Source organism: Tachysurus fulvidraco, chromosome 19 (assembly GCF_022655615.1).
Source record: "Tachysurus fulvidraco isolate hzauxx_2018 chromosome 19, HZAU_PFXX_2.0, whole genome shotgun sequence".
Classification (NCBI taxonomy): domain Eukaryota; kingdom Metazoa; phylum Chordata; class Actinopteri; order Siluriformes; family Bagridae; genus Tachysurus; species Tachysurus fulvidraco.
The window spans coordinates 2,909,840-2,981,928 of record NC_062536.1 but is presented as its reverse complement, the minus strand read 5'-3'; the positions used below and the strand labels follow the sequence as shown (position 1 = coordinate 2,981,928).

Here is a 72,089-nt window from a genome sequence, read left to right as displayed (position 1 = left end):
CTACTTCTAAAGATTATCAGTCAAGAACTAAATGCATTGTTGCAATTTTGAAATTTGGCCAACAACATATGAGATCAAATAGTAATCATAACAGTGAAGTTTTAATTATGCAATTTATTGTTTTTATATTAGTTTTCTTGTTGTTTTTGTTAGAAGTAGTAATAGAAGCAATATTCTAAAATGTGCAAATATAGCACTGGGTAAAAGGAAAAAAAACTAATAATAATAAAACCTAATTGTCACAATATATAATATTGTCACCTAATATTGTGACACAATTTGTTTCATTTCCGCTGGATGCCCGCACTTTACACACACATGAAAGGGCATTTATGGACATTGCAGGATTCCCTGGCATTGTGGGTGTAATTGATGGATCACATGTAAGAAAGATTGCGCCATCCGAGGACAAGGCTGTCTTTGTTAACAGGAAGGATTTCCACAGCATCAATGTGCAAATAGTGTTCAATGCGGCCTGTAAGATTTTGGACATTGTGGCTAAATGGCCAGGCTCCACACATGATGCGAGAATGCTCTCCGAGAGTGGCGTCAGACAGCTTTATGAGAGACGCTATGTGCCAGCTAATTGCCACTTGTTAGGGGACAGTGGCTGCCCATGCAAACCATGGCTCCTTACACCTTACCTCCAGCCACGCCAAGGGCCCCAACTAAACTATAACAGGTAAGCCAAACAATACAAAAATCATGGAAATGAAATGCAAGCAATATGTTAGAGCATCCAAGTAGTGCAATATTTCCATCAAATAATTAAAAATCCTGTATTCTATTGTAGGGCCCACAAGACAACAAGAGCGGTGTTGGAGCGTGGCATAGGCCAGCTTAAGAGGTGCTTTCATGTTCTCCACGGAGAGGTGCGGCTGAGGCCCTAAAAAGTCAGCAAAGTCATCATAGCCTGTGCAATATTACACAATATTTGCAAGGTTAGACAGATTGCAGAACCTCTGGAGGATGGCGACGAGGATGAGGATGAAGACAACGATGAGGATGGTTGTGAAGAAGATATTCACATTCCACAGGGGAACCTAGCCCAGAGTGGACTGCCTTACAGGGCAAACTTCACAAATTTACATTTCAGGCAAGCTGTAGCCCCATGTCATTTGAGAACTTGTGAACTTGTGATGGTTTTAAGAACTACCACAGTTTTACTGCACATCACCTGCAATTGTTAAATGCAAGACACAGAAACTTCAACACAATCTGTAAATGGTTTATTTTTTAGGTGTTCAATTTTAAGGTGGTAGTACTCCTCCTGAAGGGAAAGGACTTTTTTTTGTTGTTCAAACACATCAATTGTGAGTTGCAATCTTCTCTCCTGCAGGGATGCTGATGGAGCAGGTGCTTTGGGTGGGAATGGTGTTTGATCTGCCAGGCTATCCTGAGTAGCAGCTGCAGATGGTTCAAGCGGCAATCTTGTCGGCAAACTTGATGGGCCCGGTTCTTGTGATGGCTCCATGCTACAGAAATACATAGGCCTAGTTTATTTATTGTTTTGATTAAATTAATTTAATACAATGAGCATGGATAACACATGAAATGGCTTCTGCAATGAATAAACACTGTTGATATGAATAACCCTGTGTCCTACCTTTGCTGCATTTCAAGGGCCTGCATCATTGACGTGTCAATGCCTGTTGGGAGCCCAGTAACACTGACCTCAGAGTGTCCCAGGACTTGAAAGACAGTGTCGGCCACCTGGGACAGCCGCTTTGCAGGTGGTCCACCCCCTAGAAAGAAATAGTCAATGAACACAGTACTTAGGCATGTAAATTAACTTTGCCAGCAGGAGCAAGTTGCCAGATTATGTGGTAGGCTATAGTATTTTGCTCACCTGTGAGTGAGGATTCCCACTTGTGTGCTGCAATCTCATCTTTTGCCTTGGACTGCAGCACATACCACCTTTTCTCACAATCGTCACCTGTCCGCACCACCAGTGGAAAAGAGGCATTGATTGTTTGGGATATTGTGTCCCAGGAGCGCCTCTTGCCTTGGCTAGTGACAGTTGGGCCAAATTTTCCTCGTAACATACCTTTATGTTCGTTCACCAACTGGGCCAGCAACAAACCTTGCTCCTCAGTCCAGTTCGGCAGTCCAGTTATTATTTACAATTACAGTCTGAATAAAATTAGAGTGTATAATTATGTTTATTGATTTGAGGGTACATCCAAATTGTCCGGAGTGTGTGAGTGAATGAGAGTGTGTGTATGTGCCCTGCGATGGGTTGTATCCTGCCTTGATGCCTGAGATAGGTAGTTCGGATAAAGTGGTAGAAAATGAGTGAGAGAGAGAGTGTTTAGAGCTCATCTGCAGTCAGGTCATATCTGTGAAGGTTCAGTACCCATTGAGTCAGCAAACATGGGGTGAACAGGTAGTGACTTTGGTCATCGACAGTGAACTTAACCTTCACCTGAAACACACGTCAGACTGACCATATACGTACACAAACAAACACATTATCCTTCAGCCAATGACAGCAGACCTGCTCGTAGATATGGACTAAGGATCCAGCCAGCTGATGAATCTTCCCAGCAGAACTCCAGGTGGGATGATTACCCAGAGTTCTTTGCAACACAGGTGAAAGATATGCACTATAGATTGTCTGCAACTGTAGAGAAACACAAACACACGTTAGGACTGTGCTTTAGTGGTGAAGTCGAAGTATAAATAGATTCAAATGAAAGAGTTGAATTGGTTTATGACTCACTCCATGGTACAGATGCCCACTATGGAGGTAAAGTGGGAGGTGAGTGTGTGGCGTACCACAGCGCCTCCAGCTGACATAGAACAAACAATCTGAAAATTCCTCTCTTCTCCCTCACTCGCTCCACACACCGCTGCAGAGTATCGGGGTCACATGACTCGATGACATCATCTGTGGGTCGGAGCTGATCCCATCGAGAGCGGAACTTCTGCAGCTCCTGTAAGTACACACTGATCCGGCCTGAGACGCTGCTCTTCATCACCTCCACCTGACAGATAAGGAAATAAAGGGCGTTTGTGTGTGTGTGTGTGTGTGTGTGTGTGTGTGTGTGTGTGTGTGTGTGTGTGTACACCTGTTCTCTGATCATCAGCTGGTGACTCTCCATCATCAGCTCGACTTTGTTCCACTTTGCTCTAAGTGAGCTAATTGAGACAACGCCTCCTCCTGCAGCCAAGTGAAGAAGCCTGTTCTTCTCCTCCATCTGCTGAAACTGAGACCGAAGCTACACAAATATTACAGCAACATTTCAGTAATGTTACAGAATATTACACACAAACTCCTCTTGTTTCTGCTACAACTGTGTAAGGAAACATAACGCATGGTGAGTTACAGGAACACTGTAGATAAGTGGGAGTCTAAGTGTAGTCTAAGTGGGATTTCTCCTGTAAACCCTAAATAAATCTGAACTTACCTCGGCTTTCTGGGCCTGGAGTTGGCTGTGTTTGGAGTTGGCGTCTCCGATCTCCTCTATGCTCTCTGGTCGTGTAGATAACATAACCATCCCACTGTTAACAAAGGAGTCTATGGCATGTATATGACCTGAAGAAACACACAAACACACACACACGCACCTCTGGAATGGAATTAAATATCCCTCGGGAGACGTCACTCTCTATTCTATCGTCAGTTTAAATGTATGAGCCTTCTGTCTTCATCCACTAGGTGGAGGTGTTGTGCTGTGTATGTTTACATGATGTACTGTACAGCAATGACACACAGCTCAAGAAAGGAAGCGATAAGACTCAAGAAAGGAATCGTTACCCTGGATGGATCTCCTCAGAGCTGTCAGCATTGTGGCAAATAGTCTCTGGATCAAATCATCAATCGTGGCCTTCAGTGGCTCACAGTTCACCGTGAAGCAATCCACCTTCTGCATGCTACACACATGTTACTGTGTGTGTGACTGTGTGTGTTTGTGTGTGTGTGTGACTGTGTGACACACACACACACACAGAGTCAGCAACAGACATGGGCCACAAACCACAAAGTGCGTTGTGCTATTTCTCTCACATACTCACCAAAAACATCATCCTCTGAAAGTGTCTTTTTCCCAGAATTCTTTGAATATGTGTCGAAGCACGGAGGCCAAACCGGCCTCCAGCTCTCTGAGCAAAGACTGCAGCCGAGGATCAAAGGTCTGTCTCCACTTTTCAGCCTGTGTGCATGAGCATGTGAACACACACACACACACACACACACACACACACACACACACACACACACACACACACACACACACACACACACACACACACACACACACACACACACACACACACACACACACACACACACACACACACACACACACACACACACACACACACACACAAACAATGAAATGAGATATGAGGAAATTTAGTTTAAAAAACTCTGTAAAAAAAGGGAAAATGTCCTGGCAGAAAATTACCAGAGCTTTCTCTGTTTGTTTACTGTTCTGTTTCATAAAAAAAAATATAAAAAGCATCACTTTTATATGCTTTATCTCTTTACTCTTCTTTTATCATTTCATGTTTAAATAATAGGTAGCATAACATATAAACAATCAATCTTAGATGACATGATAGTTTTTCCGCTATAGCCTTAATAAAATGTTGTTGCAATTGCTAAAAGAGGAGAATTATGTCAGTGAAGGTCAAGAGACAAATGCCTAACTAACGGAAACAGTAATCACCATAATGGTGACTTTAAATGAATCTAAAATATACACAAACTGGAGATTTATTGTGATAAAGTTGGTGGAAAATATCCATTTGACTTGTGATTACATTAGTTATCATCAATGTTTAGAAAATAACTCTGCAAGCAAGTTTCAATTTTAGGTTTCAAACAGAGATGGTGATAGAAAGGCAAAAGTGAAAGATTAAAAGCTGATTAAAAGGCAAAAGTAAAAAGCTGCAATCACAGAAGTGTGAGAAAAGTAGGAACTTTATGGCAAACGCTTGCATGATGACCTCGTGTAATGGCCGCCTTGCTGTCTCCTTAGGGGGAATTGCACCCACAATTCAATGCATTATATTCAATGCATATTCACAAATCTGTCTAGTGCAAGTTTCTCTCTGTTTATGTTTTAGGTGTTTGAAGATGGCCCAGAGAGTTAAGTCTTACTATTCCTAATCTAGAAACATTAGGTGAGTGTGTCTGAGAATGATGGTTACGATCTGCAAAATCCACACCTACCCTCAACACTGTCTACTATAACTACCTAGACTTTGCTTTCTTTGTTAATCAACAAGAGAGAGCATACATTAATGAGAAGCAAAGGGAAACCCTGAAATCCTTTTTAAGGAAGGAATGACACGTGTTGGCTCACCCATAATAATAAGAGCTGCTTCAGCTACTGGATTGGACACCAGTGTCATAGAAGTAAGGTTTACCTTAGTGCCACACTAACAATAAACATGTCAAATATATATATATATATATCATTCTGCTGTACCGTTGGTATAAATTAAGTGTTTCGTTAACATTCAGATTAAGTGGTGTAATACTCTTTCGTTAGTTTTCATTTTTCTCTTTCAGAACTTGATCGATAATTACAAAAGGTCATTAAATGCTTCATCTGAGCCCCGACCATCAAAGGCCAAAGTTCACATCCGAGAGCTGTCCCCATACAACCTTTTTTGTAGGGACATTCTTAAAAACAAAGGTGAAGGACAATATTAACATATACTTTTATTTGTTATACTAAATGATTTGTTGCTGTACATCAGATTTTCAAGATTAATGTGTGTATTGAATGAATCATCAGGTCATCTACTTCACACCTTATCTTGTTTTAACAGAGTTGTTACAGAGAAAAGGGTTTCACAAGTGAACCAGTATGTATACTCACATTATGTGAATCGTACCCGCATACGTTTCACTCCAAAGTACGGTTCATTTTGCTAGTGTGATCGCTTCGTACTGTACCAGTGTGCGGTACCCTTAAGCTTTCCCTGGTATGCTTTGCAGAGGTGGTGTTGGGTATGGTTACTGTCCCTGTAAAACACTCTGATATGCGTGGCACAAATACGTACAACCATGTGTCACTGCATCCGCACAGCATAACAGAGGTGTGTTTGACATTATGCGTGCTGCCTGGACCGATTTGCTTATGACATTAAAGCAGCTTGTGAGTGATTCATAAAATCAAATAAATTAATTGAAATCAAAATAAATTAATTTGTATATGTTCATTTTATGCATATTTGCGTGCTGTCCGGGGAGGGCTCTGAGCTTGGAATTTGGCCCGAACCCAGAGTATCCCCTTTTTTTTCTGGGAAAGAAAAAAGCCAAGAGTGAGGTAATGGGGTGGTGTAGGGATGTTGTGAAAGTCGCAGGATAGAGGTGAGAGACGGCTATACAGTATATACCTGCTTCCACTTGCTCTTATTGGTTGATTATCTGAATGTGTGCCTCCCAAATTTTGTTAAATAAAACCTCATTTGGGAAGCAGACTGCTCCTAATATGCTTTTAAATCTCTCTCGTGGTTATTTAAAGTCATACGCCAAACAATCTGCAAAGCGCACATGATTTCAAACACACTTAATAAGCCATAAACTCATTATTACGATGAACTCCGTTGTGCATATCTTACAGCTTTCTTCAAAACAATTGCACCTTACTCGTGTATGGATCATAAAGTGTGGATCTTAAAGCTGGGGAGGGGGGACAATCGTACTTCGGCACGGTTCGGTCTGGTTAAGTATAATGTGAGAATGCCCAGAATTTACTTTAAAAAAGAGAGGCTGACTCAAAAAAATTTTCTGTGCATCTTTTTTTTTCCCCAGGCACAATGAAAGATATGGGGAGGTGGTCCACATTAGGGAAAGAGGACAAAGTCAAATACTGTCAAGAAGCAGCAGCACTAAGGGCATATGGCCAGTCACAGGAACTTAGCCCTGAGATGAGGGATCACCAAATTAAAATGCACCTGAAGAAGCTGATGTTAGAGGTTTGAAAATAAGTGTCATTTGCTAGGAATGAGTGGTATTATAGTATTAGATACAAGGGTGATCAACAGCAATTGTGATGTGAGCAGAACATGTGATAGACAACTAGATTATTTATCTGTAGATTTTTTTCATCATTTCAAATTATTTCATCCCCCAAAAATATCCCATCTGATTTTTGTTTACAAGGCTGTCGGCATGAAATATTCTCACATTGAAGAGACTGTCAAAGGCACATACAACCTTCTCAAACTAAATTCCTACTGGTTGGGCTAGTCTGTTTAGATCAAGGTGGTCAATTGAAACATTAGTAGTCAAATATGGCCATGAGTCAAATATTAGCTGGATGGTTTCAGTGGCAACAACATAAACAGATTGCTTTTGTGGCCCAAACTTAACTTCCGGTAAACTTCCGCAAAGAATCAATAACAACAGAGCCCATCTAGAGCAGAGCCACTGTCCTGCAGAGTTTAGCTCCAACCCCAATCAAAAAGACCTGAACAAGCTAATCAAGGGCTTCAGGATCACTTGTAAATTATAGGCAGGTGTGTTGACGCTGGGTTGGATCTAAACTTTGCAGGATAGTGGGCCCTGCAGGAGCAGGGTTGAAGACAAGTATATTAGTACAAATCATAGCTAAAGCATATATACTACACTGAGCTAATGTTACTGTGAAAAATGAATGTATACAATTAGTTACTATTTTTGTATAGGTGTCCAAGCTTGAGGATTTGGGTGTGGAAACAGCTGTTTTATCTTTTGATCGACAGTCCAGCTTAGAGATGTATGAGCTGAGCAGCAAAGGAGCTGCAGATTTCCTGGACTCAACAGACACAGTGAACAACTTTGCACTGCAGTTCAAAGGTAATATTGGTTATATGGAATATCCATATATTCACAGAAATGGACTCAGGTTTGTAATAGTGCAAATATACATAATAGAGTTTTATAAAATTAATTGTTGTAATTGCCAGCTCCTCAGCCGCAACATCGAGTACCAGAGTTGAGGTCAATGTGCTGCTGAAAAAAGTGCAAGATCCGTTTAACCAAAAATATAGTAAGCATATGTTCAAACACTTTTTAAGTCTTGACAACCTAATATACCTTCATGAATCCATGGCATTATTATCAAATCAATAACTTATTTGTGTCCATCAGCCATACGATTATGACACCTTACCAAAATGACGATTAACAGCCTGTACACTGGCTATCAACAGGATGGGAGAGTCACAATTGTCCAACTGTGTTACAATGTGTAACATGTACATGCATGTGTTTGCTCGTGTCTTTCAGAGGAGGCCAGAGGTACTGTAAGGCTCCCCTACCAATCCCTGGTGAATCAGGGAATGACAATTAAAGTTGCTGGACTTCCCAACAGCCTTACTTTCAAAAAGCCATCCTATTATGGAAGGAATCAGTTGGAGGCCATTTTGCAAGCTGCTGAGGAGATTTCATTTGAAATCAGTAAGTGAGATTAACAGTGGTTGTGTTTCTCCACTTGTGTTTCGGCAGATCATTTGGCTCTATGTAAAGTGGGGAAAAAAATGACCCAATGTTGGGTTGTTGTTATGCAACCATGGGGTATAATAACCCAGTAGTTGGGTTAAAACATCCCGGTATTGGGTCAATGTTAACCCAGCGGTGTGTTCTGTCCAATACCCAACATGCATACAAAAATAACCCAGCCATTTTTAGAGTGTGGGCCGGCCATTGCATTTCTCTCTGTCCCTTCACCCCAACCAGTAGAGGTAAATGGCTGCCCATTCTGAACCATGGGTCTGCTTGAGGTTGCTGCCTATTAAAAGGAAGTTGCCACTGCACTTTTATAAAAAAAAAAAAAAAGGTAGAAATGTTGTACCTTCTTCTCACTGGTACACATTTAGGTACAGATATGTACCTATGAGGTACTGTACCAGTATGTACCTCTGTTGTCATTGGGGCAGTACCTTTTCAAGAGTACACTTTTGTACCTAAAAGGTACTGCCCCAATGACAACTTTTCTGTGAAGTATTTTGTTATGAATTGGTGCTATAAAAAAATAAATGTAATTCAATTGAAACAGACACATACAGAATCTATAACCTGAATCTATGACAGTTTGTAAGGGATGTGAGTCATGTGACACTATTTCTCAGTTGGAGTTTCCTCATTATAGTGCAACACATTTTCTAAAAAGGCACCTCTCCAGAATATCCTATACAGTAGCTGTTTAGTTGAATTTGACTAGTGATTGTGAAGGCCCTTTGCAACGGTTGAATTCTATGTATAAAATTCCTGTGAATTATATTCCTTCATTAATACTGCTGTGTGATTTTTTTTTCCTCCTGTAATGCAGGAAGACCAATTATTTGTTATGCTTATGCTACTAAGTGTTTTTTCCCTAAACATATCAATCAGATGCTGCCTAATGCAACACCACTGACACAGCAGAAGGAATGTCAGAGGTCATGGGTGCAGAAGGTACGCTGAGTTGTTATATATTTATTTAAAGATTAAAATAAAAACATTAAACTTAAGGAGCATCATTTAATAGATATGTAATTTTGGTCATTATACTGCACATTTGACCACATTATTGAAATAATGAAATGAAGTCAAAAGATGAAATGTGTGTGATAGTTTAATATCTACAAATCAACAGACACAGCAGATGTTGTCCAGACGCAGTCAGCAGAAGAAATTTTAGAGGCCATGTGTGAAAATGGTATTTCCTTTAAGTCTGCCACTGACATAAAGAGAAAAGCTCACTTGTTTGAAAATTACAATTTATAGATACAATATTTATTCAGGTGACATTTAACATCTTTTATATGGTTAGTATTCTGATAATTTTACACTTTGAATTGGCTGTTGAGATTTAGATGCAAACACTGAATGATACTGTATCTATTTTTAATCTACAATTTACTAATTAACTATTGACAATATAAATGCTGACAAATTGCATTATGAATTTGTAATTTAGATTCAGAATTTGTATTAAGAAAGTGTTATTGTGTTGTGTTTTATGTTCTTTAGGTACAGAGCTGGAAAAACAGTCCTCAGAAACAGCCACTACTGTAGCCATCGTGATGACTGCAGATGAAGGTTTCTTTTCAAATTGTTTAGATTTTTACGTCCCATTGAGAATAATAAGCTCATCCTCAAAGTAGCCCAGGCCATGTAGACCTGGTTTGGAGGCAGCAACATGGATAAAAACAGGTAGTTTCAACAGATTACACTACTTTAACAAGAACAGATATTGTAACAGAACCATAGACCACAACATTTTTAAAGGGAAACAATCCAGTAGACAGTGACACATTGCGACAAATCAGACTCCGATTCTTTCATTTAGGACTACGGCCTACGACTGTATGAGTTATGGCATTACAGTTAGTAATAAATCATAAACCTGCATTAATGTGAAATAGGGCTGAATAACAAAGTGGTGATGAGATTTTTGAAAATTGAGTTACACTTCTGAATCAGGTTTGATTTACATAAATTCCTCAATTGGAAACCCAGAGTTTTGCTTGTTTTAGGTTTACACCAATGCCACTTTCTGAAATGGGCCACAGGAATTCTTCTTTGTTGACCTGCTTGTATCTTATGATTAAGTGTCAGCAAGATGGGTATATGCAATACCCACATTTTAATTTGGCAATGGTTACAAATGAATAAAATGCCTTTGAAATGTTACTTTAATTATGCTCATGAGTAACTGGCTTGACTTAAAAATATTTGTTTTTTATTTGATAGATGGAGGCAATCTGTGCTGTGTCTGCCACATCCATTTCGATGACAGGAAGAAGAATGTTCCAAAGAAGTGGTGTTCAGGGTCACAGTGCACAGTGTGCCAATCATGGTCACACACTGCATGTGGTTTTAAAAAAAACATGTCTTAAATGCCAGTGTCAAGACACCATGCAAACACCCTGAAGCGCTGCATCAGTGATAGGAAACAAGATGGGTTAACAAGATGTTTTATGTTCCAACTTGTTTGAGTTGTTTTTACTTTGTTCATGACCCCATCCCTACAAACACACGTTTTTTATTTAAATGTATCAAGTTCCATTTAATCTTGTTCTTGCAAATTTGTTGTACCGATTACACTTAAGAATCAGAATAAAACTGATTTTTCATTCACTCATTTTTTTCACTCATTCACTAATTTTTATTTATTGTTGTCATTTGTTGGCACCATAAGTGTGGTCCCCTTTACCTGGGACATGTGGGGACCAATTAATATCTATTGTACTGAATTTAGTCCGCAGGTTGTAAATGATAAGTAGCCTATTGTTTCATCTTTTATCAATGGTTCAGTAGGGTTGGGTGTTGGCAAGGATCTCACCATACTTTTCAATGCAGTGAGTCACAGTTCGATTTCATGTTATGATTAGATACTTCACATAACTTTCACTTCTTTTGCGCAGTCTTGCTGTCACTGAGAGGTATTTGGCAAAATGGATATCGAAAAGTTGGTTAATGTCAGAGCAGTAGTGATATCTGTGGATACTTAGATATACAGTTGAACAGTACAATTTAATTTTTAAACTTTAAATATAATGGTTGCTATGAACGATGATGAGGATGATGATGTTATATCCATAGACATTCATGGTATAGTTTGAATAACTGCTCAGGCCTGTCTTTGTGCTTAGAAACCTGGACAAGAAGGAACATGAAACAATACATAGGCTTCATATACTAGATTTGGCACACATAGCTGAAGCATTTACTTTCTCACAGTGACAGGTTTTGGAAGGAGGGAAATGGTACTCTAATGGGTAAACTAAATAGGCCTGTTTGCCAATTTTTGGAAGAGCTCAAAAGAAAACATTTTAACAGAAATAAATAGGTTACAGAAGATACAAGAGAGCATACATTATGTATAATCTAGGTTATGTATAATCTAGGTCTTGGCAACCAATGGGCCTAATAGTCATCTACTACAAGTAGCCTACAATCAGAGACAACTACCCATTAGACTATGGTCTTATTTATTAATGGTATGTTTTTAATTATCATAGCAGCATTAACATAAATAGATAGATTATGCATATAAGCCCAAACAGAAAAGCACAGTTTGTGTGTGTGGACCACTGACCAGGTATTCCTCAAGGTGTGGGGTCTGTTTACACAGCCAGAAATAAACAGACAAAAACAAACAAACAAACAAACAAAAAGCTTTATTTTATCTAACCCTATTGAACCTTCAAAGTGCTCTCTGAAACTACACCTGAGATGGCTTGAGTACATTGAAATGAGAACATGAAAAGTTTGTTGTAGAGCTAAGCCAAATACATCGTTAGAAAGGTCTTGACCTGGAGAATAACATGTCAGTATGAAGAATCTACATGGCGCCTGCTTTGAAATACTGACCTTTTTCAAGGCTTATCACCTTGGTGCATTTTTCAAGGCTTATAAGTAGGCAACAAAAGGGGCTACAGACATGGGACCAACTGTTAATGAGAGCTCTTGACCTCAGTTATCATGTCAATATAGTCAACAACTTGGGACACTGTCAAATATGGTTAAAATGAATTTAAACCTATTAAACAATTAAATATTTAACATTTTATTGCATAAATGTGTTTACAATCCCCTAAACTCCTCACTGTGCTCTCAATTCACTATTTACAACCTCCAATTATAAGAAAAACAAATGTTTTAAAAACTACAATTCCCTACAGGTGCGCAATGCAGCTTGACACTAATCAGCACTAAAATTGTAGTTTTTCTGGTGTGCAAAGTAGGGCTGTAAAAACATTTATCTACTGAATATATCAACATCTAGTTCAGCCAAACTATTAATTATAGTACATCTAGATGATCTACATTAAGCAAATGTAAATAAGCTGTTTTTAAGATATTTTAGCCAAAACAGTGTTTTTGGCTAGATGGGATACAGCTACGTGATTTACGGTTAGGTTTGGGGTAGAATTTGGATGGAAACAGCGGTTCTGGCTAGATGGTTTCAGTGATAGCAGGGTCAATAGCAACCACCATAGCAATGAACTATATAAAACTAAATGTAATACAAATTCACTGAACAAAGAACGTAAAAATAAAATAAAAGCAGCCAATGGGAAGATAAAAAAGTATTAATCCACAAACTTAATTCAGGAGCATTTCAAGCCAATAATCATTATGTAAGAACCTACTGTATGTGACACACTGTCTTGTGGATTATGACTGTAAAATCATTGTACGAGTCATTGACCTCTCAAGTGTGCTGTGACAATGGCTGAAAACATGACAATAACTCATTCTGGAAATAATTGTATTTTTTACAAACCTATATAGTATTTGTTTCAAAGGATTCAACTGGAAATTAAAAAAAAAAAATCTGCAGTGCTAGTTATCATATTCATCCTCATTGTCATCATTATCACTATCATCATTGTATACCAGTGTCTGTATGCTTGGCATGGGGAGGGCCTGACACAAGTGGGGGTTGTCTGCAGGAACAATGTCTGGTACATGTGGGTGAAACATCACAATGGCTTGATGTCGTTTTCTTTCCAGCTGATGGAGACGTTGAATGAGAGCAGCTTTTGCACCAGGCTGCTCAGTGTCTTTGATGGCAGAGCACAGAAAGGCATGCTGCTGATGGAGGTGTTCAGTTACACTTCTCATTTCCTGGTAAAGCATGTGCTTTTCCTCAGCTGCCCGAGTCTTCATATGTACGGCTTCAATCCCTCGCCTTTTTAGACTCCTCGAAACATCATCTTCTTCAATCTAGAAGAAGACAAAAGAAAACAAAGTGCTATGTCATCTTACCCGGTGGTTTCTAATATGATTGGCAGGTAGTTAGTTTGTCAGATGGTTAACAGAGTGACTGCTGTGTGGTTACTAGTGTTAAGTAACTGTACTTACAGTGTCATCAAAGCAGAAATAGACATGCCAAGAGCAAACACATGCTTCCTGAAAATCAATTGTCGCAGGGAAGATGCTCATTTGCGGGGGCCATTGAATGCTGTTGTATTCTTTTATTGCCTGTCTCAGTCTCTTGTTGGATCTATCTACCTCCTTGGGGAGTCTAATGGCAATTATTATTGCAAATCTTCATTTATAACCACTGGTGACAGTTTCCTTCAAAACTATGCTGTTACTATAATCACATGTTGAAGCACATCAGCAGGGCACATAAAGACAGCTGTAATTACCATAGTCTTACATAACCACATTGAACTCTTACTTGAACTTGTAGAACTGAATCAGTCTGATGATGTAGTCCCTTTTTCATCTACAGACAGTGTCTGGAGAACAAATAAAGAAGACATTTCATGTTACTTCATCACATACCTTTCCATGTACAGTAATAAAATATAATCCTGTAAGCTAAGTATAACATTTGCAATATTCTTTGTTAATAATATTCATGACCTTCTTACAGTATTCAAGACATTAACTTCAGTTCCTTACTTATTGGTTTCTGTTGGGCTAGCTACATCTCCCTTTTTTCCATCTCTCCATGTCTCCTTCAGAAACCAACACTACACAACAAAAATAACAGAAACCAAGATGCACATCAATCCTACATACTCTTGTGCAAAATGCACTTGTAAATGGAATGAAAAATTCTCCTATCTTCAACTATTGATACCTGCTTCTTATGTGTATTGTTTACCTGGTGCCTCTCTGATGAAAGATGAGATATCTTCTTGAGCGAGAATCGATAATTTCTCTGCTTTGTCTAGTCTTTGCAGGAGCTGCACCTCTGAAAAGACAGTTTAATCTGCTTACTGTATGCTTCCCAATTTGTGTGTGACTTTGAAAACATGCATTTATTTAACCTTTTTATCATGTAAGTGTTAAAATAGGCTACACATGTCAAAACAGTAGTGCCTTCAAAGTGCCTTACAAACACATCGGTCCAGCAGTGCGCAATTTATAATTGCACAAAAATTGTTGCACAATATTGTTTTACCTCAATTATCTTGTTTTTGTAATTGTTTGAATCAAAATTTAAATTGAAAATCAAAAACAATTAATTGCACAGCCCTACAATATGGACTCCTTAGTCTTCCATGAAAGTAACGGAAATGTTCACTTCACAGACAAGACTTCAAACTGACCTCTGTAAACTGACTTACCTCTGCAAGTGTGAGGTTATTTTTCCAGCGCAGGGTGTTGCAAAAACCCTCAACAGAAACCCGATACTCCAGTGACAGACAAACAAAAAGCTCAAGTAGAGGGATAGAGAAGGCTATCTGGGGCTTGTCGGCTGTTGATAGCCAGAGCCCATACCTTAGTGGTGTGCAGGTTTCTGGTTCACACGCACACATATTGACTGTGACAGTGCAGAGCCGTACTGCCAAATTAACAGAGGGAAATAAAACCATAAACTACTACTATTGACACTACCATATCAGCATAGACTAAATCACTTGAGTGTGTCACCTATAGCTTAATGATTGATATTATTGGAATCAGGATTTAAAGCAAGCAGGATTTTGGAAAATGACAAACCTGTGCTAACAATGACCTTCACGTCTTTTGTGTACACAGTATGGGTGTTATGGCCTTCAGGTAAATATAGGAATAACCCCAGGGAGGATGGCTCATAGTAGGCATTCTGTAAGAAAAGATTTTAAAACTCAAGACATTAACACAGAGTTTCACAACTCTGGCCCTCGAGATCCTCTTTCCTGCAGAGTTTTGTGCCAACCCTGATCAAACTCACCTGCCTGCAATTATCTGGTATTCCTGAAAACCTTAATTAGCTTGCTCAGGTGTGTTTAATCAGGGTTGGATCAAAACTCTGCAGGAAAGTATCAACTGCACTAACAGTTGATACGACATAGTACCAAAACAATTTAGAAAGAATCTAATGAATCTGTTGAAATTACTGTGACTTTGCTGTCTGTATGTATGAACATATGCTATTGTACTTGCATTCCACTTATCAGGAAGATGCAGTGAATTTCTGTGAGTCCTCTTCAGACAACCCTCACAAAATGCTGCAGTGGTGCTGCACTCAATGCACCTATAATCAGCATGTTTTTCTAGGTAGACAACACATTGGGTAGTGATTGGTGCCAAACATTCAAATGACACCTTAAGCATGTCATCCTTGACTGCATCCCAGGCATGAAGCTCTCTCTTCTTTGCCTTACTGTATGCAGTCTCAGAACATAAACTACAGCTTGGTGACATCATCAGGTTCAGCCTGTTGAGGCGTAATAGATGTTGAAGGGTCCAAAGAGTGGGTGTGTTTGGAGTTGGGCTGAGTAGGAGCTTGACCAAGGTAAGAAAACTTTGCAGGGCCAGTGATAGACCTCCTCACCACCTTAATCTTAACATTCCTGAATCGTGTGCGCTTAACTGCTTTTCCCATATCTGAAATCTAAATATTAGGCAATTATTAGATAAAGCAAAGTGCAACCCATACTGTATTTTTTTATCACCGACTAAAAGACTGAAACGCATCAGTAAGCATGTGATATAGGTTAGGTGAGGTATGTATGTATGGATGTATGGATGGATGGATGGATATTTAAGGTGGCAGTAGCTGGTTTAAGCTGGTCCTACCAGCCTGGCAAAGATGGTTAAGCTGGTGGGTCACCTGACCAACTAAGTCCAGCTTGCCCATCTTAAAAGTGACAAGAACACATCTAGTCCAGCTTGCTACACCAGCTAAAACCAGGCTGAAAGACAAACTAAAACAAAGTTATGCTGGTTTTAGCTGTTTTTAGGTAAGGATAAGGCTATTAACGTAATATATAGCATTTATAACAATTACAACACAGTTGTTATCTCAGGTCACGCCACTTTCAAACACATTTTCTGTTCAGGCATGTAAAACATAAAAGTATATAAAGTTAATGCTCACATATGTAAAGGGCTAATAACGTAATACAGTAAATCCCTCACCACTTCGCTGTTCAAGTTTCGCGGTTCAAGTTTCACGGCCTCAGTGCATTGCTGATTTTTCAAAAATATTCTTCGAAAAATAAAAACGGTTTCCCATGATGCCAGACAAAGAGAGAAACTCTCTCAGAGGCTTTGTACATACCCACGGGCACTCAGACAAGGCACATGATTGGTTCCCGTTGCGAGATCTGAGCTGATTGGCTGCGCATCATCGCATCCTCTCCCAGCTTCTTCCCTTGTTGTATCTCGCCACTCTCGTTCACGCTGTCAACTGTGTCTCGCGTATTGTGTTTGAAATTAACTTTTTGTTAAGCCCTTACAATGCCTCCTAAGCGCCGTGCCCCCGCAAAAGGTTCCTCTAGTGAGCCCAAGAGGAAGAGGAAGATGATGACCATCAGTGAAAAGGTCAGACTTAGGGCCAATCCTACTTCGCGGATTTTCACCTATCGCGAGGGGTTCCGGTCCCCATTAACCGCGATAAACGAGGGCCACATACCAGGCCACAGGCACGTAATAACATACTAGTAACTTTAATGCGCACGTATGTGAAGTAAAGATAGGCTAATAACCATAGGCTATATACTATTTACAAACACCATTTCAACATGGTTCTTAATTCATACCATAGATATCTACACATAGATGTCGCTTTGGGGTTGCATCAAAAAATGCATCAAAACCGCTGCCATCATGGAACAGGGGTCTTGTACATCAAATTCATGGACGATGCCAGACTTTTGTGCTGCGTTTGGATGTTCAAATGAATTAAATCTAAAAAACAGACAAGATTTCCTTATCTGTCAAACGTATTTTATTAGTCATGGACAATAGCACTCAGGAGAGAAGGCTTCGAGCCAAAAAACTGCACCTTACTGTGCAACTGTCATTTTTGGCCTAAAGATTTACTAGCACTATGCATTATATTTTGAAAAAGTAGATTATCTTAATATCAAAACCTTAAATTTTCTCTGGACTCAATGATAAATACATGTCTGACCGTTGGAACGAACCAAAAATAACTAGAAAATCGCATTCATGACGATTTATGATTTTATTTCTTTGCCTACATTGACGCTAATGCATTAAAGAGGAGGGGGTCCCTTTCCAAGATGGCGGCTCTATTGACGCATTCGTTCCAATGAATTGCCCTAGCTAAGGCGACATCTAAGTGTAGATATCTATTTCATACCAGGCCACAGGCACGTAAAACATACTAGTAATGTTAATGCTCATGTATGTAACGTAAAGATAGGCTAATAACGTAATATATAACGTTTTCAAACACCATTTCAACACGGTTCTTATTTCATACCAGGCCACAGGCACGTACAACATGCTAATAACGTATTATATAACATTACAAACACCATTTCAACACAGTTATCTCATGTCAACACTCATGCGTCGCTGCCTTAAAACACGTTTTCTGTATTGTTTTCGCTTATTGGCTAATTAACAACAGTTTAAACGCTCTGTTTTATCATGTAATTGGTCTAACCTGAAACAATTAACCAGGAAAGTGCCCAACGAACGTTGCCGCGTTATCCAGTCCACGTCCAGTCATGGGTGAAGTGGATTCCCGGTCAACTGGATTCCTCTGAGTGGATCTGGAGTGATTGAGCATTTGATAGATGATAACAACCTTCTGAACCTTCCAGTAGCCACAGCATGCCCTAACTGGACCATATCAATGGTCCCATTAACCACTGATAACATCCATTCAATAGTGTGATAACATTCGTGTTTAAGTCATTATTTATATATTTTATAAATAAATAATGACTTAAACACGAGGAAATCCAAACTAGCATCGAGCGGTACCAAAAAGCCAGCCGTGACAGCAGAGATGGTCGCAGATGTGACTGTTTATGTAACCGGCAAAAGAAAATAATACATATTGTCGACTCGTCAGCCTACATGAAACACAACTGTTTTTGTCTACAGGTTTTTGAATTTCCCGCGCCGAACATTTGACCCCCCTTCGATTGGCTGCCGCAGAATCCCGGAAGTCCTCGCGGCATTATTCTCTCCCAGGCGGGCTTTTTAAAAGGCATCTGCACGTCTATCTTAGCAATCACCTTATAATGTGTTTCGCTTCACAGAATATCCACCAGGTGGCGCATAAGAACCCTGTTTCTCTTAACCCTCTGGAGTCTGAGGGTGTTTTGGGCCCCTTGAGAAATTTTGACATGCTCTTACATTTGGTTCTTTTTAGTTGCTTTCAAATATATTATTGACAAAAGACTTATTACACTGTATTCAGCACAAACTGGACTACCATAATATGTGTAATACCATAATACCATAAACTGTGGATTACACAATGAGCTGTGGATCACTCTGAGTGAGAAGTACTGTACAATACTACAAGAAAGAATGTGTTTCCTTTGTGGATTATTTAAAATACACATTAGCAAAGACAGCGTTAAAAGGGAAATGTGTAACAATAAAACAATTGGCCGAATTCCAGCGCTTTTTAATGACGTCTTTCTAAACGAAGATCATGCAGACAAAGGCGACAGACGGCGCACCCTCATTATTTTATTCATTTAAAAAAATACAACGTTTATATAGTGAGCATACACAAATGAAAGTAGACCCTTTACAGATTTAAATGATGTATTACTTTGACATGTTTGATCAAATATGACAGAGCAGTTAAGCTCTTTTTGCCGGCATCTGAAAAAAAAGCATGTTTGGGCGCCGGCGGCAAATCAGACTCCAGAGGGTTAAACACTCAAAGGATTTTTAATATTGTATAATATGTTTATATTATTAATTTACATTTAAAAAATTTAGATTTTTTTATTTTACTTCACATTCCATCAGAATTGTGAGAAAACTACATTAAAATATAAAATCCACAATAAAATATAATTATAAAGGCGTAAGAAACACTTCTTCTTCTTCTTCTTCTTCTTCTTCTTCTTATTATTATTATTATTATTATTATTATTATTATTATTATTATTATTATATGTTGCCTACATTTACTCAAATAATAGCAATGTAAAATATAAAGGAAATCATAGTTCAAGTTAGGAATAACATAACATAATTGACATTAAGAGATTTTATTAAGTTACTTTAATAAATTATTTTAGAGATATTTATAGAAATATCTCTAAAATCATTTATTTGCATTGCGTTCTGTATTGCATTCATTTTGTACAAATACTGGCTAATTTTAATTTCCTTAACACACTGCTGTGTTAAAAGAGGGAAAGTTATTATTATTATTATTATTATTATTATTATTATTATTATTATTATTATTATTATTATTATTATTATTATTATGTATAATACATTAAAATGGTCAAAATGGTTTCAAAACAATCTCCTGGCTTTGAAATATACCAGCCTGTAATTGTGCATTAACTTTTGTGCCTCTAGAGTGAAAATAATTCAACATTTCTTTTTTTTTACTACAAAATGAGGCATTTTTGCATATCAATGAGGTTTATTATACGAAATATTACAAAATTGTGTGTGTGTGTGTGTGTGTGTGTGTGTGTGTGTGTGTGTGTGTGTGTGTGTGTGTGTGTGTGTGTGTGTGTGTGTGTGTGCATTTTTGCCGCACTAAATGTGGCCGAGTCAAATTTACTCGGGAGGACTTGAGGAGGAAAGTATTTATTTTACGAACACATAGTTCAACGAAAATAGACAAAATTAATTTTCAAAGTTCATAATTTGGAACAATTCTGGTAAATTTTAGCCAAATGCAATATGTGGAAGGAAACCCAAGTTATGACACCTTCTTTTTTAACACTAGATTTACAGGTCTCAAAGGTGATTGGGGTGTTTGCACAACAAAAGCAGGGCTGAAGAACTGTGAAAATCTCAACAGGGGGGAAGATCATCACACCTCGGGACCCGCACAAGAAAATAAATCTAGTGTCAAGACACTGCTGTGTTCTGTATTGATCGATGTTCTGTAAATTTGTACTTAACAAGCCTAAACCATGTTATTCAATTTGTTATTGAATGATTTATTGGTACAAAGATGGTTTATTTGCATATGTCTATTTAACTTGATCAATTACATTTTTAAATATAAGTATTTTCATAAAATTAGTTTTAACATTTTTTCTGAATGATTCACAAACTGCAATGTTATAAAAAAATTTTCTTATTGACCCAACCGTTTACCATTCACCATTCAAAAAAATATTCACAGCATTTCAAACAAGTGGAAAACTTAATCGCTTCTTTTGGAGAAGCTCGTTAATCCTGTCTCTTACAAGCTTCCAGTCAGACAAGGAGGTGTGGAATTTCCTAGCAACAGCATCGGAAATGGCTTGACGTACATTCAAGGGCAGAGCGTTTTTTCCCTTTGAACCATCATAGTTCACAGAACCTACCTATAAATGTTATAAATGTGATAAATGTTAAGGGGAATTAACCTTTTAAATAAACCAGCAGCAAAATGATCTGCTCTGGGTGTACCGTCTGATCCTGCTGCAACCAAATAAAGTTTTTTCTCGACCTCCAGGGACACGTGATTTAAAGGCACATCTTGAAGAACTACTCCCGTGAGAGACCGTTGAGCAGAATTATGCGAGTGAAAATTTGAATTGTTTGTTTGAATCGGTGTTTCAGGCAGCCTCAAACAAAATGATGACATTGAGGGACATTGCTGTGATGTGTTGGACGATTCTTGAACAGGTGAATAGAGCATCGGCAGTTTTTGGTATATGAAAGCGGAGTCCTCCGTTATGTCTGCTGGACGAGTGCGGTCAACACACGGTGTGGAAACGGCCGATGGGAAACCGAAACTATCAATGTCCAAATGTCCATTGGTGAAACTAAATTCCCCATGACCAGACGGATGGATTTGGGTCGCCTGTTGACATTCGGTCCGAGTTACCACCGGAGTTGGAAGATCATCAACTGGACTGTCTGTAGCCGTAGAAAGCCGTGTCTTTTTTTTTACAGCGGTTGGACTGTCTGTAGCCGTAGATTTATCTGTGGTCGGTGGATGAGACCTCTCATTCGAACCTGCCTCCAACAAACCAACTTTTGCCTCCAAATCCACAACCCTTCGTGTCAAGGCTGAAAGCTGTTGTTCAGAGATGTTGACAGCAGGGCTTCGGCGTTGGATCAGTGCAGCCTGTAAACCAGCAAAAATTAATAACATAATCGAATGGAAATGTGGGCTATACCATTACTCGTTACAGTAACAATAAAAAAATGCATACCGATTTCTTTTTTACAAGTCGTTTTTTTTTTTTATGAAGATTGGCAAGGTTCATTCTCCTTTCCAGAATTCTGTGGAGAAATGTACGGTATGGTTAAGACACAAGTACAACACAAACCGAAAGTACAATACAGCAAGTCCAAATTGGTTAATATTGGGACACACAAATACAAAAACTTCTTACCTTTCGTTTATTGGTAGCTTTCATTGCAGCAGCCTTGGGGTAAAATATCTTTGCCTCCATGTTCATTGAAACAACGGCGAATAACTACAGTGAGTGAATAACTACAGTGAGTGAATAACTACAATGAGCGGTTTCTCTTATTTTATAGTTTAGGACCACTCCTCTAACAAAATAGTGTGAATGTACTTCATTTAGAAAACATTACATTAAAGAGACCATAACTTGGTTATGACCTGAATACTATATTATACTACTAGCTTGATGAGTTGTTAATGGGCCATCAAACGTATCTGTCCATTCTCACTTATTCCATGCACCTGTGAAAAAACAATATTGGGGGTTGTGTCAGTGGTCTATCAAGGCTAAATGTCTAAATGTTCTGAAGCAGCTAAAATAAAGACTGCACTGTAGGAAACGATTCTGTGGTCATGTAGATTTGAATTAATGTTTTTCGTTAAAATGTATTCAATATAATTGTGTTTTTGATTTTGTGGCAAATATTTAATTAAATTTAAAAAAAATGTTTGGAATAAAATCTACCCATTGCAGTAAATCTTAAGAAGTATATATATCTAATCCCAAATGGAGAGAATATTGAGTTAATTCAAATTAATGAAATCGGGCAAATATTAATTGAAAAGCACTTCCTGTCAAAATGCGAATCAATAAAATAAATTAAAATTAATTAATAAAAAATAGCTTAAATTAAAATAATTCAGGTAAGTTCAAGTACTTATAAATAAAATAAATAAAATAAAAATAAATAAAAAATAAATATGCACAAGTAACACAAATTTCCAAACCTTTATACTTTTTTCTCAGGCAGAACTAGAACGAGGCAGCCCATAAATTCTCATAAACTGTGTGTGTGTGTGTGTGTGTGTGTGTGTGTGTGTGTGTGTCTCCAGTGACAGAACAACAGAAGGAAACACACACACATTTCATACCAGGCATGCTGAACAGAACACTGCACACCGGTCAACGTAAAACGAGTGTGTGCGTGTGTGAAAACATGCAGAAACAAACTATTTCACCAAAAAAATCATTCAGTGATGTCACCATGAAACTTCACCATCTGCATTGCCGACGGTTTGTGTGGCTACATTAACTAACCCGTCCCGCCGCTGAGATTGAGTATGGTAACGTGACGAGCCTACGTTTGATTGGTGAAACACAGTCACGTGGTAGAGCGGAAATTTCTCTCTCTGTCAAAATAAAACATTAAAATTGATGCGTAGAATCCCAAAGAGGTAAAAAGAAAAGTAACGAGCTCATTTTAGCCTAATGTAGCAGAGTTACTCAAGTAAAAGTAAAAAGTATAGTGATTTAAAACTACTCCTAGAAGAATATTTTTTTCAAAAACTTACTCAAGTAAATGTAACAGAGTAAATGTAACTCGTTACTACCCACGTCTGCGGCAGATGTGACTTTTTATGTAACCGGCAAAAGAAAATAACACATATTGTCGACTCGTCAGCCTACATGAAACACAACTGCCCTCTACAGGTTTTTGAATTTCCTGTGCCGAACATTTGACCTCCCTTTGATAGGGTCTCGCAGAATGCCGGAGGTTCTCGCGGCATTCTTCTCTTCGAGGCGGGCTTTTTAAATGGCCACATCTGTAGGTCCTTGTTTTACAACACTGCTTCCTCTGAGGGTCATAAAAACCCATTTTTAAAAAACTTATGTCATTGTTTCAATTACTTATCACCTGTGTACAGGAACCAGACAAAATTTTGTTAAAACAATATGAAAGACGGTGTGGTGGGAGGTAAAGGGGGCTCTTTAACTACTTTGAGGCAAGACATACATCTGCTAGATCAAAGGTATGACCTTTGACCTTTTATTAATTTCATATCACTAATGACAGCTGTCATGACAGCTGTCTGTCATGACAGCTGTCAGGGTAATAAAAGGGTAATAAAACTGACATCTGATGGAATATGACCCTTATATCTCTCTTATGGTCAGTCAGACTTCATTACAACAACCTCAAAAATTTGTCATTTTCTCAGAATTTGACATAATTGATAGAAAAACCCTGGAACAAACAGTGCAACATCTTAAAGCATCAACTTGCAGCCCTGATACCATCCTGACATCCTTTCTCAAACTGCTTAGAAACTGACCTCTTAAAAATAGTAAATACCTCTCTGCTCACAGGCACTTTTCCAGAGTCCCTAAAAACGGCAGTTGTTAAGCCTCTCCTAAAAAAGAGTAAAGCACTATTTGGACGGGATTAGTTTGATGTGGGGATGTGGGGGTAAAGTAATTATTACCAGAGCTTCTCTGTGATTTTAGTCCCGTCCGAATGTGCCATCTCGGTAATCATTACGGACAATAAACCCGCTGTAAATATGTACGGTAAAATTCCCCATCATTTCCTGTTTAAAAGTTTGCGCTTGGAGTCTGTTTGCGCACGTGATAACAGGAAGCAATGTCATATGCACATGACGACAAGTATTTGGGACTTCACTAAATACCTTTACCGTCTTTGGTTTATTTAGTTTAGTTTAGGCAAGGCAAGGCAAGGCAAGTTTATTTGTATAGCACATTTCATTCATTTTTTGTATAGCACATTTCATTCACATTTCATTAGACAGCTGCAGCTCATACAGAACGCTGCTGCCAGAATTCTGACCAGAACCAAAAAATCTGAGCACATCACTCCAGTCCTTACACTGGCTTCCTGTTACATTTAGAATAGATTTTAAAGTAGTGTTACTCGTTTATAAATCACTTCATGGCTTAGGACCGAAATACATTACAGATATGCTAATTGAATATAAACCAAGCAGATTACTCAGATCATTAGGATCAGGTCAGTTAGAGATACCAAGGGTTCACTCAAAACAAGGTGCGTCAGCATTTAGTTATTACGCCACCTATAGCTGGAATCAGCTTCCAGAAGAGATCAGATGTGCTTCAACAGTAGACACTTTTAAATCAAGATTAAAAACACATCTGTTTAACTCTGCATTTACTGAATGATCACTGTGCTGCTTCACACTAACTGCAATTTTTATCCAAATCACTTTTACTCCTGTTTTATTCTTTTTAACATATTTTAAACTGTTTATATTAAAATCACATTTATTTTCTTTAATTGTTCTTTGTTTTTGTTATGATTTTATCATGTGTCTCTTATTTTTACATATATATTTTTCTCTCTTATAAATTGTTTTCTAATTTCTATGTAAAGCACTTTGAATGACCTCTGTGTATGAAATGTGCTATACAAATAAACTTGCCTTGCCTTGCCTTGCTTAAACTAAATAAACCAAAGACGGTAAACGTATTTAGTTTGTGAAGTGTCAAATACTTGGCTGTGGTACAGTACATCTGGACGTAATAAATAATTACAAATTGACAGAGAAAGAATATCTATTAGTGAAACATTCTGCCACATAAAGATTATTCATTATTTCTTCATATGTTCTGTGCTTTTACACTAAATTTTACGTCAGTTTATTAATCTCCTGTATTTTATAACATTGGTTTGTTCTGTTCTGGTTCTAGGCTTTGGCTGTTTGTGTGAGAACCATAATGATGAAAAACAACCAGTACAAACTTAAACTGTATTTGATTCTGCTTTAGAGCAATATGATATTAGTGTGTCAGATGTGGAGCGGTTAAGTGGGAGTCTACAGGGGAAGCTGTGGGAGTGAGGAAATGAACACCTGCTTCTTATTAGTGAATGGTTATTTAACATGCTGTTTCCTTTATCATTCTCACTCTATATTTGTCTATATTTCTCACCAAGTTGTGTGTGTGTGTGTGTGTGTGTGTGTATGTGTGTGTGTGTGTGTGTGTGAAGCTGAACTGAGCCAATCTGCTGGAAAGCTGCCAAGTTTCTGTTACAGTGTACTGTTTTGTTAATGTGCGAGACAGGCAAGATCATCATTTAAAAAAAATAAAAAAAATCATAAACACCAATGCAGTTCTGTTTTTGGAAAGTAGTAGAATTTGATTCAATCTGATTGCTCTGAGGTTTGGATTGGCCAAATGCACAGCACTGATGTGCATACTATTGTAGTGTTTTTGTAGTATTTTTGTGTGCTAGTTTCAGTGTGTGTTAGTTAGATATATTGGTGTGTTAGCTTGCTGTGGTGTTGTATTGTTGATGTGTGCGTTGCTGGGGTGTTGATGCTGTGGTGTGCTGTGTGTTAGCTTGATGTTGGTGTGTGTTGCCATGGTGTTGGTGTCTGTTAGTGTGCTGCTGCTACTGTATGTGTTTCCTTGGTGTTTGTGTGTTAATTTGCTTTTGTGTTGTGTTTGCTGTGCTGTTGGTATGTTAGTATGCTGTTGGTCAAGTAAGAAGTTCATTCCTGTCTATATTTCTCCTTCACAAAGCCAGTGAAAAAAATTCAAAGACAAAGTTAGAACATAGCTCCCAAAAAGCCGTTGGTCCTACTTTAGAAAGTCACTTCTCTTAACAAAGCTTGTGAGCTGCTGCTGATGTTTGGTCAAATGAGAATACTAAGAGACATTCAGACCAATCTAAGTATGAATTTTGTTTCTAGACTCATGACTGATTTGTGTCATCTGTTGCAGGGAAAATACCTGAGGATGTCAGTCTACCACCACCAGACTGATGGCCTCATAAAATATTCAACTAGACGCTAAAGCAGATGATCCGCTGGGTGGCAGACAAGTAGAATTGGGACCTCCTCCTTCCTCAAGTCCTCTTTGTCATGTAAGAGATGCCACAGGCTTCCTTTTCAGGCAGCGACCTCAAGGAATGCTAGGCATGGGTCATGAAGCATGGGATAAGAAGCCTTCCCCCTACTGCAATCTCTTGGAATACAATTGACAATAGTACAAATTGACCAAGTAACTGTCTATTGTAAGAGAGCACATGGAAGCTGCCAAGCATGAACAAGAAGGTGCCTAAAGACCAGCTCAATCAGGGAGTTCAGGATAACAAGTACTGCTTCTTGTCCCCAATGTCACCTGAAATTCCTGGCTTAATGACAGGGTTTGTACACTGTCCTCAAGAGAATAGTACCTGTCAACTACCACCTGCAACAGCTGGGTAAGCATGCAGACACCCAAATATACCTTGTCAATTTATTAAAAAAATTAAGTGAGTCTATACCAGTGGTGTCTGATTCACCCCAACAGATCCAACTGAGCTTGCCTCATAGAGGCTGATCTCAGTTCATCGCAGCAGCAGGATCTGACAGATTTGGTGGACAAGTTCGCAATTGGCGTCACACACCTGGTCACAACAAAATCAAGATCTCTCAGTAGTAGTGATGAGACAGCAGCCATATTGGTTCCCTGAAGCCTGTCATCATGTCTATACAGGAGGAAGTTGTCCAGACACTTCAGGATGGAATCCTGTCCATGCACTAATGGAGTCCAGCCTCAGTGTCATAGTGCCATAGGTCAAAAGAAGTATCAGCCAAGCAATGACTTCCAGAAGCACAACTAGATATCGGTCTCTGAGAGATATCTCTTAATTCAAGTGGATGACCTGGTGGAAAGACCATAAAAACCTGGTTTATCTCCACCCTGTACCTCACTAAAGGCTACTGGCAAGTCTCTCTGGCCCCTGACACAAAGGAAAATACTGCATTCAGCACTGCCAGTACCCACTGGCAGTACCAGGTTTTTCTTTTTGTAATCAATTTTTCTTTTTGGGATCAGTGGGGCACCCACAACATTCTAATGACTGATGGATATTGTACTCAAGTGCCACAGTCAATAAACAGCAGGGGTACTGCATTGGCCAAAGTCTGCTCAAGACATGAGAAAAAGATGGGTCCTTTACACCGGCTGCAAACTGAGCCCTGCTGAGATGGACATTACTTTGGAAGGAGAAGCCCTGGCAGTAAATTGGGCCATCAAATGTGTGGAGTTGGTATGTGATGCCTTAAAATTGATGTGTGTTAGTGTGGTGTATGTTGTTGTGGAGTTGACGTGTGTTAATATGCTTCAGCATAGGTTTAGGTCCAGCATGATGAGGGGTGTGTGTGCTGTGCTCAGCTCTTGGCTCCGCAGGACATTCTGAAATATACTTTCCTGTCTCTTTAATGTGTACCAAGTAAGAACACAGAAAAAAATAAGCTGATGAATAGTCAATAATGTATCTCAGAAAAAAATCTTTCAAAAGGTAATGGCAAAAGAACACAAGCTAGGCCAAAGTGAAATAGGGGCAGTGCTAAAATAGGGGTAGAAGATTCATAAAAATGGGCATCCAAAGCCAAAGAAATTGACCAAAAACAAACAAACAAACAAACAAACAAATAAATAAAACTATGGGCTTCACAATAACATTCAAAAGGTTAATATCAGCAATACTAACACAACAAAGATTCAGAAAGAGGACAATGACAACTGGTAAGTGGCAGGAAACACAAAAAAGGCACAAGGAGAACCTCTAGTGGTCAAACAAGTCCATAAATCTAAAGGAAATAAAAACTGTGTAAATACACAATGAGGACCTCTAGTGTCCAGAACAACACCATCATCCTGACACATTGATCATTGTGTGTCAGAGTTCACAATGACACTGTGCATCCTCAGGGGCAGTGCTGTGGTGAGGACGGATCTAAATGACCAGTTAAACAGCCTATACTAGAAAATATTAATTGACAATGTCTTATAATATAATAATCTTCTAAATATATACACCCCCCCTCAATATCTTCTAAATATACACACCCCTCAAACAGACTCTTCACCCAAACACCCCTTACCCTCAAACTTTACCCTCCTGCCATCTGGAAAAAGGTACAGAAGCATTTGAGTCTTCACGACCAGACTGTGCAACTGTTTCGTACCTCAAGCCATTAGTCTACTCAGCATCCAGAACTGAACAATACAGAACTCACACACACACTGGATTGTGTGAACTGAACTGTAATGAACTGTACTGAACTCAAACACACACTCAAAAACTCATTCAATAACACAGTTGTGCTCAAAAGTTTGCATATGCTGAAAGAAATTGTTAAACATTGCCATTTATGTGGAAAACATGGCTGATAATGCAATAGAATTGTATCATATTTAAGGATCGTGGTCACATGAAGTCATTAATGATAACTGAAATCCCCTAAACAACCTGATCAAAAGTTTACATATGCTTGAATGTTTGGCCACATTATAAAAACAGGTTGACACACAGAGCTTTAAGTGGCTGGATATTGCACCATGGGGAAGACAAAGAACTGCCAATGGACCTGTGTAATAAGGTAGTGGAACTTTATAAAGCAGGAGAAAGATATAAAAAGATCTCAACTCGTGAAAATGTCAGTAAGTGCTGTTCAAACTCTGATAAAAAGCTGCTAAATAAGAGGTTTCTGTTGATACTACACAAACCCACAAACAACTTGTTGAGAAATACAGACTGCTCTGGAAAAAATGGTGCTGTTGTTTCAAGGCACACAATAAGGAGGGACTTTAACACAAATGAATTTAGTATATTTTGTTCTGTAGTGTTTTGTATTGTCTGTACTGTCTTTTGTCTTGCACTGTTTGCACTAGGTTGCACACGATGCACTTTATGTAGCTAGGACAATTTACTTTAAGTCCTTAGTTCTGTGTTGTTTTATAGCACCATGGTCTGGAGAAATGTGTTTGAATACATTTACATTTACAGCATTTGGCAGACGCCCTTATCCAGAGTGACGTACATACTGTAAGCGCTTAAATCTCTAGCATTGAATACATTAATGCTGGTTCACTAGGTTACATACTTAAGTACCATGAGTTTAAAACATTTGTTCAAAGTTACAATGAAAAACTGTCAAAGGTTGTGTGTGTTTTTTATTTTTTATTTATTAAATGCAAAAGATAAGGAAGGAAGTGCTAGTTGAAGTGTTTCCTGAATAAGTAGGTCTTCAACCGCCACTTGAAAATTGCCAGTGACTCAGCTGTCCGGACCTCTAGGGTTAGTTCATTCCACCACCTTGGTGCCAGAACAGAGAAGAGTCTTGTAGTATACCTCTTACCCTGAGAGATGGTAGAACCAGTCGAGCAGTGCTGGCAGATCGGAGGTCGCGGAGTGCAGTGCGAGGAGTGATGCGAGGAGTGAGGCAATGCGGCCATCCAAACCATACAGAGCCAACACAGACTCTGCGGTGGATTATGCAGTAAAGTTCCACAACACTCTCTCCTGACCTCACTGACATTATGTCAGTTGGTCCTTTTGTGGCATGGCTAAAATGCAGTGAAAGGTTTTTTTTTTGGGAGGGATTCATCTGATGATTCTTCATAATATTCTGGAATATATGAATATTGCCATCATAAAATCTGATACGGTAGACTTTGTGAAAATTAATATTTGCATCTTTCTCAAAACTATTGGCCATGGCTGTACAGAGACAGAACTCAAATGTGTCCCCACCTGCACTCAAGTAACTCATACAAAACATACTGTGTGAGAAAACACTGGGCTAGTGATGATTAAGGGTTATCCAGCTAGAAGCAGATGTTCAAGAAAAACAATTATTTGTGTATTAAAAGATAACACAAGTACAGTAAACACAATGCAGTTTTTAAATAAAGGTTTTTTATTATTAAAGGAAAACAAAGTCCAAACCCACATGGCCCTGTGTGAAAAAGTGTCCCCCCCCCCCCCAATTAAAACATAACAAAACTGTGGTTTATCACACCTAAGTTCATTTTCTCTAGCCACACCCAGGCCTGATTACTGCTACACCTGTTCAAAATCAAGAAATCACTTAAATAAGACATGACTGACAGTGAAGTGAAGTAGACCAAAAGATCCTCAAAAGCTACACATCATGCTGAAATCCAAAGAAATTCAGGAACAAATGAGAAAGAAAGTAATTGAGATCTATCAATCTGAAAAAAGTTATAAGGTCATTTCTAAAGCTTTGGGACTCCAGTGAACCACAGTGAGAGCCGTTATACACAAATGGTAAAAACATGGAACAGTGGTGAACCTTCCCAGGAGTCGCCAGCTGAGCAAAATTACCCCAAAAGTGTTGTCACAAAAAAACATCCAAAGAACTGCAGGCCTCACTTGCCTAAGTTAAGGTCTTTGTTTATGACTCCACCGTAATGAAGAAACTGGGCATAAATGGCCTGTATGGCAGAGCTTCAAGACGAAAACCGAGCAAACTATATAACTATATATTGTGTTAGACATACAATTATTTTTGAAGAACTAAATTTATATAGATTATATATTTGAAAACTTTTTTTTGTTTTTTCTACAGAATTTAAGACTTAAATTTACAGTACAAAAACTGATGACATTGTATTTATATATTTTATTTCTATAGTTCTAATTGTATTCAATGTATTTATATATTATCCAGTAAAATAGCTATAAGTATACGTGTAAAAAGTGTAAATCATATTACTATAATAAACAAATAATAAATCACACAAACAGTAAAATGAACTGGGTTCAGCTCGAGTTCATGTGAGTTTTCACCTGCTGTTACAAATAATCCATCAGGTTTTTATGGGATTGAGGTCCAGGGAATTTTATCCAGGGATCAGAGGTCATTATAAACTCAGTGTAGAATTGTGTTTAGTCTGATTCACTGTACACAATGAACACATACTTTTCTCGTCTCTGAGACACAGAGACGTGAGAAGTATGTGTTCATCGTGTAATGTGTTAGACCTAAATGAGTGATGTGTTAATAAACATGTTCTCTATTCTCCATCATGGTAATGCAGGAACACTGGAGTCTTCATCACACACAGATATTCAAAAGAGCCTGAATATGAAAGAAAAACATGTGAATTAATCAGCACAAAGTGGACTGTGGTACTTCATGACCAACAGCATGTAATCATCTCTGCTCCAACAGAAACATTATCATCTCCTGTTTATAATGAATCATTCAACATTTCTTCATTCTTACTAACAACTGTGTTCTAACATTTAACTAGAACAAATGAGAACTTCCACAAGTTCTAACAGGGTAATGAGCAGATCTTTACCCATCACATCACTGCTCTTATCCAATCACAGGAGCTTTAAATAACAAACACTACTGTGTCATTTAGATCTTATACTACATTTATATTTAAGTGCAGACTTTAAGAACAAACTCAGGTGAATTTTACAGGAATGACAGAAGACACAATGTTCAATAACAATCACTCTCATCAACTCATTGGTGACTTTTTGTAGACTGTCTGAATCTCTGTTTTCTGCCTTCACATGAATTTTACATCAACACACTTTACTGAACACAAAACAGCATTAAAGAGAATCGTTAGAAAATTTCTGATTAAACAGAATATAGTGACATTTTCTAACCTGATTATCTGAAAGTTATTGAAGAGAAATGTGATGTGTATCAATGTGTAATGATAATGAGGGTATACTTTTATTAAAAGGTCATTACTCACCTCAGTGTCTGTAGTTTGGAATGTTTATCTTTCTTAAGATCAGACAGCAGCTTCATTCCTGAGTCTTCTAGTTTATTATCAGACAGATCCAGTTCTCTCAGGTGTGAGGGGTTTGATCTCAGAGCTGAAGTCAGAGCAGCACAGCCTTCACCTGAGACACCACAATCACACAAGCTGTAGAGAGACACAATGACACACTCTTCACTGGTTGTACACAGGGACATTTCTAGTGTTTAATCACTTTGATCACAGGCCCACAAGAATTTTACACAAACCTGAAAACACATTTATTTATTTGGCAAAAACACCAACAAAGCCTTTATTTATTTATTTTTGTTTGTGTGTTTGTCATCATTTAATGTAAGATACATGAATGTAACTTTGAGCTGCAGATCATTTTATTATTTCAGTTTTACATTTTATTTCACTGTAAAGATCTTTGCTACAATTACACATGTAAACATTTTTAGCTAAACAACCTTAAATCCACAACTAGTATTTTTGTAAGTTTGCAAAGTTTTCTAACTAGTCGTCTAAATGAATAAATCACTTCAAACAGCTTTCACTGATGACTAAATCACATCCAGTTTTAGAAGAGTTTAGAAATGAGAAGAGAAACACACATTGGCCAATTGGGGGTCCCTTAACATGCTCGAAAACTCTTGAAATTTGGCACACACATCAGAGTCGGGCGAGACTAGGCTCGGGCAAAGGCTGGAATACGGGCATGGCAGGGGGGCTCTGTAGCGCCCCCTGTAATGCAAAAACAAACATTTGTGCACAGATCGGGAAACTGTGGATTTTTTCACAGTTGCATGCAATGAACTTTTAAATACTGCTCCTAGAGGATTCATGCGATTGAATCTAATGCGATATCTTATGCGATATCTAATGCAATATCTATTGCGGTATCTCAAACACTGTTGCCATGGCATCGTGTCAAAGTTTACTTTTATTTCAGACATATTTAACTCTTACCTGTCGCCCCCCTTTTTCATGATTTTCGCCTAGATAACATACCCACCTAAAAAGTGGTACAGCTCCCATACACTTTGACACACAGAGGTGAGCTTGGTCTCAGTGGAAAGAAGAGAGTCTCTATTTTCTGACACAAGTATCAGGGTGATTCTAAGCCTTACTGACACAGAGTTACAGAGGCTATAATGGAGGATTTTTATTTCCGTCTGAGTTGTTTACCTGATAAACTGATTACATACATTGCTGTATTTAATGATGGTAGGTAAACAACAACTGAGGGTCATAGCCACATGTCTTGGCTTTCACCAAAAAAAAAATGAAGTCAAAAGACTCAAAAATGGATTTTATATGAATACTTTTCTACGAGCATGTCCGTCCGTTCAGGTTTTTCTTGTTTATTTGTTTACTGTATAACTTTGTATAAAAAGACTGCATGCTTAGTTCAAAAGTCCTATAACAAAGACAACCCCTCTGCCTAGAAGCCTGCTGTGAAAAAAGACCTGTAGACTGACACCCTGAGGTGTGAGAGTGTGAAATGTTCGAGAATTGCGCAATAAAGTTGAAAAAAATTAATATGCGCATGCTCATTGCACAGCCCACCCTCTCCAGATGTATCATGTTGCATCGTTGGAATCGTCTCCTTATTGGCTAAAGAGCTATGATGCTCGCGAAACATCAAATCGCTACTGGAGGGAGCAATTGTCAGTCAAAGGGAGGGTGACCCACATAGCATGGAGAGACCTCATTGGCTTCTTAGCTGCCTATCTCTGCACCACAGGCACTGGTTGGCTCATGAGAGGGCTTGTTTGATTCGTTAGACCCTCGACTACTAATCTGACGCATTTTGAAAGTTTTGTAAGCCTCCGATGAGAAGTAGGAGTCGAACAAAGGACGGAAGTGAACCGGTGTATACAGTTTCCGGTCAGAAACATAATTCTTGTGAGGCGAGCAAAGCGTTTTGGATTAAAAGGCTTACATATTCCAGTTCCTTGGACTCTTGGGGATTTTTACAAGCATTTGTTTTGGAAAATACATTAACATTAGTGACAATGTGAAGAAAGGGAAATTTAAAGACCAGTGTTTAAAGGTGAGTAAGGAAACCGAACTAGCGCCATCTAGTTCAGGTGGCTATCAAATGGTTAAATTACTATAAATCATATTATGCTTTGTGTGTGGGCTTAATAAAATCCTGAGAGTCTAAGCTTTCAAACAGTATATAATTTAACCGTGTATTTAGAAGATTTAATGCTTAAAAGTTACAATGAAGTTACAATGAAGTTGATGCACTCTCGCCTCCTAGCGCTGGTGGCTCGTTCTCGCGACGGCGACCTGATAAGTGGTTAAGGCTTTTGGCGTGCTTATATTAACTTGACATTTGACATGTACATCACATTTGTCGGCTGTTAAGTGTGGACAAAAAGGTCAGACAAAGGTGTGTCTCTTAAGTGGCTCACTAGCGCCCCCGTTTGTCTAAAATGCTGGGTTTCATTTACCTACAGTCCCCAAATGGGTCAGTAACAACATAAAATAGTCCACTGATATTTACCCATTTCATGCACTTGCCCACCATGCATTGTTTTCTGGGAGGCACCGTATAGCGATAAAAAAACGTGCGAGGGCCCGCCATCGCTGCTTGCAGCTATATTTATTTATGTTTTAATATATGATCTTACCTCAGTGTCTTCAGTTTACAGTGATTCTCCAGTACTGCATAGAGACTCTTCACTCCTGAGTCTCCTAGATTATTACAGGACAGATTCAGTTCTGTCAGGTGTGAGGGGTTTGATCTCAGAGCTGAAGTCAGAGCAGCACAGCCTTCATCTGAGACACCACACACACACAAACTGTAGAGAGACACAACAACTCTTCACTGGTTTTACACAGGGACGTTTCTAGTGTTTAATCACTTGGATCTTTTTTTTTGTTGTTGTTGGCAAAAACACCAACAAAGCCTTTGTTTGTTTTTCATCATATAATGTAAGAAACATGAATGTAACTTTGTGCTGCAGATCATTTTATTATTTCAGTTTTACATTTTATTTCACCGTAAAGATCTTTGCTACAATTACACATGTAAACTTTTTTAGTTAAACAACCTTAAATCCACTAGTATTTTTGTAAGAAAACTAACTAACTAGTCGTCTAAATGAATAAATCACTTCAAAAAGCTTTCACTGATGATTAAATCACATCCAGTTTTAGAAGAGTTTAGAAATGAGAAGAGAAAAGAAAACCTTATTTTAGCAAATAAATCAGACGTGTAAAACAGGAAGTCGTCATTCATCTAAATCCACATTCACATACTACTCATTAACACAGTGATAAGTGTTAGTCTGGTAGTTACATCTCCTCAGTCCTCAGATACAATGTGGGATTATTAATTATCATGTGACTGCAAGTCCACATTTCTACTGAGAAAAGTGGGTAAAGGAGTACACTGAGGGGGCGGGGCACAATGAGAGGGCGGGACACGGGGTATAATAAAGGGGACGGGATACTGTAAGGGGGCGGAGTATGGTACAGTTGGGGGGCTGAGTGCAAGATGGAGGGTGGGGCACAGTGATGGGCGGGGCACTTATGATGGGTTGGGCTTATGACTAAAAGGTACAGGATATTTTCACTTCAGCTAACATTACAATCAGTTTTCATGTTTTAAATCATGATGTAAATATTAATGTCTGATGAAGACGGAGCCTATTTTCAGACATATCTACTGTAATCTACATCATCAGACACTGATTTATCAGGAACATTTTACTGGGGCTCGAGTGTCGACCCTGACTGTAGACAGTGTGTATTATTGTGGACTGAGTAACACACACTTTACAGACCAGGACAACACATAAGACTAGAACTTGGACTTTGTCTGGACTTTCATACACAACACTGATACATCAGCCAGATTTTATTTTACACATAACATATTTCATATATTGCAGTATTTAACACATCTGAACTTTATTAAAACACTCACATTGTTCTGCCACTGATCCATATTCACATTTATTTTTCCACTCCATTAAACTTATTCTTACATTTCTATTTGTTACATCTATTCTATTTTTATTCTATTTTCTTTTTTAGTATTCTATTTTATTTTATGTTTAAATCACAGACAGTTTAAAAACTTGTCACTACGTGTCGTATTGTGTATGGTTGTGTATGTGAGAAATAAAATATTAATGTAAATGTTTTCTGTAACTTTTCTCTGTTTCACATCTCAACAAAATCTCTGTTTTAATCCGAGTTCACATGAACAGATCTTTCTTGAGAAGATCTGACTGTCAGTAATCAGACCTAAAACAGGGTCAGACTCTAATTAGTTTTTGGAGAAGTTGTTAGTTCATTGGTGTATTTTTTAAACCCAGACAGTGAAAGTGTAAATGGTTTATTCAGTATTGACAAGAACAACTGTGACTGTTTTATTTATACACAATGTGTTTATCTATTATTACGACCTGGATGAAGATTAGACCATGATTTATTATTAATGTTTTAATATATGATCTTACCTCAGTGTCTCCAGTTTACAGTGAGGATTCTCAAGTACAGCAGAGAGACTCTTCACTCCTGAGTCTCCTAGTTTATTCTCAGACAGATTCAGTTCTCTCAGGTGTGAGGGGTTTGATCTCAGAGCTGAAGTCAGAGCAGCACAGCCTTCATCTGAGACACCACAATTACGCAACCTGTAGAGAGACACAATGACACACTTTTCACTGGTTGTACACAGGGACGTTTCTAGTGTATAGATATATAGAATTGTGGCGATAACATGGGGGGAAGCCCCAGCATGCTCAAATTCACCCTCTCACGGGCCAGGCCCAGAGAGCCACCCTGTCCGGGTAAGGATGAAAGATCTCCCCGTTCACTTGGGCCAGGAGATCCGTACGCAATGGGAAGGGCCACGGCTCCGCATACAGGAGAGGAATTCTCTCTTCTAGCCAAGGTGCCTTGGGCCACCTGGGAGCTATGAGGATCAGAGATCGGGGATATCAGGATATTCAGCATATAGCAGAAGCGAGAAGAACACAGGAGAGTGGGCATTTTCACACGAGGCGTAGAGATCGACGGCTGCCTGGCCGAACCTCTCCCAAAGCAGCCCCACTATCTGGGGGGTGGAGCCTCCGCTCTCCGTACAGAGGGTTCGCCCTCGACAGAAGGTCCGCACCCCTGTTCAAAAGGCCTGGGACTTAAGTCACCCGTAATGACAGGAAATGCCACGTGCTCCACACCAACAGCTTGTGAGCCAGAGCGTGAAGCTTGGAGGAGCGCATGCCGCCTTGACGGTCGATATATGCTACAGCTGTCGTATTGTCGCAGCGTACCAGCACATGATGCAGGCAGGGTGAGAAATGCTTTAGAGCTTTCAACACAGTGAGGAGCTACAAGTAATTTATATGGGCTGAATGAAGTGAGATCGGCCACACACCTTTCTGTAGCATCTGGTACAGGTCATTTAGATTTCATGTCTATGGCACCCTAAACTTCGGCATCTAATCTTCAATCAACCGATGAGCAACCCAGTTTTACACACACACAACTTGCTCCAGAATGACTGGAGCCTACACAAAGACCAGATAACCCCATGCGGCTTCTCTGATTGAACTCATAGGGGCCCTCAACCAGAACACACACACACACCACAATGAGACATTTCTTTAGCTAATAAAACAAGTAGATAAGATACTCTAAGATTCTTATTCTTATAACCCTGCTGTAATGTATTTCTTCTGTTAAGGCTTGCCTGACTTAAAATTATTTGCTCCTTACTTTCCTGACAAGGGTGTATTTTATTCATGTGTCAGAAAACAACATTGTATTTAACATCAGTTATACTCTAATTACGGATCATGGCATGTTAATGTATACCTGTTCTAATGCTGTATGCCCCTTTAAGGTCTGATGTCACAATGTATACAAAGCTATCGTTTTCTTTTTACTTCCCTAATGAAAGTGCATTTTGTTTTGTGTTTCATCTTTGTTTCTTTGCCTTTATAAGAACACAATATCGTATTAACATCAGTTACCCTTCGATTACTGATCTGTGTATGTAATGTACCGCTGCCTTTATTCCATCATTACCCTTCATGTTTAGTATCCAAATGACCACAAAATTATCGGTTACTCATTTTTCAAACAATGGTGTATTTTATTTGAGCACGAAAGGCGCCATACCGTCTTAATACACCCTGGATCAACCTTTAAAGTCATCTAAAAGTTTGATAGCTAAACCACGCCCACAGACACCTGAAACAAAGGGAGTTTTTCCCTCCGAAATCTTGGCCGTAGTATTGGCCATCTCCCCAAAGATGGGTGGAATTCGCTACCTTTAAATTGTCACAAACACCACCAATCCATGGTCAGACTTTCAGAACAGCTTGGAGACGACTCCATCTTCCTTCAAAGAAGTTCCAGCAAGAATCACTTCCAAGAACGACAACTGCTCTGATCTTCAGGAGAACTTGGAAGAACGTCTGACCCCACCCTAACTGACTTTTCAGAGATTTCTCTGTTGCATCCGGACTCTTGTGCTGTAAGCCAATGCAAGTAAACTTTTCCTTTACCAACCAATTTAGATGCGTATTTTAAGTATGAACCTCGTATTGAGTCTTAAGGTGAATTTAAGTTTCCGGTGACGTTTTGACATTTCCCAGTTAGGGTGTGATTAATTTTGAAGTTTAAGCTTGCAATTTCTTCTTTCCAGTCTCTTCCTCCCTTTCCCCAATTTTAATTTCTTTTGTGTATTTTTATTTTCATCTTCGTTTTCTCTATTTCTTTTGTTTGTTTATGTTGTGTTTGTCTCATTCATTAAATGCCATATTTTTGTGCCACAAGTGATTTGTCTCTGAGCATTGCTCACAAAATTAAGGTACCTGCAACATCTGGTCTGAACTACATGCTCTATTAAATTAATTTAATTTAAATTACGGTATAAAGAAAAAGGGGGAGTGAACCTTTCTTGGCCGGGAAGGTACCTCCTTCATAGAATTAATAAAGGTTACACGGACTGTTCCCCGGACGAACAGACCAAATAAGTGTAACATTAATTCCATTACCGTTAATTTCAACTTAGGTTAAAATATTTAGAGTCACTATAACGTGTTATAATTACTCATAAATATTTAGCTTCCTTCGCGAGGCAAAATCGCTACAGTTCACTGATCTGCCCTCTTGTGTGGCTCCCCACCCCGTCAAGGAGGCATCTGTCATAACCACCTTTCGCAGCATGACCGCACCGAGAATGGTCTCATGTGTGTAAAACTCCGCAGCTCTCCAGTGGCGCAGCGCGGCCATGCCGCGCATCACCGAGACAAAGCGGCAAAGATTGCGTAACGGCTGAGACGAAGGGTGCAAAATCCACTTCATGAAAGCCCTCATTCTCAGAAGACCTAGAGGCAAGACATGGACAGCCGAAGCCAAAAGACCCTGTAATCTGAGACATGTGTGATACTGTATCCGCACCCCTACCTTGAACCGCGATAGACAGTTCATAAATGAGACGCGCACGCGCATCGTGACAGAATTCAGCTCCAGACCCATGAATATGACCTCCTGAGCGGGAGTGAAATTGCTTTTTAACATATTGACTCTGAAACCGAGCGCAGTGATGTGTGAGAGCACACGGGCAGTGTTTTCAATCACATTCTCTCTCGAATTGGCTATAATACGCCACTCGTCTATGTAAGTCTCAGCGGCGCAAGCCCCTCCTCCACACACAGACAGAATGTCCTCGGACTCAGCGCGAGCCCGAACGGAAGGACCGTGAATTCGTAACATACGCCTTGGTAGGGAAACGAAGGAATTTCATGTGTGGAGAATAGATGCTTATGTGGAAAAAAGCATCGCTCAGATCGATCGAGCAAAACCAATCGTTCTGCTTTATCGAACATATGAGAGAGCCGTGTGTTAACATTCTGAAGTTGTATTTCTGTACATTTTTGTTCAACACTCTGAGATCCAGAATAGGATGAAGAGATCCGTCCTTTTTTGGGACCAGGAAATAACGAGAATAACCCCTGATTGCTTAAATGTGAGGGCACAACTCAAATCACTCCCTTCTCGAGAAGAGATGAGATCTCGTCTTTCAGAATGTGGTCGGAGTCCTGGTCCGTGTGGGACCAGACTGCTCCGTTGAACCGCAGCGGTGATTGGACAAACTGAAGTCTGTAACCCCTCGCGACTGTGTGAATCACCCGATCGGGGGCCGAGACAGACAGCCAGGCTGTCACGTGACTCCCGAGCGCCGGAATGGGGGAAGGCACTCTGGGCGACATGGGGAACGGTGAAGCCTGTGCGGAACAAAGAATGACCCTCGCCCGCGAGGGGGGGGCTGATCTTGACGAAGGAGAACCTCCGTGTTTTGGACAGGTGAACCTGGAGGGTAGTACAGGTGTCAGGAGGGCTGGCCGCCCATGAACTCGGACTGAAGACCCCCAGAAGCCGAACATCAGGTCGTCTGCTTTCGTTTCGGAACAGAGGGAGCGGGGATGGGAGGCTTCCGAGCCGCGGCCGCAGTGAAAGACATCTTACCCCAGGACCTAATGTAAATGTTTTCTGTAACTTTTCTCTGCTTCAGATCTCAACAAAATCTCTGTTTTAATCCGAGTTCACATGAACAGATCTTTCTTGAGAAGATCTGACTGTCAGTAATCAGACCTAAAACAGGGTCAGACTCTAATTAGTTTTTGGAGAAGTTGTTAGTTCATTGGTGTATTTTTTAAACCCAGACAGTGAAAGTGTAAATGGTTTATTCAGTATTGACAAGAACAACTGTGACTGTATTTTATTTATACACAATGTGTTTATCTATTATTACGACCTGGATGAAGATTAGACCATGATTTATTATTAATGTTTTAATATATGATCTTACCTTAGTGTCTCCAGTTTACAGTGAGGATTCTCAAGTACAGCAGAAAGAATCTTCTCTCCTGAGTCTCCTAGATTATTAAAAGACAGATCCAGGTATCTCAGGTGTGAGGGGTTTGATCTTAGAGCTGAAGTCAGAGCAGCACAGCGTTCATCGGAGACACCACAACCCAACAACCTGTATAGAGACACAATGACACACTCTTCACTGGTTGTACACAAGGACGTTTCTAGTGTTTGATCACTTTGATAGATATAAGAAACATGAATGTAACTTTGTGCTGCAGATCATTTTATTATTTCAGTTTTACATTTTATTTCACTGTAAAGATCTTTACTACAATTACACATGTAAACTTTTTTAGCTAAACAACCTTAAATCCACAACTAGTATTTTTGTAAGAAAACTAACTAACTAGTCGTCTAAATGAATAAATCACTTCAAAAAGCTTTCACTGATGACTAAATCACATCCAGTTTTAGAAGAGTTTAGAAATGAGAAGAGAAAAGAAAAGCTTCTTTTAGCAGTTAACAATTTAACATTATTGATCAAATCTGTGGCAAATAAATCAGATGTGTAAAACAGGAAGTCGTCATTCATCTAAATCCACATTCACATACTACTCATTAACACAGTGATAAGTGTTAGTCTGGTAGTTACATCTCCTCAGTCCTCAGATACAATGTGGGATTATTAATTATCATCTGACTGCAAGTCCACATTTCTACTGAGAAAAGTGAAAAAAGGAGCACAGTTAGGGGGTGTGGCACAGTGAGGGGTTGGGGGCAGTAAAGAGGGTGGAGTACAATGAGGGGGCATGACACAACATGGGGGTGGGGTACCTAAAAGGGGATGGGGCACAGTGAGGGGTCATAGTAAGGGAGCGGGGCACAGTAAAGAGGGTGGGGGACAGTGAGGGGCAGGGCTCATGATGGGCGTGGCTTATGACTGAAGGGTACAGGATATTTTCACTTCAGCTAACATTACAATCAGTCTTCATGTTTTAAATCATGATGTAAATATTAATGTTTGATGAAGACGGAGCCTATTTTCAGACATATCTGCTGTAATCTACATCATCAGACACTGATTTATCAGGAACATTTTACTGGGGCTCGAGTGTCGACCCTGACTGTAGACAGTGTGTATTATTGTGGACTGAGTAACACACACTTTAGAGACCAGGACAACACATAAGACTAGAACTTAGACTTTTTCTGGACTTTCATACAAAACACTGATACATCAGCCAGAGTTTATTTTACACATAACATATTTCATATATTGCAGTATTTAACACATCTGAACTTTATTAAAACACTCACATTGTTCTGCCACTGATCCATATTCAGATTTATTTTTCCGCTCCATTAAACTTATTCTTACATTTCTATTTGTTACATCTATTCTATTTTTATTCTATTTTCTTTTTTATTATTCTATTTTATTTTATATTTAAATAACAGACAGTTTAAAAACATGTCACTACGTATCGTACTGTGTATGGTTGTGTATGTGAGAAATAAAATATTAATGTAAATGTTTTCTGTAACTTTTCTCTGCTTCACATCTCAACAAAATCTCTGTTTTAATCCGAGTTCACATGAACAGATCTTTCTTGAGAAGATCAGACTGTCAGTAATCAGACCTAAAACAGGGTCAGACTCTAATTAGTTTTTGGAGAAGTTGTTAGTTCATTGGTGTATTTTTTAAACCAGACAGTGAAAGTGTAAATGGTTTATTCAGTATTGACAAGAACAACTGTGACTGTTTTATTTATACACAATGTGTTTATCTATTATTACGACCTGGATGAAGATTAGACCATGATTTATTATTAATGTTTTAATATATGATCTTACTTCAGAGTCTCCAGTTTACAGTGAGGATTCTCCAGTACAGCAGAGAGAATCTTCACTCCTGAGTCTCCTAGTTTATTCCAGGACAGATCCAGTTCTCTCAGGTGTGAGGGGTTTGATCTCAGAGCTGAAGTCAGAGCAGTCCAGCCTTCATCTGAGACACCACAATTACGCAACCTGTAGAGAGACACAATGACACACTCTTCATCAACAGATTCTAAAACCCTTTATTACAATTGCTAAAATATTGTCAGACACATTAAATAAATAATTTTGACAGAAACCACAAATAAAGATTTCAAGTGAGAATGTTTCCACACATAGAAATAGAAAGGCATGAAACAGTTTAACTCTGTAAACAATATGGGCATCCATGGATTTACATTTATATTAGTTTACTTTTGTAGCAGAGATGTTTTTAAATTATTTTAATATTTCCAACATCAAATTTCCCTCTGATCACTAATTAAATCATCATCACCATCATCACCACCACCACCATCATCATCATCATCAGCTGATAATCAGGTGTTTGAACTTCTTAACTTGTTTAAAAGTGTTTCTATTACTAAAGTATACAACACACCAGACAAGACACAACCTTGTCTAACACCTCTATAAACTTTATAAGGAACTGGAATCTTCCTCCTCAGGACATTGATGATGAACCTAAAACTTCTGCTTCAGTCTCACTATTAGAGAATGTGTCTTACTGAGGAGCAGGTCATGTGACGCTCAGTGAGATGATCTTACCCCAGTGTCTCCAGTTTACAGTGAGGATTCTCCAGTACAGCAGAGAGACTCTTCACTCCTGAGTCTCCTAGATTATTATCAGACAGATCCAGTTCTCTCAGGTGTGAGGGGTTTGATCTCAGAGCTGAAGTCAGAGCAGCACAGCCTTCATCTGAGACATCACACTTACACAACCTGTAGAGAGACACAATGACACACTCTTCATCAACATATGTTTATTATATAAAGTATAATTAACACTGAACAAAACATTACTGTCAGATTGTGAACAGTAGGTGGTCCTGGGTAAAACAGGGTGGGCAGAGGGTTGAGAAGAAACTCAAAATCAGCTGTCACTCAAAAGAACTTACATGACTGTAAAAAGAGGACAATGAGCTGAAACATACAGTATTTGTTCATTTATCAGTTGTTTATTTAGCACACACACACACACACACACACACACACACACACACACACACACACACACACACACACACACACACACACACACTCTCACTCTCACACACACGCACACGCACGCACACACAGCTTCACCATTCAATAGGATTGTGTCACCTGTCAATATTAGTGTGTATGGACACTTAATATAGTGTACATGATATTTAATGTCTATCAGGTCAAACACAGGATGTTTTTAAAATTACACATATAGTCCATGTTAAATCATGAACGGAAATATAAATAATAATATTAGGTAAAACATTATATTATATTAAAATGTTTTAAAATAACTGAGAAATCACACAAATTGTTTTAGCCGAGATTTATTTTCAGTCTATGAGGAGATTCATTATTCATTATATTTGTCTGATTATTATTTAGTTTGGTGATATTTAATATAATTTTATTTAAGTGATGATTTTAACAGAATAGTCAGAATGAACCACCACATCATATAATATTAAATCAATTCATTGAGTGTTTTAATTGGAGTTAAAATGACTTTGTGTTGGTGTTGTAGTCCTAAACCAACTGCAGTTCTGTTCTTCAGCTCTCAGATGAGTCCAATCTCCACTCTGACACAGGATTATTATAATTTTTCTCTTATTTACTCATTTATTTATTTACTGCATAAGTAATTTTGAAGAGAAATCACTTAATGACTAATCTATTTGTTCTGAATGTTGTAGTGTTACAGAACATTTCAGGTGAAAAACAACACTGTATATAACTGCTGCTTTTAGTGAGTTATTGTGAGTCTCAGAGAGATGATCTTACTTCAGTGTCTCCACTTTACAGTGAGGATTCTGAAGTCCTGCAGAGATAATCTTCACTCCTAAGTCTCCTAGATTATTCCCAGACAGATACAGAGTTTTCACAGTCAGATGAAGTTCTCTCAGATTGGAGGTTTCTGATCTGAGCGCTGAGACCAGAGATGACCAACTTTTTACTCCAAGTGAATCACAGCTGATACTAAAGGAAATTAAATAAAACATAATGAACTCACACAAATGATCAAACACGTCCTCAAAGCTTTCACTGAACCTTCTCATTTTTATAAATACTGAAAGTACAAACACCAGTTAGACAATATGGTTAAAGTGACACTGTAGTCAATATCTACATGTTGATGTCATTAAAATGGGTAAAGGCTGGATGTTTCAGTAGGAGCATAAACAAGCTCCAGTTAGTCCTGAACACAGTACACACAGAACACATCACTCCTATCTTATCCACACTGCATTGGCATAATATATATATATATATATATATATATATATATATATATATATATATATATATATATATATATATATACACACGTATATATATATATATATATATATATATATATATATATATATATATATATATATATATATATATATATATACACGTATATATATATATACGTATATATATATATATATATATATATATATATACGTATATATATATATATATATATATATATTATTACATAGATATATAATATATGTTTTAATATATAACATAATGAATTTACCATTTTCTTACAATAATCTTACCTACACAACTTTACATGAAATCCACAAAAATGAGCCACTTCCACACTTAAAATATTGACCAATATCAAATAATATATTTAACTCAAATACTATCTCTGACAAGTGCTCAACAATTCCTTTTAACAAAGATGAAATAGTTAAATGATCACCGTTATGAATTCTGTCATTATTGTAAAAGAGAACTATCGCTAGCACACTGTACAAACCAATTTAATCAGTTTAGAGAGTTCATGTTATTTTGATATTTTATAACATCAAAATGAACTATAAAGACAACAATAAATCTGAACCCAAATGAGACCAAACTTTTGCCTCCTTCAGTCAGGTACTGAACAAACAACAGTTAGAAAAATGTCTTTTAAGATACAAACATTACATTACTATGTTTTCACTCCTCACTGTTTATTACAACATTAGGTCCCTTTTATTGTCATTTACACATGGGCATATAGTGTTTGGGGAACTGGGATGTTTGGATGATAAGGCATTTCATAAATCATCAGTATTTTAAGGCCTATATCACTGTGGAATGTAGAAGAGTCTAAATCAATAATTATTTCAGTTTCTCATAAATATCATAACTCAAATATTATATGAAATAGACTTTCTAGGGATGAGTCCCTTATTTTTCCCTCACTGAAGGTGGGAACACTAATGTAAAGTAAGAAATGTTAGACTAATGAATGTTAAGTTGCAGCTCAGCAGCCTGTTGACTTGAAGTTAAATCACTGCTCAGGTGATCAAAAGCTCCATCACCTAAAGCTCTTTACAGAACTGCAGCAACCCAAATAATCAGAAGCAATTATTTATTTTCTTATTAAAGAAAATTAATTATTTTCTTGTTTATAAATGTTTGCTATACTCAGTAATCCAGTGGTCATTTTACACATCAAATGAGTGTGATGAAAAATTACTAAACACGGTATAGAAACTGCTTTGGCTTTCAAGGTGCTGAAACTGGCCTCTTAATGATGATGATAATAATAAAAACAACTGTATATTATTATTATTATTATTATTATTATTATTATTATTATTATTATTATTATTATTATTATTATTATTATTATTATTATAAAGTTTCCTCTAATGAGTAGAAGTCTTTGCAAAGTCAGCTTTCTATGAAAGAGCATCCTCACAAATAAAACCTATAAAACCTAATAATAAAGAACAACTTTTGGGGGATTAGAATTTGTCATTACTGCAGTAAACATGGTTCTTTATAACTGGTACACAGGTGTGTTTAATATACATCAAACATCCAACATAAAACCAGCATTAACTTCATCATTATTTTAAGATATTAAGATCAGTAATAACAACAAAAGTTCAAAACTTTCTCAAATGTAGTTCTCAAAAAGTAGTTCTCAAAAAGTTCTCAAATGTAATCACCTGCTTCTACATGTTTAATAGCTGTCCTTCAGTATCATTCATTTATTAATGCAGTTTTTATTCCCTAATTTATCTATTTACATGAACTCCACTCTGTATCACCTTCAGGTCAGAACATCCCAAAGTCCATATTAGAGGGTGTTCAGTTCCTCTCTAACACTGTAACAGTAGAACAGTTATATTCACATTTACTTACATTGCTTTACTGGATGCTGTAATCACAGGCATCATCTTCAGAACAACATCTTCTGTTATTTTATCTGTACTGAAATATTTACTCAGGTCAAACTCATCCAGCTCCTGTGCTGATGTCAGTAACACAAACACCAGAGCAGACCACTGTGAAGAAGAAAGTTCACTTTGTTTTCCAGATTTCAGATAGTGTTGGATTTCCTCCACTAGAGAATTATCACCCAGTTCATTCAGACAGTGGAACAGATTGATGGATTTCTCTGTAGGAAGATCTTCACTGATCTTCTCCTTAATGTACTGAACTGTATTCTTTATGCTCTGTGAGCTACTTCCTGTCTGTGTTACTAAAGCATGTAAGAGTTTATGATTGGACTCCAGTGAGAGACCCAGAAGAAAGCGAAGGAAAAGATCCAGATGTCCAGTATGACTTTGTAAAGTGTGAGCTACAGCACTCTTGTGTACAACTAAGATTGTATTTTCTTCCATCCACCTGTTAGAAACCTCATTCTGTTTAAGAACATTTCTCTTCTCTTTCATGAAGGTCAGGTGCACATACAGAGCTGCGAGATGCTCCTGAATGCTCAGATGAACAAAGCAGTACACTCTCCTGCTTCTTTGAGTATTTTTCTCTGATGATTTTTGTCTGAATGATGAGGAAGTGTGTGTACATTTGAGTCAGAGTCTTGGGGATCTCTCCACTCTCTGCTTCACACAACATTCTCTCTAGAACAGTGGCTGAAATCCAGCAGAAGACTGGGATGTGACACATGATGTAGAGGCTTCTTAATGACTTCAGGTGTGTGATGATGTTATTGGCCAGGCTCTGATCACTGATCCTCTTCCTGAAGTACTCCTCCTTCTGTGGGTCATTGAACCCTCGTACCTCTGTGACTCGATTCACACACTCAGAGGGGATTTGATCAGCTGCTGCAGGTCTGGAGGTGATCCAGATGAGAGCAGAGGGAAGCAGATTCCCTTTGATAATGTTTAGCAGCAGCACAGACACTGATGCTGATTCAGTTACATCACACACTCTCACTGTGTTCTGGAAATCTAGAGGAAAACGACACTCGTCCAATCCATCAAAAATGAACAGAACCTTTTCCAAACTGAACATTTCTGTTTCTTTTGTTTCCTTAAAAAAGACATGAAGGAGCTCCATCAGACTCAGTTTCTGGTCCTTCATCAAGTTCAGCTCTCTGAAAGGAAGTGGAAATATGAGGTGGACGTCCTGATTTACTTTCCCTTCAGCCCAGTCCAGAATGAACTTCTGCACAGAGACTGTTTTTCCGATGCCAGCGACTCCCTTTGTCAGCACACTTCTGATGGGTTTGTCTTGTTCAGATAAAGGCTTAAAGATGTCATTGCATTTGATTGGTGTTTCCTCTGTTGTTCTCCTGGATGCTGCCTCCATCTGTCTCACCTCATGTTCATTATTGACTTCTCCACTGTCTCCCTCTGTGATGTAGAGCTCTGTGTAGATCTCATTCAGGAGTGTTTGGGTTCCCAGGTTTATTATCACTCCATTCAAACACTGAAACTTCTTCATCAGATTTAATTTGTACTTTTTCTGGAATTCATTTACAGCAGCAGATTCTGGGTCGTGCCTGTGATATGGAGAAGCAGGAAGATGTGGTGAGACATGGACTTCAATTATTAGACTTTAAGATCACTATTTTCTGACTGGTCACCACAGATAGTTTTTTTATAATGTTCTCACTATGTGTTTTCCTTCATCTACTGTATGTTTTTTTTTTTAATAATCTAATCACTCTGCAGTAAATAGCAACAGAGAGGATTATAATACCAGAACAGTCATTGTAACAGTCTGTTCAAGTCAATTAAATTTTAATTGCATAGCTCTTTTAACAATGGACATTGTCTCACATTCATTTTGGTTTACCTTGGTTTACCTGATCTTACCTTGTGTCTGTGATGTTTGTTTCTGTTCTGTCTCCTGTCTTCTGTAGAACACTGTCGACAAACGTTGTATCTGATTATGTTCATGTCTTAAACACTAAACTCTAAACTTGCAACTTCATTTTACACAGTGCCTAATACCTAGTACCCTGTGGCTAAAACTATTATGAGACTGGAGAAAAAATGGAGGTGAAACTGCTCCATATTTTATGTTTATATATATATATATATATATATATATATATATATATATATATATATATATATATATATATATATATATATCTGTCAGGGATGTGACTGAATCCATCACTTTGAATAGATAGGTAATGTGTTCTAAACAGATACATATTGTGATATAGTTTTAAAGAAATCTCGTCAGAAAGGTTCCATCACATATAGGGGCAATTTATGTTCACTAGTCCACCTACTGGCATGTGTTTGGGAGGTGGGAGGAAACTGGAGAACCTGAAGGAATCCTACATAATAGTGTTGGCTACATAATAGTTTTGTCTGTTTGTGTTGCCACACAAACAGACACTGTGGACTCTGGAGCTGTGAGGCAACAACTTGGATTTCATCAAAATAGCATTTATTTAATAATAAAAGTACATTTCTTTCAGTCTACAGATATTTTCCTATTATACTTTTGAAATTGGTGCTAATTTCTGTGTAGCGCAGCCTTTAAAGGAAAACTCCAGACAAGAAGAGGACATGATGGTTTAGTGGTTAAGGCTTCAGGTTACTGATCAGGAGGTCAGAGATAAAGCCCACAAGCTGCTGAGACATCAACATTGGGCCCTTGATCAAGGCTCTTAACCTCACCTGCTCTGGGGCGCCACACTATGGCTGACCCTGTGCGCTGACCCCAGGCTCATAATAACCTGGATATGTGAAAACATAATGCATTTCACTGCATGTCGTACTCTGTATGTGACAAATAAAATTTGAATTTGATTTAAAACATTGAAGATCTAAAACATATCCCCTGAGTGTTTTAAATATTAGTCTTACAGTGACCAAACAGCAGCTCTGTAGATTTCCTGAGTGAATTCTGGTGTAACTCTATAAAATTCTTATGGCTTGGTATCCTGTCACTGACTAAATGCTGCTAAGGAGTGGTATAGCCTGCAATGACCGAACATACTGCAATAAACTATTTTGTCTCTTAAGCCACACTTACAAGATGTACAGTATGAATTTCAATTCAAGTGTCATTAGTTTGAAACATTCCACAAGTAAACATTTCAGGTCAAACAGTCCATCAAAATAAATTAAGGTTTAGATGTTTTAACTTTAGACACATTTTGGCTTCATAAAGATCATAATCATTTAGCTTTATTTAACCATCCTGTTTATCTGGTTACAAGTGTGACATTAACAATAAAGAGAAATTACCTGTGTTGAAGTGAGATCTTTAAATCTTTAAAATCCAGAGGATCAACCTCCATAGACCGATCACTCTTCATGGAGATACAGCTGGGTGTTGATGATTCTGATCTCTTTCCCTGGAGTTTACTGCACAACATTGAAGCCAATAATGTATTGATTTACTCTTTACTGTTTTTAAATAACTTTTATGAGGGCTTAATGCACAACAATATACTGTACAGTACTTTGGTGTCTTTTTTTATATACCCAACTATTTTATTTTTATTTTTAATGAGAACTTCATTTTAGTTACAACCAACAGAATGTACAATTTTATACTCAGTAGTGACTGTTAGCTTTTCATTAATAGTCATTAATAATTTGTTTCTGTCCTGTAGTGTGTTGTATTGTCTGTCTGCACTGTCTCTTTGGTTATACACATACACATATGTGGCTAGGTTAACTTATCCGAACTTGTCGGGCCACGGGGAGCCTGTGCCTATCTCAGGCGTCATTGGGCATCAAGGCAGGATACACCCTGGACGGAATGCCAACCCATCACAGGGCACGCGCACGCACTCGCGCGCACACGCACACGACAATTTTCCAGAGATGCCAATCAACCTACCATGCATGTCTTTGGACCGGGGGAGGAAACCGGAGTACCCGGAGGAAACCCCCGAGGCATGGGGAGAACATGCAAACTCCGCACACACAAGTCGGAGGCGGGAATCGAACCCCGACCCTGGAGGTGTGAGGCGAACGTGCTACCCACTAAGCCACCATGCCCCCCTTGTATATAGCTCCATGTTTTATTTTACACCGTGATACTAGAGGAACAGTAATTTGTTTCACGCTGTATGTAGCTGAATTGACCATGAAAGCTTTTTGACTTGACTTGTATTAGCACAGAAGACTAAAGAGTGGTATTTGGCTAGATTAACACTTTCAAAATGATGTAACTCTAAAAGATGTTTATGGCTTGGTCTCTTGTCAATGGATAAATGATTCTGAATAACTGTTTAACGTTCAATAACCAAACATACTGTCACAAGCAACGAGCTGCCGTCCGAGCGTCACCATAGAGACGCGTCCCCGGAGTATTAGCGCGCTTCTGGACTGCACTTCCCATCAGCCATCTGTCACTCTGAATACACCGCCACCTGTTCCTCATCTCTGCTCCCTACATATACCACACTTGAACTTCATACCAGTGCGAGGTCTCGACTTGTCTTTGTGCTGTCATTCTGAGTGTTTCCTGTATTCTGATTTCCCGTTCTGACCCCCCCCCCCCAACCCGACCTTTTTGCCTGTCCTCTGATATAATATGGGGTCCCATACTGATACTAGTGTTTTTGCCTGTCCTGATCTCTGCCTGTCTGACTTCGTCTGTGTTTGATTCAATAAATTGCTGCAAATGGATACCCAACCGTATGCCTCCTCAGTACACATACACTTACCCAAAAAAGTATTTGGACACTTAAACCACACATACAAACACATGAATTTCACTGCATCTTTCCCTGGGGTTTACTGCACAACAACAAAGCCAATAATTTATTCATTTAATTACACTCTTTACTGTTTTTAAATAACTTAATTTTACTTATAATGTGCATTTCTGTCTGCTAAGTAGTGACTAAGATTTCAAAAATATTAGAACCTTTGGTTAAATTATCCTTTTCATTTGGATAATGAAATTGAAAGTATGAAAGTAATAATTTAGATGTGAATATTTAATGACTAGAACACAAGGATGTTGTAGATTACCAGTTGTTTGATGGTGTAGAAACATTATCTGTGTCCAGATCAGGAGTCTCCATCTTTAAATATTAGTAAAGTTTACACACAAACACACAGCTGAGTCCTGAAGAGTCTGATCTCTTCTGATGGAATGGATCACACTCCTAGAAAACACACAAACAAATTATATTATCATATTCAACAAATATATTATCAAATTAATTTAAAAAAATGCTGCTCATTGATTGTTTAATTAAACAAAAATATATAATCTTGTGTTCATGTAGCACAATGAGTGATTTGTTTATTGGAGTAGAATAGTTGAAAAGTGAAATATGTTTGAACTCAATGTTAAACTCGATGTGCACCTTGTGTTATCCAGTGAACCAAGTGTTGTAACACATGAGGTTCAAGGTTGTTCAGCACTGAATGGCAACCTTACGGTTATATGAAGTCTCCTGCGAGTTAAAAAGTGAAAATTTTCGTAAGCAGTTCATATGCCTTTGTCTATTTACATATTTTGCAGCGAAAAAGAAAAAATAAATCCCAATGTAGACATTTAACCCTTATATGAGTCACTGCCTGTGTGCTGGAGTTGTGACACTATTGAGTGTTCAATATACACACCTCATGTTCTTATCACCATATTCAGTAAGTCCTTTATAATGATTAGGGTCACAGTGAATATGGAGCCAAACCGGTAAACACACACACACACACACACACACACACACACACATACACACACATACACAAACACACACAAAAGTGACATTGCAACAAAAAGAAGCAAATTAAAGTTCTGACTGACAACAAGCATTACTTTAAAAGAAGACTAACAAATTAAGCCCTGACTCCATGAGCTCAGGTGTATTGTGATTGGCCTGGATTGAGTTCTGTTAGAGCCTGGCTCCTTTACTCTTTATGCAGACATCCCAACCTGCAAAAAGTATTTTCAGGGAGGTGTTCCAAAGCCACCCCCCACACACCCCCCACCATCAAATAAAAGAAAGGAGGACCAGGATATGACATTTCACCAAATAACATATACTGAAATACAGTTAAATATAACAGAACAATGAATGAATACAACAACTATTTGTTATTTATTATAACTACATGTAGGCCTAGGCCTATTTCCTACATCCTATGCCTTTTACTTTTGTTGCAAGCTTTCGTTGTACTTTGTTGCTGCTTGCTTTGCAGATTTGAGAAACTTTCCAGAAACCTCAACCTCATAGCACTCTGTGTCAATGAATTTGTTTATCTTGCAAGACATCAGATTCACAAGTGTTTGGTGAGACATCTGACTCCTAAATTCTGTCTTGATGTGATGCACAACGCTGAATGCCCTTTCTACATCACAGTTCGAATTTGGTAGCACCAGTAGCACATTAATCAGCTGACAGATCTCCCTGAATCTCAACTGCCCTCAGCTCACAGATCTTACTTTGAACAGCTTCCCCCAGAACTCATCGACTGGTAAATTCTTGTAATTTGGCACCAGTGCTTCCAGGTTATTTTAGACATAATCCAGGATTTCTAAATGGAGATGTTCTCTGGGATCTGCCTTCATCACATTTGGAAATCTCTCTGCCAAAGTCAAAATTTGCTCTGGTTTCACATCATCTTGGTTCTCTGGATTGACCACTGCCAGATTTGTCAAGATTTGGTCTCTCATTGGGAACTTTTCCTTTACTTTTTGAAAGCTCCTGACATAGAATGCTTTGGCATCTTTAAAGAATTGCTTTGTCTTGTGAGTGGAGGGTGCTTCCTCACTTAGCAAATGCCTCCTTGTCAAGAACCCAACAAAAAGTTCTTCATCTGGACAGTGAATTTCAGGGTTGCTCTCTCACAATAAATCTGCTTGCTATGTCATGAAGGAGTTCTTCCATGCAGTCATTTAACTAAAAATGAACTGGTGCCTTGTTTTTAAAAATGAAATTAAATTTACCAAAGCACTGTGTGACATTGTGGACTAAACAAGTGTAAAGTTTCATAGTGGGGCCTGTCAACGTCTTCTGAATGTCAAAGGACTTCTGATTCTTACTATGTGACTCAAAATAAGACCTAAAGGCTTGCCATTAGTTGAGCAGATGGTCAAAATCTTTTCCCAAAGACCTTTTCAGTGAGACTATCTGAATGGAAGAACTGAGATACAGTATATTGGAGCAGCCTTCCCTGTGCTTAGCCTCCCTAACATGTTGTGGTCCCTAAATGATATAAAATTGTATAATAACATTTCTATAGGCCTATGCAATTTTTGGTAACACTTTACATTAAGGTCTAATTTGTTAACATTAGTTAATGTATTAACTAACATGAAATAACCATGAGCAGTATATTTGTTACTGTATTTGTTCATCTTTGTTAATGTTAGTTAATAAAAATACAGCTGTTTATGGTTTGTTCACAGTGCATTAACTGTGAACAAGATTTGAATAATGTATTTGTAAATGTTCAAATAAACATTAACAAAGATAAATAAATGCTTTATAAGTGCAGTTCATTATTAGTTCATGTTAACTAATGTAGTAAACTAATGTTAACTAATAAACCTTATTGTAAAGTGTTACCCAATTATTTGTTAAATATTTTAAAATATGTAGGTCACTTTTATTATTTATATAAGCTGCTTATCGTCGCTGTCAGGCGGAATCCTCGTATCTCCAAAACCATTATTTTTCAGGAAATTAAAAAAAACGGCATATTTTTTTTGAGTTATTAAACATTGTATCATTAAAGTTGTTATTATACCTTATATTGTTATCATATACTGTTGTGTACCAACATTAACACATTTTCCCAAAGTCACGCGAGATTATGCTGTCATTGATAAGAATGGTACGGACACAGACGTCGCTGCTGCCAGCAGTGTTCAATAAAGTCTGCGGTCACGTTGAGCCTTTTGACAAGAGACAAGGCTTCAATAGTTAACCAAAGCTAATGACTGTAACATGCATCTTCCTAGACTCTATTTTAAAGGTTTAAGAGCTATAAGTGATGCAATACAAATAAGTATAAGCTGTTTAGGCTGTCTAATAGATGGAAATTAGTCTAATCTGCTCGCAAACTTACCTTCGTGGCTCACAGGTTTCTTTCTGCACAGAAGCATTACAGCTATCGATTTTTAACAAAACAGGCCTACTCAAATATATCTAACCTAACGATTTTCACTTGTTAGTGTCCAAAAAACAGTGTTTTACATGCACAGTGCCAAGAGAGGCATGGTCTATAAGTAGGCTGACTTAAAGTCAGTAAAATAAAAAAAACAATAATTTAATAGTGGTATCCAAAACATTTAATTTAATTCAAATATTAAATTAGAAACATTTTAAAATGTCAATGAACATGTATAATACGCAGTAATAAATAGCATGCCAGGAAGCTCTCCCACGGAGTGAAGAAGATGTGGAGTTACGAGATTTCTCAGACAGTTGATGTGTTCAATGGAGTTAAGAGATTTGCGCTCAAGCTATTTTCAAGACTTTAGATTGGTTAATAACTTGTAAAAGTAACAGACCCACATGGGGACTATTGAATTGCATCGATATGTGAAATAATATGAAATTGACAAAATTTGGACATATTAGGTTTCCGCCCGACAGTAACTTTATGCTATTTATGTATAGTTTAACTGCTTTTATTTATATTCCATTACAACGTTAAACAGGATAAGGAGTTTGATGTTTTCATGTAGCCTTGGCAACTAGCCGGCCTGAAAAATCTGCATGAGCAGAAACGTGTTGAAGTCACGTCAACACGTGTTTTCCAATCATTTACCCCGCCATGGGCAATGCTGAACTCATTGTTACAAACTGTACAGCGTGTGTCATTATGTTTAATGCTTATAATTCAGGGGGACACTTTTGTGTATTCTGGCATAAAAGGTGTCTTATACTGTGGTTTTTTGGGGCTCTCTCCCTCTGCCATGGGCCATGATGGTGTAAAATGTGTCTTATACTGTGGTTTTTTGGGGCTGTCTCACCCTGCCATGGGCCATGATGGTGTAAAATGTGTCTTATACTGTGGTTTTTTGGGGCTCTCTCCCTCTGCCATGGGCCATGATGGTCTTATACCAAGGCTGCCAACTCTCACGCATTCAGCGTGAGACTCACGCGATTGACCCAAATCTCACACACTCACGCCACACCCCCATATTCTCCCGCAGACTCGTGCAGCAGGAAGAAAGAAAAAAAAACGCTCCGTGTCTCCATCCAGTTTAGGCTAGTAACTACATGGCTGTCAAGTGTCACACATTGAGAGTGACAGTCACGCATTTTGGTCTTTTGTCACGCTCTCCCACCACACATTGTATTTCTCACGCAGAAAAACTTTTTGACTATTTATGTCAGGGTTGGCCGGAAGGGAGGACTCAAATGCAGGACTAAAGTCTTTAATGAGCTCAACACAATAATCAGGCAAGGCAGGCAAACACTCAGTGTAGTAAACAGGCCAATAATCCGGTACACCGGCAGGCAGGTTAATACAGGACAGGCAAAAACACAGAGTGAAAACAGGCCAATAATCCTGGCAGGCAAAACCAGTCAAACCAGGCAGGGCAGAACAGGAACAAGGCTGGATGAATCACAGAGCAAGCTGACAAAACCATCCGGCAAGGGGCCATGTTAAAGCAGTGTCTGCCACCCTGGAAGTGCAAATCCATGATGGCCGCCATCTATTTTCGATACACGAAACAGCTTGTCTCTGGACGGGACATTGTCCTCAATTATGACCCTAAAATGGCTGGGCTTGTGCCAAACTGTTCCTAAATGGAAGTCAACATTACAAATGATAAAGGAGTCCAAAAAGGCAACAAACACTTACAATAAACACCACCATCACACACACATACACACGCAAATTAATAAATGGAAATTAAACAAATACTTTGTATCTGGCTAAATTGCGATCAGTGATCCTTACCAAACAAAACAACTCCCCCAGATGCGCAGATGTCACGCTTGCCCGTCTTCAAAACTTGAGAGCGTTGTAACTAATAGGCCTATGCTGTTATATAGTTTGTATAGAATTAAGTTAGCATTAGCAGAGTTGTTTGTTTTGCAGCACTAAGCAGTTATTTTACATAACTTTATCATAAAAAACAGTACAAAACCATTTCCAGATGACAAATATCTGGACATGCCTAGTAGTTAATGTTAATTATTGTTTTCTAAGAACAGAATGTCAATGAAGGTGACCCATACTCAGAATTTGTTCTCTGCATTTAACCCATCCAAAGTGCACACACACAGCAGTAAACACACACCCGGAGCAGTGGGCAGCCATTTATGCTGCGGCGCCCGGGGACGTCCCATATTAAAATGATTTTCTTTATATCAATCACAACTCATCAAGCATGTCCAGATACACTTACACTTACAATAGAGCACATGTTAAACCTATTTCTGTAAAATGTTTGTGAAAATTAAATGTAATGTAAATCTGCCAAGAAATTCTGTACAGATACCAAATACTTTGACAATCAATATATACATAATACACTTCTGCTAATGCAAGGATTTTGTGTTTGTACAGTGATGCCTCGATCTACGAGTTTAATTCTTTCCGTGACCTTGCTCGTATCTCAAATTGCTCGTATCTCAAAACAATTTTCCCCGTTTAAATGAATTGAAATCCCATTAATCCTTCCAGCTTGCAAAATTCCACTTCAGTTGTTTTGTGTATGTGTTTTTAAAATGAAAAATGTGCAGTTTATAAATGATAAATATTGTATAAAAACATACAGTAATAAAAGAGAATGTTAAAAAAAAAATAAACTGGTTTTACTTTACGGAAGATGCGCACGGAGTTTGAGGGAGGAGTAAACGCGGAATTTTGTCTCGTACGTACAATTTCACTTTCGTTCACTTGCTCGCTACTGTACACTCAATGCTACTTTACACTTAAATGGAACTTAACTAAACTTCACTAAAATTAACAAACTGTCACAACCGGAAGCGGAAGGAGACAGACCCGTATGCAGGATAGCTTCAAAGGAAAGGGGTTTAATAAATGATAAACACAACGACATAAAGACGATAACAAAAGCAATACAAATGAAGACACTTAAAGACTAGCCATGACGAGGGGTAAACGTAACTAATGATTCCGCGCTGCACTCGGCAACGCGGCTCACTTAAATATAAAAAGACACGATGACACAATAAGGATCAGGTGTGAAGACAGGGAGGGGCAGACGAAGGCGGGGCAGACACGTGACGAAGAAGGTAAACAAAAACAGCACGTGGCCAAAAGTCCGGGTTGAGTCCTGACACAAACTTAACTGAAATTCTCTTAACTGAACTTATTTGCTACAATCTCTGTTTTCTTTACATTCATTTTGCTTAATTTTCTTTATCGCTTTTCTCTTCACTTGTTTTTGCCTTTTTTGTCACTCTTTACTCACTAACATCTGCCGGTGGTTTTAATAAAAACCTGTCGGCATATCAGATGCGGTGAAGTTGCACAAGTTTAAATTTTTAACGGATCCAACGCTCAAAACGGATCCGAAAATTACGGATCTGCAGATGGTCGTCACCTCACCCAGCGCCTTTGCGACTCTCCGTAGGAAATGAATGACTTCTGTTTAATCGGCCGTCCTTTGTCGTGTGCAGTGGAAAGACAGCTTTAACCGAGTGAGACGCGGGAAACTGAGGCAGGGGAAACAGAGCACACGTGGTTGTTGGGGATCTTTGTTTCGGCGGGGGCGGCTCGGATGCTCGTATCTCAAAAAATTTGCTCGTATCTCACGGCAAAAATTTGGTTGAATCACAGCTCGTATCTCCAAAAATGTGTATGTCAAAGCACTCGTATCTCGAGGGATCACTGTATTTTTTTCCAACACCAAGCCATGCGCTCCATAAGCCCCTCCCCCATAACCAAAGCCCCGCCACCCAAAATCTCACTCTAAGCTGAACTCAAAAGTTGGCAGCCTGCTTATACTGTTTTTTGGGGCTCTCCCTCTGCCATGGGCCATGATGGTGTAAAATGTGTCTTATACTGTGGTTTATTGGGGCTCTCTCCCTCTGCCATGGGCCATGATGGCTCCTGTTTCTAGATACAATGATTAATTCGGTTCGGGAGAAGTGATAAAAGCCCGCCCACACTTACAACTGATTGGTTGACTTACCGAAACAGGCCAATCAGGATGCTCTCTGTCTTATATGCGCTTAATGATGCAAACACGCACACTAGCACACACACACACGCAAGGTCTCGCTCCCCCTCCCTTTCTGTCGCGCATGCGCGCTCTTGCTCGCTCGTTCTAGATACCGGGAGATTGTAACTAATTTGCGGGCATCAGGGAGCCGCTATCAATATGTGGGAGTCTCCCGGAACATCCGGGACACTTGGAATGTCTGGTTATGGGTAACTAGGATTTAATTTTTTTCCCCCAGGTATTGAATTTGAAAATGTTTTAATTCTTGACAGGTTGAATTTTCTCGGCTTCACGGAAAATGAAACACACACACATTTAGATTCACTCCATACACCTGTTTACAGAATAAATACACTTTCAGAGAGCAAAATGTAAAGAAATCTATTAAAAACACAATGTCAGTATACTATAGTGATTTTGTACAAACATTCTGTATGATTTGTTTATGAACAACTGAAGAGAGGAGACTGAAAGGACTGTATACAAACCTGGTTAAACCTGTTTTACAGGTAAGCTTGCACTCTACCTCACACAGCTGATTTACACGGCTTTTATTTACAATATATCCGTGTTCTTCTTATATAAAGTCATTTATAATAAAGAGTTAACTCACCTTTAGTCAACGGTCCTTGTTGTGTGACATTAACACCTCTGTTTCTGCCCTATTTTCTTGACTTTTCCAATTGCTCCACAAAATGTAGTTGAGGCTGAGAGAAAAACTCTTTCACTTTAGGAAGGAGAAGTCGTGTGTTTGTCTGATCACAACAGGTCATGTGTTGTTTGGGAATGAGTCGACTCTTTGAATCGGCTCTTTGGCTGAATGTTGAGAGCTGACTCGCAAATCTCTAAAAATGAGACTGTGGTAAAGTTTCACATATTCAGATTTTTCTCTTTAATAGCTTTAGTACAGTAAGCTCAAAAAGGGTACCATAAAACCATAATAACCGGCTTCAAAGTTAAACTGTTATCAACCTTTAATTCATTTTTATTTAAAAAATTTAACCTTTTATTCATTTTATAATTTTTTTTTATAAAAAATAATGGTTAAAACTCTACACTCTAGTTCATTGTTTAGTGAGTTTAATGTAATGTTTGGAAATGTTGATGAGTTTTATTTAATCAATTCATAAATTATTTTTTTACTGCGATCTGCTCCTATACATTGTGTAAGAAAAAATGTGCATCTTATAACTGTGTTTTCATCTTACCATAAATCACTTAAGATCTATAATTAAATGTATACATAGATATTATAAAGAAAATTAAGATTGCAAGAAAATACAGAGGCCATTGTTAGATAATTAGCCTAGCTGATAAAATGACTTAGCTGTGTTTTGTTGTATTTATTTGTTTTGGCACCCCTCATGTTCCCCTTCATCCTCTTGTAGTTGTTACAGGACCAATGTATACACTAAATAAATACTTTTGAGTGGACATTGTTTTTTTTTCCTTCTCTTTACTGCCCTGAAGCATTTACACACCCACACACACCCACACACACACACACACACACACACACACACACACACACACACACACACACACACACACTTAGAACTTCCAAAACCTATGGGCTGTAACATAAATTTGCATAAAATATGCAAAGTCTACTATTAAACATTACATTTCTTGGCAGCTCACTTCACAACAGGCCTGATCATTTCACAATACTTGTACTAAAAGGCCAAATTTTGTATTCAGCCCATACTTAACCTTATATGTAATTACAGTTTTTTTTTTCAGTTGCTACCAAACATTGTTCAATACTGAAACCACATTTTCAAAACTCTTCACACTGTCAGCGAAACAGAAGTCAATGCTGACCAAACTGTGAACCATTTTTCATTGCTGTCAGACAAAATGCATTCAGTGACCACACTTTTCAAAACTCAGGAACTATTTTCCCATTCATACTCCACAACATGCAAAATACTGTGTATTTTCAGCACATTTTTGTAATGCTAACACACTGCATTCAAAAAGATTAAAAACACATTCAAAACAGAATGATGGCAAATTCCAAGCATTTATGCAGTAATTATTTTAAAATATTCACAATTTTATAGCCAAAAATTAAAAAAATAATCATTACAACCTAATTGCAATTTTAAAAAAAACAAAACAATACAGTAATAGTTGTGATTTACTGTAGGATCCAAAGGTTGCCCATGAGAGGAGGGAGAGGCAGAATCTGTTCTGATGTGCAAGAAATTGCCATTGTGGATATTGTAATTGCCAACAATGCAATAAAACTGCGGGAAATTCGGGAGAGAGTGCTGGTAGACATGGGCGTAAATTTAATTTAACAGTGTGTGTGTGTGGGGGGGGGGGGGATATAAATTTTCGCATGAGCAATTTTTGAAGGGGGACACAAATAATAGTCAAATTGTACTTATAAAGATATGTCCCTACAATGAAAAACTTTGCTTTTATCATTATTATTATTATTGCAGCATGGAGACGCTTCAATATGGTTATTTTCAAAGTTTTTCTCAGGTTCAAATTTTCCATTTTTCCATCATTTTATCTAGTCTATGACACCACAAGGCAAGTTTATTTATACTGTAGCACATTTCATACACAATGGTAATTCAAAGTGCTTTACATAAAGAGAGTAAAACTATCATAAAAAATAATCACAACAATAAAAACAAGTAATTAAAAAAGGTTTGAAATTTTATTTAAAATTAATTAAGACACTTAAGAACAGAATAGAAATTGATTATTAAAAAAAATACAGTGAGGTCAGTTCGGACGTAGCACAGTGCTCATTTAGTAAATGCACGCAGGAGAATAAATGTAAACACCGACGCAGGGGAAGAAATGTAATGGGACAAAGAACGACTGTGGAGGTCCCAGGCCAAAGGTGAGCTAACATTATGATGTGTGCAGCAATGTCTAATGAAGGTTTGCTTTTACACAAACCACTCATTGGTCCCTACAATACAGAGAGGCTCATTTCATTTCTAAATGACCTACATATTCAACTTGTGCCAGCAGAGGAGTGAAGCCAAAGGGCATCAAACTCCCCTTCTTTCATTGTTGTGTGGGATAATGTGGCATTCCACCAGTCTGCTGCAGTCACAGAGTGGTTTGCGGCACATCCCAGGATGTCAGTATTATACCTGCCTCCACACTCCCCTTTATTAAACCCCATAGAGGAGTTTTTATCTGTGTGGAGGTGGAAGATGGTGTTGATGAGAACTTGTGGCCAAATGCAAGAGAGAGCAGACTAGAACTGTAATGTACTATAATGAACAACTACACATGTTACAGTAATGTGTAGAATGTATTTTATTTATTCCCTTTTTTATTATCATTCCAGCCCTGGGGTTTGTTCCCTCTTTTTTCACCTTTTGGTTATAATTTTCAAGTACTATATTCATATAAAAAAATGAAAATTTGATTAATTTCTGATTCATTCGTGTTACAAATGCTTTCAACAAAGTGAGATTGTGTTACAGTTTTCTATATGAAGAGCTGATTTATGTGGAAAATCATTGAAATTTTAAAAAAGAAAAGTTCATCAATTATGTAATGCTTCCTGTTGTTAGTGGTTTTTAGGTCAGTGTGTTGTGAATAAAATGTGTTTTCTGAATGAGAATTGTTGCCAGTGTTTGTTGGTCTGAGTGAGTTTAGTAGGTGAGATTAACTGTTTGGCCAACATGCATGCTGGTAATGCAGACTGTGTGAAGAGTTTTGAAAATGTGGTTTCGGTGTTGAACAATGCTTGTTAGCAACTGAAAAAAAAACGGTAACAGTAATATTTATATTAGTCTCTCTGTAATATGCCAGCAAATTGTAAAAAGGTAAATTCCTTCACAACTCTGTAATTATTTAAGATGTAGCTTTGAGAACTTACAAATCAAGTGTTGTAGAAGTTACTGGGATCATCATCAAGCAGAATCAGTAAGTCTTGTAGTACAAGGGTGCGCATTGCTGTCAGGTCTGGTTTCTAGAAGCAGAAAATAAAACGATTACACAGTAAAAGGTTACAGTAGAACTGTTTTTTTATTTTTTTATTTTTTATTTTTTACAGAACAACAAAAATGTAGAGCATTATTGTAGAACAATAATGTAGTTTTTTGATAGTACAATACAAACATTTTTTCACAGTGCAGCAAAAATGTACTATTTGGCAGTGGTGTGTTTACCCACCACGCAAAGCACACAATTGCGTGGGGCCCCACAAGCTTGTGGGGATTATATTAACCGTGCTTCACAAAGAGCGACTGGTTTGGGCACCCGAGCAAGGCCCTGAACCCTAAATTTGGGCCCCTCAGCAAGGCCAGTTCAAAAAGCAATTGCTCAGTTGTGTAAAAGAAAAGAGATGTAAGTCACTCAGGATAAGGATAAATGCTGTAAATGTTTAACCAGAGTATTTCCATCTAAACTATCGGGCTAACACCTTACACAAATTTTTACTTTGAACTGATCATTTTCCCAAAAAAAGAAAAACACATCCTCAGACTGTCGGGAAGCTGTGGGTGTCTGGTTCCATTCAAAACTATGCTTTTTTTCCCCGACACAACCCTTGAACTTCCCTGATCCAGCCTCAACATTCTCAGTGCAGAAGCTCTAGCACACCTGTCGCTACCTGTTTAAATAAGCAACACACTCTTCCACTCATCCCTGGATTATTGTTTTCATTTCTCCCCCTATTTTGTCACATTTCTGTTCTCTGTTTAAATTAATGCCCTTATATGTGTCAGGTCTGCCCTTATATGTGTCAGGTCTGCCCTTATATGTGTCAGGTCTGCCCTTATATGTGTCAGGTCTGTCCTTATATGTGTCAGGTCTGTCCTTATATGTGTCAGGTCTGTCCTTATATGTGTCAGGTCTGCCCTTATATGTGTCAGGTCTGTCCTTATATGTGTCAGGTCTGTCCTTATACAGTATGTGTCAGGTCTGTCCTTATATGTGTCAGGTCTGCCCTTATATGTGTCAGGTCTGTCCTTATATGTGTCAGGTCTGTCCTTATATCTGTCAGGTCTGCCCTTATATGTGTCAGGTCTGCCCTTATATGTGTAAGGTCTGTCCTTATATGTGTAAGGTCTGTCCTTATATGTGTCAGGTCTGCCCTTATACAATAGACAGTATATTGTATTGATCATAGATTGTGTTTTGCACTGTAGTTTCTTTTGAAGCCTCTCTACATTTTTGTTGGGTTTAGTAAATGCATGCATTTTGTTTCTTTTGCTGCAGAAATTCAATACAAAAAATGAATCACCATCTCAGAGTAGCTTTATAAAATGTATAGTTTATGTTAAAAAATACAGATTACAGATACATTACTGCAAGATATAGAAACAGAAAAAGCACTGGAGTTATAATAAATAAAACAAAGTAATCTTCAGCATTTGACCACATGTTCTCATCCACATCACACCTGATATCTTCTCTGGAATCGTGGGAAGAATCTTTTAGCATGCCTTATCCACCCCTGGCAGTGTTCAGCTGTGATGTCTTGACATGCAGCATCCATTGCATCCAGGAGGGACATTTGGTCATGTGGACAATGGTCAAAAACCTTCCATCTCCAGGCTGAGAAAAACTCCTCAATGGGGTTGAGGAAAGGGGAGTAAGGGGCAAGGAAATGGGACATCATCCTTGGATGGGCGTCAAACAAGGCTGTGACTGCAGGGGAATAGTGGAATTGCATAACCTTACCTGGACGTATTGGTGACGGAGTTCTTTGATGCGCTCACTGTTCCTTTCAAAAGGAACTTTGTATAGTTGTTTCTCTAATAGAGTAAATGGTAAAATTATTTACACTTTGCTTTAGGAGAAGCAATATCCTACCTGTTGGTTTCTCTGAAAATACGGACAATGGATGCAACTGTGTCCCGGCTGAGATTTGGCTGTACTCGTTCACCAGCTTCTCTGAATGATTGCCCGTGGTTTATGACATGGTCAATGATCGTAGCTCTTATTCGATCAGTTACCCTTGCTCTGGTCCTTCTTTGAGCACCACCATGCATTCTAACTCCTCTCTTGTCCTTGCTCCACTCCTCTCCCTTGTCCTGGTACTCGTCTTTATCTCCCTTGTGCAGGCATTTTTCTTTCTTTCTTTCTTTCTTTCTTTCTTTCTTTCTTTCTTTCTTTCTTTCTTTCTTTCTTTCTTTCTTTCTTTCTTTCTTTCTTTCTCCTTTTCCACACAAGATCAGCCCAAAGAGTCCTATTTTAGAACATATGATCATGCGATTGAAAAAAACCTCAACATTTAAGTGTGGTTCTGAGATGGGAGTCAGCTGTGATTTATATATTTGCATAACTGCAATAAGCTGTTTCTCATAAGCAATGGAATAAAATACAGGGAATATATTTGTGTTTCAATTCACAATATGACCAGCTGTTGACTTTGACTTAAGCCTATATACGTTATGTTTAGAACATGATGTTATCTGTGAAAGCATTTGTAAATTAGAATGTAAAATGACATTATTTTGGTCTTGGTTAAGCTTGTGTGTAAAATAAGTTCAAGCATTTTAAATTGTTGTTAACTGTATGCATTTTGTATCAAAGCAACAAGAAATGTGTTAATTGTATAGCCTACAAAGACAGATGTTGTGCTAACCGTGTTAAGAGTTTAGGAAACTTGTTAAATGTATTGAAAAAACTGTCATAGCCCTGATCAATCGCATTAGTGAAATGCGTTAGGCAAGAAGAAGAAAAGAGTGTCTACAAAGTCATTAACAGTTAATTTAATAAAAAAAAAACAGGCCTACAGGCTAAACATCTTAACAGGGTGTGATTAAAGTCCGGTTTGAATCGTGAGGTTAAAAATTAAGTGTTTATCAGAAATCCAGTTCCCTCACAACACAGTCCATTTCTATATAGTGTAATAGTGTAATCTCACACAGACTCATCAGAGACTGACCTCATCACCTTTAAGTAAAAATAAGTGTCCAGTCCAATGTTGGCTGCTTTTTGCAGAATTAAACCTGTTCTTTGTGTCCAAGTCTTTATGACCTTTAAGGTACAGCAGTCTTTGAGCTGCTCACATGTGACTCTTAATGTCCACCAGGTCTTGACCTCCTTCTTCCATTGGCACAGAAAGTTTTGAAGCCTGTATCCAGTGCTGTTTACTTCAGAAAGTAATCTAAACCCGTTCTCTGTATTTTACTTATCAGTTCATCAGTTGGTTCCATGTGAATGTGTATGTTACCTGCAGGTGAACAGGATGTGTTCAGCCTCCTGACATTTCAGCTGTGCTTTCTCTAACTGGTTCTCCAACATGCGCAGGTTCTGTACACACACGCACACATACACACATCAACAAATACATTTTTAGTGCAGGTGTGATGATTGACAGGGGCGGGGCAAAAGTAGTGCCTTTTGGGGCTGCACATAAACAAAGTCCGCTTTATTCTGTGGATGAGGAACATAATTACAAAACACATTAAAATTATATATGTGTATGAGTGTGATGTGTGCATGTCACATGTGTGTGTCCACCCCCCTTCCCAAAATAAAAAATAAAACTAAAATAAAAGAAGCAGGACAAGGATATAATATTTCACCAAAGAACATGACTTTAAAAAATTTTAGTGATTGCTTAGGACAACAATAGCATAAAAACAAGTTAGAGTAAGCAAACTTGCACACAAAACAGACATTAAACGAGCAATACGAATAAAGTGCTATGACAACGGTAAGGATAGCGTTAATTTCCGAAACTGTGGTCGGCGATGACAAGAAGTGACGTCATTTCGCACATGCGCGGAACCGATCGTGTTGCTGTACGGATCAAGTAGCGACAACAATGATTAATTCGGTACGGGAGAAGAGATAAAAGCCCCGCCCACACTGACAATTGATTGGTTGGCTTACCGAAACAGGCCAATCAGGATGCTCTCTGTCTTACATGCTCTTAATGACACACAAGCGCACACTAGCACACACACGCAAGGTCTCTCGCTCCCCCCTCCCACTCTGTAGCGCAAGCGTTCTTGCTCGCTCGCTCTAGATAACGGGAGATAACTAATTTGCGGCATCAGGGAGCCGCTATCAAAATGCGGGAGACTCCTGGAACATCCGGAACACTTGAGATGTCTGGTTATGGGTAACCAGGATTTACTTTTTTCCCAAGGAAATTTGAAAATGTTTCTTGACAGGTTGAATTTTCTCGACTTCCCCGAAAATGAAACACACATTTAGATCCACCTGTTTACAGAATAAATACACTTTCAGAGACTTAAGAAAAGTTGGCCCCATATTCCCAGATTCGAGTTTCCCGAGTCAATAGCTCCTGAACTAAAGGGTGTTACTACACAAATAACACCTCTTTATTATCTTAGTAATGTAGAGAGGCAGCTAAAACCAAATTTTTCTCAAAATCAGCTTTCCTCCACGGTGGACAAAATAAACAAGACTCTATGTGCAGAGAACTGAGAAACAGATTCCAAGGGACTGTCTGCAAAGTGCAAAACCCGAAAAGCGAATACTATAAAAACAGTCAATAACTTTACTGTAATACACTGTACTGTCATCAAACTCAGAACACACATCACTGATGTCCTAATTGATGTACTAAAACACTTATTTGTGAGAAATCTCTTTTTTTTATTTTTTATGATTTTTCTAAATTTTTAAAAATCAATAGCTTTACTGTAATACACTGTACTGTCACCAAACTCAGATCACACATCACTGATGTCCTAATACATGTACTAAAACACTTATTTTGGGGAAATGTATTTTTGTTTAATTTTTATGATTTTTCAAAATTTTAATAAATCAATAGCTTTACTGTAATACACTGTACTGTCACCAAACTCAGATCACACATCACTGATGTCATAATACATGTACTAAAACACTTATTTGGGAGAAATCTCTTTTATTTATTTATTTTTTTTTTATGATTTTTCACTCTACTGTCATCAAACTCAGATCACACCCTCAGGAAGTTCAAGTTCTGATTTGGCTTCTCATATTCTATCTACTCTCCATTGGTACACATCAAAGTCACACAGCATGCCAGAGATTCCGAAATGAACAAACAAACAAACAAACAAACGAACAAATGAACGAATGAATGAATGAATGAATGAATGAATAAATATAAGGGTATTATATTGTAGTAGATAAACTGAAATATTACACTAAAATATAGATCTAAGTATTGTCCATCAAAGTATTATCAGTTCAATGCAAATGGAAATCAAAATTCCACTACTACATTCAAACAGTACTCTCTGGATGGGCTATTATGCTCTCTACTTATCATACTAAAGGAACAAATGCATTTGTGATCATGTGAGAAATGCAGTGTCGTTATGTAATGTGTAAGGTGCACAGGCTATTTTGACTACCACTCTGGCCCAAAGTTGTAGAATTACACAAACGTTTGAAATTGACCCATCACAAGAATCACTTAATAAGCAAAGAAGAGACAATGGTGAAGTCATTCTAAAAGGATCAGTTATTATTGTATTTCAAATTTCTGTATTCTTTTTGCAAACTTAACAGGTTGTGTATAAGCATCTGTGTATATATTGTATATACTTGATATACAGTGAAACCCAAATTTATTTGGACACCTTATAAATTTTATTCATTATTACAGTCTAGTCACCATAGTTAAAAATAAATAAATAAATAAATGTGACAAAATGTCAGACTAAATTATGTCAGATAACACTAAAGCAAAACATGTTGAGGTTCATGTTTTTTTGTTTGTTTGTTTTTCAAGTTCCAAACACAGATTTCTGCTCCTTTTGTGGAAACAAGGACCTACCAAAATCTGTGGCTGCTGTTTGGGTGAGATTTATACTTCAGTTGTTTAAAACTGTACAGTAAACATTGTAGTGGATAATCTGAAGGTTGAGGTTATCGATAGATACATTTAAAGTAATTGAATATTTCAATACATTTATGCATTACAGGATTTTTAAAGCAAATATTTTATAGATATAATTTGCATATTTTCCCCCTTATAGATTCAGTGTGGAACATGCACAAAATGGTTCCACATAAACTGCCTTGGGATGACAGACGAAGAAATACCGAGCGGAGCTAAACCAAGTACAGAGACCCTAGCATTTAATGATATCTGTAATAGCTCTTACATCAGCAGCAGGATTACATATGTTTAAAGTGTACATAAAAGTGAAATGTATATTATTGTATATTGTTGTATATATGTTCATAATGCAAACAATAAAAATAATCAAAAAGCAAGGTTTCTCAAAATATTTACAGTAAAGTTATTGAGTATAATTTCCATAATAGTCAATTTATTTATTTTTATATTATGAAAAATCATAAAAAATCAAGAAAAAGACATTTCCCCCAAATAAGTGTTTTAGTACATGTATTATGACATCAGTGATGTGTGTTCTGAGTTTGGTGACAGTACAGTGTATTACAGTAAAGCTATTGATTTTTAATTTTTTTGAAAAATCATAAAAAATAAAAAAATAGATTTCTCCCAAATAAGTGCTTTAGTACATCAATTAGGACATCAGTGATGTGTGATCTGAGTTTGATGACAGTACAGTGTATTATAGTAAATCTATTGATTTTTTAATTTTATGAAAAATCATAAAAAATCAAGAAAAAGAGATTTCCCCAAAATAAGTGTTTTAGTACATGTATTAGGACATCAGTGATGTGTGTTATGAGTTTGGTGATAGTACAGTGTATTACAGTAAAGCTATTGATTGTTTTTTGTATTCGTTTTTCGGGGTTTGCACTTTGCAGACGGTCCCTAGGAATCTGTCTCTTCGTTGTTCGCACATAGAGAATTATGTATTTTGTCCAACGCGGAGGAAAGCTGATATTGAGGAAGATTAGGTCGTAGCTGCATTCTAGCTGCCTCTCTACATTACTAAGATAAAAAAGAGGTGTTATTCGTGTAGTAACACCCTTTAGCTCAGGAGCTATTGACTCGGGAAAATTGAATCTGGGAATATGGGGCCAACTTTACTTAAGTCTTTCAGGGAGCAAAATGTAAAGAAATCTATCTTAAAAACACATAATGTCAGTATACTATAGTTATTTTCTACAAACATTCTGTATGTTTTGTTTATGAACAACTGAAGAGAGGAGACTGAAAGGACTGTATACAACCCTGGTTAAACCTATTTTACAGGTAAGCTTGTACTCTACCTCACACACAGCTGATTTTACACGGGTTTTATTTACAATATATCCGTGTTCTTCTTATATAAAGTCATTTATAATAAAGAGTTAACTCACCTTTAGTCAATGGCAGGGGCAGTTCTAGTATTTCATCTTTGGGGGTTTCAGTGAGAATAAAACAAGAAGAGTTTTATATTATATATTATATGACTATATAGTAAGCCAAAAGTTATGGTATTATTATTTAAAATGGCAAAAGTGGAAAAGACAAAGACCAAATCATTCATTCATTCATTCATTTTCTACCGCTTATCCGAACTACCTCGGGTCACGGGGAGCCTGTGCCTATCCTAGGCGTCATCGGGCATCAAGGCAGGATACACCCTGGACGGAGTGCCAACCCATCGCAGGGCAAGACCAAATCAATAAATGTTATTTCTATTTAGTATTGAATGGATTATTTTCATTAATGTTTTGTTTGTGCTATCAACTCTACACTGTAGTTTATTGCTTAGTGAGTTTAACTACTACAGTTTATCTTTATCTTTTATTCTGTTGAATTGAATTAATACATACACACACACACACACACACACACACACACACACACACACACACACATACATATGTATGTAAAAAGTACATATAGTAAAAAGTATGTATATATATATATATATATATATATATATATATATATATATATATATATATATATATATAAAGTAATTTATTTTGATTTGAGGAAAACGCAGTGTCTAAACACTTTAACCAATAATTCAAAACAAGTACAGTAACAGATCTCTACTTTTACTTCTATTACACTCTTGACTTTGGAAATGTAACTGTTGATGAGTTTTATTTAATCCATTCATAAATTATTTTTTACTGCAATCTGCTCCTATGCACTGTGTAAGAAAAAATGCGTATCTTATAACTGTGTTTTCATCTTACCTTAGATCACCTAAGATGTCTAATTAAATAGGATGAAACCTGAGAAACTTTTAGACATGATAAAATTAGTATTTTGTTCAGTCACGTTGATTTTCAATGCCAAGCCTATTAGTCTCTGACTGCTATGTTTCTGTCAGTTTAAAGCATATCAAAGGAAATATAAAAAAAAAAAAAAAAAAACAGTTGGTGAACTGTCTCTAAGAGAAGTGTCATAAATCAGAGAAATGCTGGTAGCAGTTTGATTATAAGCCTGCTGTATCTCTGTCCCCATGTGAGTTGTGCCACAACCC

At 37.9% G+C, this 72,089-nt stretch overlaps 2 protein-coding genes, 1 long non-coding RNA gene and 1 pseudogene across 3 annotated transcripts; 1 reads left to right on the top strand and 3 right to left on the bottom strand.

Annotated features, from left to right (window-relative positions):
* Nucleotides 1-3,290: 3,290 nt before the first annotated feature.
* On the bottom strand, nt 3,291-3,905 carry LOC125139495 (cytoplasmic dynein 2 heavy chain 1-like). Its single transcript, XM_047803706.1, has 3 exons — nt 3,761-3,905; nt 3,411-3,538; nt 3,291-3,296 (listed from the first exon to the last, which is right to left on the bottom strand). The coding sequence occupies exons 1-3, from the start codon at nt 3,873-3,875 to the stop codon at nt 3,291-3,293; spliced, it is 249 nt and encodes an 82-aa protein (XP_047659662.1). The 5' UTR covers nt 3,876-3,905.
* Nucleotides 3,906-7,716: 3,811 nt separating this feature from the next.
* On the top strand, nt 7,717-8,445 carry LOC125138467 (general transcription factor II-I repeat domain-containing protein 1-like). The gene is made up of 2 exons (XM_047803705.1): nt 7,717-7,798; nt 8,231-8,445. Exons 1-2 carry the CDS (start codon nt 7,717-7,719, stop codon nt 8,407-8,409), a joined length of 261 nt encoding a protein of 86 aa, XP_047659661.1. The 3' UTR covers nt 8,410-8,445.
* Nucleotides 8,446-11,851: 3,406 nt separating this feature from the next.
* Nucleotides 11,852-15,404, bottom strand: LOC125139564. The gene is made up of 4 exons (XR_007138595.1): nt 14,553-15,404; nt 14,348-14,418; nt 14,121-14,181; nt 11,852-13,660 (listed from the first exon to the last, which is right to left on the bottom strand). It is a non-coding gene; the product is annotated as an uncharacterized LOC125139564 (long non-coding RNA).
* Nucleotides 15,405-32,525: 17,121 nt separating this feature from the next.
* Nucleotides 32,526-60,623, bottom strand: LOC113645419 (annotated as a pseudogene).
* Nucleotides 60,624-72,089: the final 11,466 nt, after the last annotated feature.

Excerpts from the sequence above, each read along its gene's own strand:
- LOC125139495 (XM_047803706.1), bottom strand. The coding sequence starts at position 3,875 with ATGCAGAAGGTGGATTGCTTCACGGTGAACTGTGAGCCACTGAAGGCC. Across the intron at positions 3,539-3,760 it reads TCTGAGGAGATCCATCCAGG|GTCATATACATGCCATAGAC; the intron begins GTAACGATTCCT and ends GTGTTTCTTCAG.
- LOC125138467 (XM_047803705.1), top strand. The coding sequence starts at position 7,717 with ATGTATGAGCTGAGCAGCAAAGGAGCTGCAGATTTCCTGGACTCAACA. Across the intron at positions 7,799-8,230 it reads CTTTGCACTGCAGTTCAAAG|AGGAGGCCAGAGGTACTGTA; the intron begins GTAATATTGGTT and ends CGTGTCTTTCAG.